The 60,948-nt window shown below is 34.5% G+C and overlaps 4 protein-coding genes across 5 annotated transcripts in view; 1 reads left to right on the forward strand and 3 right to left on the reverse strand.

Annotated features, from left to right (window-relative positions):
* Positions 1 to 10,213, forward strand: part of LOC132701171 (neurotrimin-like) — a 251,586-nt gene extending 241,373 nt beyond the window's left edge. The window contains exons 8-10 of the mRNA XM_060668895.1: positions 4,588 to 4,662; positions 4,730 to 4,840; positions 9,352 to 10,213. Coding sequence (XP_060524878.1) covers positions 4,588 to 4,662; positions 4,730 to 4,840; positions 9,352 to 9,527 — 362 coding nt within the window. The 3' untranslated portion in view covers positions 9,528 to 10,213. The remainder of the gene's footprint in view (positions 1 to 4,587; positions 4,663 to 4,729; positions 4,841 to 9,351) is intronic.
* A 6,685-nt stretch (positions 10,214 to 16,898) lies between these two features.
* Positions 16,899 to 19,203, reverse strand: LOC132701152 (uncharacterized). Its single transcript, XM_060668862.1, has 3 exons — positions 19,003 to 19,203; positions 17,235 to 17,360; positions 16,899 to 17,181 (listed from the first exon to the last, which is right to left on the reverse strand). The coding sequence occupies exons 1-3, from the start codon at positions 19,064 to 19,066 to the stop codon at positions 16,922 to 16,924; spliced, it is 450 nt and encodes a 149-aa protein (XP_060524845.1). The 5' UTR covers positions 19,067 to 19,203; the 3' UTR covers positions 16,899 to 16,921.
* A 5,228-nt stretch (positions 19,204 to 24,431) lies between these two features.
* On the reverse strand, positions 24,432 to 29,465 carry LOC132701232 (glucose dehydrogenase [FAD, quinone]-like). Of its 2 annotated transcripts, none has more exons than XM_060669011.1 (7): positions 29,218 to 29,465; positions 26,366 to 26,713; positions 25,866 to 26,314; positions 25,366 to 25,810; positions 25,063 to 25,247; positions 24,811 to 25,011; positions 24,432 to 24,753 (listed from the first exon to the last, which is right to left on the reverse strand). In XM_060669011.1, the coding sequence occupies exons 2-7, from the start codon at positions 26,663 to 26,665 to the stop codon at positions 24,495 to 24,497; spliced, it is 1,839 nt and encodes a 612-aa protein (XP_060524994.1). In that variant the 5' UTR covers positions 26,666 to 26,713; positions 29,218 to 29,465; the 3' UTR covers positions 24,432 to 24,494. The 2 variants fall into 2 exon arrangements, with proteins under 2 accessions (XP_060524994.1, XP_060524996.1); XM_060669013.1 differs by having other exon boundaries at positions 29,186 to 29,465.
* A 6,549-nt stretch (positions 29,466 to 36,014) lies between these two features.
* Positions 36,015 to 36,587, reverse strand: LOC132700883 (uncharacterized; the record flags this gene model as incomplete). The annotated part of the gene is made up of 2 exons (XM_060668459.1): positions 36,453 to 36,587; positions 36,015 to 36,098 (listed from the first exon to the last, which is right to left on the reverse strand). Coding segments are annotated over exons 1-2 (219 nt in total), but the record flags the coding sequence as incomplete, so codon positions are not given.
* Between the last annotated feature and the right edge of the window lie 24,361 nt (positions 36,588 to 60,948).

The raw sequence follows: 60,948 nt of genomic DNA on the forward strand, positions 1-60,948 counted from the left end.
AACCAGGGGAACAACTATATTTTAGGAATTGTGTGACTAAAGTTGAGTTAGTAGTAGTTCGGTACGCCCTTTTTTTAATTTTTTTCGACCTGCATTTTTAAAATGCCTTTTTTCGTTTATGATTGTATTGTAGTTCATGGTTCCCAATTTAAACAGCCAGCTATAAGCATGAAGCATTACTGTTGTAATGGTATTTTTCATATAGAGTAACTGATATCGTTTGTGGTTTAGTCATTCAATTCGAGGCGCGTTCCTCAACAGAATCAGTTTTTTTACAAGTAAATCAGAATCAAAGTCACTTTAACATTCACAAACTAGTAAATCTCCAAAGGAAATAGACTAAAAACTTTCCCAAAGACAAGACATCAAAAGAAGCGTGTTACAAACCTAACAATAATTTTTGTACTAAAATATTTCATTTTTCGTTCTCTAGTTAAATTTAAGGAGTCGCCTAGCGTTAAAAATATAAATATTAGTGGGAATGTTCGATAGCTAAATTGTTGTTCGACTTGAGAGGTGATCTCTCTTCCTTATCAATAGAAACTGGACCACTGAGACACTGGCGAATGAAATAACAGCAACGATAAATTCGTCGAGAGAAGGAAATGCTCCGGGATCGCATTCTTCCGCGTTTTCGGCTTTTGTTATGGATCTGCAAAATCCAATCCCCATGCATTTTCATCCCCTTCGGTTATGGAAGGTATAGAAAATGCGAGACGAAAGTGACGCGCGGTCGGAGATATCTGAGGCGGCGTTTTGTTTGTGACATGCACGCGCGGTTTTGACAGGGCGGATCCGCGTGACGTTTGGGGTCGATTTGCCTTGGCCGGGATGATCGACAGACAATCGACCTCCCTCGTAGATTGATTTTCGCGCGAGGGGTAGCAACGAATATGTCGCGCGGGTATGCAAGTATAGATTGGACGTTTTGCAATGGAGATATGATCCCGCGTACCCCACACCTGACATCATTTTCCGTATGTGCGTCTGACATGCCGTTGCGCACTGACAGGATATACAAATATATACAAATTATATATATATATATATATATATATATATATATATATATATATATATATATATATATATATATATATATATATATATATATATATATATATATATGTATATATATATATATATATATATATATATATATATATATATATATATATATATATATATATATATATATATATATATATATATATATATATATATATATATATATATATATATATATATATATATATATATATATATATATATATATATGTATGTATATATATATATATATATATATATATATATATATATATATATATATATATATATATATATATATATATATATATATATATATATATATATATATATATGTATATATATAAATATTTTTTTCTATTCCTGTCTGTAAAATACCTAATGACCCACCGTGCTGGAAGCGTCACTTTACCAGGTCAGTTTCATTTCCCACGGATCCGAGCCACTTCGGCCATTTCCGAGATTTTACCGCACGGGTTGAATTTGACGTTTGTCAATTCTGACGGCCATGTCCGTGAATGTAAAAGCATAGTATGCAACACGTGCGGTAAACTTTTTAAGTCACTCGTTTATTAAACACTCACTCTGCTGCGCTCCGCTCGTGTCAAATAAACTCGTGAGTCAAATGCCGTTTACCGCACTTGTTGCATAATATACTATTCTAACGAGACGCACGAAAGATTTAACGGTTGCCACCAAATTAAAAGACGCTGCAACTACATCGGTGTTAAGAAGGATATAATTAATAAGTTTTCTCTATTATTGAAGTATTCATATTTTCTCCAAGGGACGCAGTTAGCCAATACAAGACTCCAACAAATTTTTTATTCTTCCAACAAACATATTTTGAGAATTAATCCTTAGCAATGCTATTTTGTATGAAATTATGAAATTCTAGGTGTCAAATGGGTCAGTTCCTAGTTTGATAACAAATGACTTGTTTTATTTAACAAGTTGAGGCGATCAGCTAAGTAAGCTACCAGCTACATTTATTAAGATATTCGGTTTAGTTTATGTTTTCAGTTAAGCCAATTTAATTGCCACCATAGCCGGTGGTGATCATCCTCATATGACAATGATCGCTTAAATATTTTGCTGGATTAGTTGCCATTTTATCTTCTGTAAATTATTTTTTTGAACAATTTGTTTTATATAAAATTATATTGTGGTTCAAAGCATTAGTGATCTTACAGAAGAAGTTATTCTATTTGAAAATAAAAGTAAAATGCTAATACGTAACAAGTTTCATTCATTTTCAAAAAAATAACCGTCTTAGTATTTTGACCCAAATTAAAAGATTAGAAAATGTTAGCGCATAGTGCTCCAAACATGCGGAAATATTTTATTATGCAACAAGTGCGGTAAACGGTATTTGACTCATTTGTTTATTTGGTACGAGCGGACCGCAGCGGAGCGAGTGAGATAAGGAGTTCAAAAACCTGTTGGATACTATACTTTCTCTACGACCGTCACGAAAAAATCACAATTCAACAAATTAAAAGTAATAACTATAAAGATTATCTGATTACGAAATTTCATACCATTCACACAAAATATTTACTCGCTGCCATTATCGTCGTTTATCGTTCCGATCGGTTCTGCTATTGTTGTCTCTTTTCAACTGTGTAAGTTAGACAGAGAGATATGCATTATTGTATATAACATATAAACAACGGAATAAACACAACTTTAAAAGGTTATGTTGTTCATTTAACTTTTACAATTGACCAGTAAGCAGTTTATTTAAATAAAACGACTGTAATTGGAAGAAAAATCATCCAGAGGATTAAATGTTTAAGACCGTATAAACAAAAAAAAGCTGGTCCTAACCTTAAATTTTATTTTGTACGTACTAATGGAGCATGGATATTTGATCGTACAAATGGTCTCGGCAATATTCATATAAAAACTGCAAAAAGCACTAAATTTTATGCGAACGGTATGTTAAATTTCTGTGGGAAACTTAAATTATAAATGTCACTTTACTTACTCCACCAGATTTTAACTGTAGCTTATAGCACGTAGTATTTAAATTATCTGATATATTGCGTTACATTTTTCTGTGTATTAGTTTTTGGATATGTTTTCACAAAACAACACGAATACATCCACGGACATGACTATGAAAATTGACAAACGTCAAAATTCAAGGCGTGGGAAATATCTCCGAAAACATCCGATTGTCCCCAAACCCGTGCGGTAAAATCTCTGAAATGTCCAAAGGGTCTCGGATCCATGGGACAAGAAACTCACGAGGTAACGTGATTAGGTAATTACAGACGAGAGTAGAAAAATATAATGTCAGTGCCTATTTGTTACTAACACCTTGCCCCTCTTCAATTTCTTTTTTTTTGTTAGAGGTAAAAGCAAGTGTAAGAAAAACTCCTCCAATTGTAATAGTAAATTATGCAACAAGTTTACCGAACGTGTTGCATACTATACTTTTTCTACGACCGTTAGTTTTTGGGTAGCAGCGTTTTTTATTTGGTACGTTCGCAACCGTTTAATCTTTCGTGCCTCTCGTTAGAATAGTATATTATGCAACAAGTGCGGTAAACGGCATTTGACTCACGAGTTTATTTGACATGAGCGGAGCGAGTTTTTAATAAACGAGTGAGTTAAAAAGTTTACCGAACGAATCCGTGCGGTAAAATCCCGGAAATGCCCGAAGTGGCTCAAATTCATGGGAAACGAAACGGACCTGGTAAAGTGAGGCTTCCTGTACGCCAGATCGGTGGGTAATTAGATATTTTACAGACGGGAGTAGAAAAAAATATTTTTGAAAACGGTGTATTTAATCTAGGCGGAAAAAATTACACACAACTCTTTAGACAAGTTTTGTCTAATTTGAAGCACAATCTGAAATTGTCAACTTGCCAACGAATATTATAAAAAGTTTCTCTAAAAAAATTAAATAAAACGGGAACGTTCCACGTAACCAATATATGTCTTACTTTTACTTTCTCCAATTTAAATTGGTATTGGGACAAATTGTGTTATTAGTTATTAAAATCAGACACAAACGTAAGGCGTTTTCTAAAATTTATATTCATTTTTATTGCCTATGTGGCATGAAATGGTACTAGAACTAAATATAATAAATTTAAATTTAAATGATTAAAATGAATTTGACAAAAAATTCTCTTTGCGCTTCAATGTTTGTTTTATTTCTTGATCGCCATTTTTCTGTATGGTTAGAGCTTGATGAAGGAGACGAAAGGAAAACCAATTAATCAAAACTAACATCTAATCCATTCAAAACTATCAACGGCATTTTAAGTTCAGGTTTATATTTCAAAAAGATGACACAAATTGTGAAAATAACAGCAACTATGAAAAATGAAAATAAAGTAAAAGAAGAGAAATAGCAGATTTTAGTTTTTTCGCTATACCTCCTGAATTTTCCAGTTTTCAAAACGACTTCGTATGTCTTACAGTTATTTACTACAAAAGAATAACAAATTATATAGAATTTAATCTTGTCTTGACTTGATATCATTTGAGCATTTAGTAAAGTTACAGTCTTGCCTTCTGTTTCAGACATACCAACTCCGTCCACGTTAAAACCGACTACGCAGAGCACCACTCAACAGCCGAAATTAATAACCCAAAAAAGTGAGTGGATCAGGACGTGCGATCTGTATTATTCGAGCGTTTCTCCCTTTTTTTTTTTAAATTTCAGGCACCGTCAAGCAGAAGCAGAAACAGAAACCGAAGACGAGGCAAAAGGATGAATCCGGCCCAGTCAACGCGAACGAAATAGGGGACGATGAAGTCGTCGCCAAGGAACGAGGTAAACTTTCGCTCTCCTTACAAAAAAAAAATAATTTCCAGATGTCGATAAACGTTTTAACGCTGCGCGAAGTTGGCCACTAACCTGTTAAAATTCGGAAACACTGTGAAGTGAGATTTTAATTTTTCTTTTGTTATAAAACGCATAAGATCCAGTTTAGTAATTCTGCAAATTACTTTTAAGCTAATCTAAATAATGGCATCATATGGAAAACTTTTTTATTATCGACTTTAGCATAAGAATCTAATATTTATAAAAAGTGTAGAAGTAATGTAATTTGGCACACATGTACTATGGCATATAGCAAAAGGCATTATTTAGTGTACCACATTTTTGTAAAAATACACCAGTGGCGGGCGTACGTAATTATATTAATTATTATTAATTAATGCCTCTTAATACATAGTACATGAGCGCCAAATTTCATTAAAGTATCTAAAGTGGAATTACAGATATTAAAAAAATATATTTTATTTTTGAAAACTCTACCACATTCTATCTCAAAAGTTAAGATGTTTAGGACATATGTTCATATGAAGTTTTCTTTTTAAAATGGACCCAAAAATCTCCCCCGAATTATTGAGAGTCAATTAGAAAGCACCCTGTATAATTCATTGGAAAAATAAAGTAAGCATATTTTAAGAGATATGTATATGTATTTAAAAAAAATAGTATAGAATTTAGTTTGGCTTCGAAATGTGAGGGAAGTCCAAATAATTCTATATGAATAAATAATGAAAACAACATACAAAAGTACAAAAAAAAAGTACAAAGTACAAGAAGATACAAAAAAAAGTCCGTCTTTTCTCAAATCCATTTTAGACGCAAACAGAAGTGCATTGGTTTTCCGTAAATATCCGGTTCGTTTACATTTACCAGAATAACATAAATTATTAACAATTTCTTTGAGCTTTTCAACCTTATCGGCATAGTGGGTACAGCTACAATCAATTTTATTTTTTTAAGAAAAAATATTCCGCAAAATATGCAAGTTACAGGCTATGGCCTATTACAAATCCCCCCGACACCTCTGTTATTAATCTTTACTTTCAGATTTCGATAACCTCATTTTGTATGTCTATAGAAAACAGGGTTTGTGGTTTGTTTATGCATCTTTTTTTGGGAAGAGGTTCGTAACTACGCCACTCTTTAAAATATATACTGCGCTCCGCTCGTGCCAAATAATATTTAGGTATCACAATTGTTGCATAATATACGAGGGGGTACCCAAAAAAAACCGGACTCATTTTTTATAAAATCACAGAACGACCTTATCCCCTTCAAAATACTCTCCTTTACAACTAATACATTTGTACCAGTGGTGCTTCCACTGTTGGAAACATTCTTTATATTCATCTTTGGCTATAGCCGACAGCTCATCCCTCGTTTTTTTCTTGACCTCTTCAATGTTATCAAATCGCTGTCCTTTCATGTCCCTTTTCATACATGGAAATAAGAAGAAGTCACAAGGAGCGAGATCAGGCGAGTAAGGTGCATGGGGCAGAGGAACCATGCCATTTTTAGCCAAAAACTGCTTAACAGAAATGGCTGTGTGTTAAAATTTAAAAATTTAAATTCGCTGAACCGTGCTCCAAGACAAGCCACTAATCTTTGATAATTGTTCAATTGTCTGTTGACGGTCTGTGAGCACAAACTTTCGTATCTTTTCAATATTTTCGTCGATTCGAGCAGTTGATGGACGTCCAGAACGAGGTCGGTCATCAATTGACTCGTCGCCATTTTTGAAGGGAACAAACAACTGGTACACTTGAGTTTTTCCCATCACATCGTCTTTATTAGATGTTTTTAACCTTGAAATAGTTTTAGCAGCACTTTTACCGAGCAGAAAACAAAATTTCACAGCTGCACGTTGTTCTTTTAAACTTGCCATCAAAAAAAACGAAATAACAAAAAAACATGACACTGCAAGTGAACAAAGACGTTAAATTTAAAACGAAGGTGGCGTTGAACTCGTAATAAGTTGTACTATCCACAACCTAGCGGCAGAAAGGTATACTATACAAGCTCTGCGCGCGGCAATTCAATTCCGGTTTTTTATGAGTACCCCCTCGTACATAGTCACCTTCACATTTGATTTACTAGGTTTTACTGTGGCAAATTTACTAAATATGTGCAATATATAGTAATTCCAAATTTTCTTATATCCCCAAATAAAAAACACAAAACTAAAAAGGCAGTACTTCACTACGCCTCACTTCATCGAGCGCCCAAATGAAGCCCTAAAAAGTCTTCCTGTTTTCCTACGCAGCAGTTCGGAGACAAAGAAATTTCCTGGCTAGTGATGACTAGCGTAGATGTGACTAAAAATATGGTAATGCTCATGTAAATGGAATGGAAATGTTGACGAGATGCGAAGAAAATTAAATATGAAAACACGTCAAATTGAGTTCTCCTGGCCTGGCTCGATCGAGAGGAGCGTTTGTTTTGAAACAGATACTAGAACGTAAAGAAAAGCCAATTTGGCTTCTTTTTTGGACCGTGAAGGATGTTGTTTGAGTATATTTGCAAAAGTCTGTTCCCGCGAAAATTGTTAAGCCCATAAGCTCGAATCTGAACCCTTTTGGTACGAGTTGAATTCTGAAAACACCTGGTTTATTTTCAATTTCGTTCAGTTTTTAATTCAATTAAATATAAAAATGTAAAATCAACACCTAAATGTTACAACACACAAACAAATCTCAAGTATTTGTTGTAGTTTATAGCTTTAATTTGAAAATCATGTGTTATCCCTACCAAACTAACCAACATCTCTTTCTTCATGAGCTTTTACGTCTTTTTAATAAAATAAAAAATTATATTGGCGCTTTGACGTTGTATTGATTAATAAAAATTTTAAATAAGGAAAAAGTAAAAGCCTCGATTCTAACTCCTATTAAATTAATTAAAACTTGGGAACTTGGGTCCTCATACCTTCAAAATAACGGGTAATGTAATTTTAATATCATGTATACAAATCAGTGTATATATTATTAATATAATTGAAACCAACTTACAACATTATTAAAAAAATGGCCAATAAGTAATTCTAAAATAACCTTCCTCTAACCCCTAGTTTAACCAAAAATGTCTATTTTCTAAAACACAGAACCTGTTCCCAATAATTTGAACCACATCATGACAATTGTGAGAGTGGTTGGTTTCCCTTTTATTCTGTATTTAGTTTTGAATAGTTTAAAATGGCAATTGAAAGAGCTTTGAAAACATGCATGTATCATGTATATAGTTGAACTTGAACTTGAATTATTTTTCTAGTTTTTTTTATCTCACTTTTGAAAAGAAATATTCATAATGCATAACTATTAAAATTTAAGTGAAATGGTCCTATAAATACGGCAAAATAATATAGTTTGTAATGTTTAATTTAAAATGCCAATAATGGAAAATTATTTAATTAAAAACGTCATTAACGTTAATGTATGAAAAGTTATCTCATTAGAGACCTCTATCTAATTTTACCGTTATATTTCAGTTTGCACTTGCTTAGTCCATGTAAGATGGCCTTCTAAAAGCTTAATGCAAAAGTTTCTAGTATTAACTAACGCTTGACAAGTATATAATTTTTATGTATACATGGCGTTTAATTCTTTCTGATCAGCTACCAATTTTTTTATTTCAAATCTAACACATTAGGATCGGTGACCCGACGTTTGGTATACAAAAACATTTCTATTTTTCACAAATACAAAAACGGTCACAGCGATAGTGTTTTAAATATTTCCCAAATTCTATAAATGCTACATAAAAGAGTGACGTATTGCTACGTTTCGTGTGTAATGTTAGTAATCTCGTTTATGAGACAGCTGACAACCTGATGGTGATTACCTTAAACCCTTCTATTATATGTCGTCGAAATTATCTTTTAACTTATAACGTCGCAATGTAATACAAAAAATTGCGTTCTTAGACTAAGGCACCATAAACCTCAGTCCTTTATTTGAAAGGTATTAAAAATATTCTTTCTCTGTTTGGCATTTCGTTTACTTACAGTGATTTTGCGAAACGCTCGCTAGTGGCGATCTAAATCAATCTGCTCAAGTTAGCAGCTTACATAACGCGACTCCAAGTTTGACAAAATCCATTCAGTCATCTTGAACTATTCAAGAAAAATAAATCGAATTTATTACAGGTTTGAAATAGTATTTATCTTTAGCTATCAATAAAATACGATTATGTCTCATAAAACGTATTTTAAAATTCAGTACTGAGATTATGCATAATAGCGCCCTTTTTCTTAGGCATTTAGACATAACTTTGTTTCTCAATGTCTTTACAACACTAAGCCTTCGATACACCTCATTTCATTAGTTTCGTGATTCGATTTCGAAACTTTTGATTTGCGGATCAAAAACTTTTCTACAAATCTACAATAAGAAATAACCATTCGATACGAACCTGGCGGGAAAACACCTTAAGCTTGGAACTCGTTATTTACCGGTTGTTACGCGGCAAACTCAGGCTTCGTTCCAATCTAATCTCTATATTTTATACAGATTTGCGGCTCCGAAGCAGCCCGAGCGACGCTAGCGGCGAGCAACTCGAGAATATGGACGACGATTTTCTTTTCTCGTCGTCGTCGTCGTCGTCGAACTTACGTCAGCACGCCGTTCTGTTACGGATGTTTTTGCTGCTGATGGTGGTTGTTTTATCGCCGCATCTGCCGTGTTAATTGGGGAACTTCGGGACGAGTGCAGTGTGTAGTTTAACGCAGTTAGTGGTCGGGAGTGAGATTAAAACCTTTGTAAAGTGTAATATAAAGTTGATTCGGCGTAAGTGTGCGACGGACTGAAAATGTAAGTCGCGGGGCACATTAGAAACTGTTTATATTATTTTTACGACTTCTAAGATTATTGCTAAACTTGGGCTTCGGCTCCGATTATTTTTCCGACCAGTTTTGTTGATGTTTTTGCCTACAAGGGTAGGAAACAGCCTGTCATCCAGGATTCTACGCTCTAAGTTAAACAAAGATTTCTGATAGATTGAGGACTAAAAATCAGGTGTAACAACCATATAGCTATTAGATAAAATGGTAGTCCCGGGACTGTAAAAATTGATATTTTCGTAGAGAAACGAATGATTTTCCACACATGCACTAACCTGCAATTTTCTTTGTTTTTGCCACAAGATGGGAACTGAAGATATTTTGAGAAAATAGAGGCGTAAAAAGCTGCATCCAAACTTATTGACTACCTGTCAGCGGCCCTGTTGGTTGTTGAATGCCGCAACGTCATTGGTTAATGAAGTTCCTGTATTATCAGCATTATGTAGGGTCTCTAGATCATTAATACCTGTATAGTTCCAACAGACTTTTAGGACAAGCGCAGTGTTTTTATTTAAAATTTTGAATTTTGGGTTTCTATAAATCTAGCCTACTTGTTTTGGTTGTACGTTTGATATTAAGTGAGTTTGTTTCGTTTTTAGTTTTAGAGTTGTTTTAGTTTAGAGTGTTTAAAACTTTTTCTAATTCATTTCTTCATTCTATTCTTTGAATGTGAGTTTATTTGAAGAAATACTTAAAGACACACCTAGGTCGAAAAATAAAAATAATTTAACAAAACCCGTTTTGGTTTATAGCGAACTTTTGGTCTCTCCTACCGAAAAGACTTAAAAGATGAGTAAAAGGGCTGATTGGAACTTACATAAGTGGAATATTTTTAACACGCGAAGAGACAATGTCAGGCGCGCCATCTTTTTAATAAAAAACACCCGTATAGCTTCAATAGGCCTATTGCGCATATTTTTATATTTAAATGAAAACTTTTTAATTACCTTCTAAAATGCACTCCAGAATATTTTTCCTAAAAACAAAAATTTGCTTTGTAATTAATTCTAGAAAACTCGTTCGCACCCTTTAATTTCGACGTTACTCTATTGATTGTGACGTCACGAGGTACGTGGGACAAGCAACGCATTGTCACCTTACATTCTATATTGCTTGGCCTATGGTTTGTGTTTGATTTTATTCTTCGAGGTTTGAATTTAATAGATATTTATGTAATATAATATTTTTTCTACTCCCTTCTGTAAAATACCTAATTAAACACCGATTTAGTGTGCGGAAAGCATCACTTTGCAACGTGAGCGTCTTCTCACACGGATCCGAATAGGATGTTTTCGGAGATTGAATTTAATTTTGAATTTTGTAAAATTGTGACGGTCGTCAGTAAATGTATTCGTGTTGTTTTGCAAAAATGTACCCAAAAACTGAAGGCCGCAAAAAAAATAAATATGCAACACTAAACTTCAAACTTTTTACTAAACTTTTAAACTTTTAAAAAACTTTTTACTAAAAAACTTGACGTGACTCAAATGCGGTTACTGCACTTGTTGCAGAATTAACTACTATTAATATTTCCATATTTCTAATACGATCGATCGACGGATTTATAAAAGCACAATCTAATAATCTTGTTCGACTCCTTCATGTAGCTGTTTCTTTCACCTATACCGAGTTGTTGAGCAACGTGAAGTTAAAGCCAAAAGGTTTACAATTACTAATATATTAATATTAATATTATATTAATATTAATAAGTATTAAAGTTTTTTTCATTCCTTTTTTAAACTGTTTTCCATATCCTGCTGAAAAAAAACAACACAATAAAAAAAAAGTGAAGTTACACTACTATTTATTGTTCTTTTAATGAATTGGAAATTATTTTTTTATAGTAGCTTAAATTTTTAATAAAATAATAACTAAAATAGTTACGTTAAAATGGTCTTCGCAAATGATATTCAGCGATATTTTTCGTTGTTTTTCTTGAATAGGCAATTTAATAAATGTTTTTTCCGGAACAAAAATGGTTGTACTTTTACAACGTGCCACGATGCAATAAAGGTAAGCCATTTTCAAATCAAAAATAACTGAAAAGTGACGAAAAAATGTTAAGCCGATAGCTATCAACACGAAAACGGACCAGGTAAAGTAACTAACAGGTGAAATGTCCACATGACGTTTTTAACGGGAAATTGTCGAGTTTAAATTTTAACTATTTATTATTATATTTTATTATTAATATTTCACTTGAGATAAAAATATTCAGAAGAATACTTTTTAGGTCTTATTATCTATCTAACAAAAATATCTGCAAAGGCCCTATTGACCCATTTTTAATTCGGCTTTGAAAATTTTATCTCAGATCGATAATATGGTCCACGGAAGCGGAACTAAACGATTTTTTTAGTTCGCTAAAACCTTTTATCCCACGAGTCGACATAAAATTTGACGTCTTGCCGTATTCCCTGACTTACCGCCTTTATCTGACTTCAAGCCAATTTTATCAAAATTCAAAAGTAAAATCAAACTTGCTATTTGCAGTACAAACATTTATTGAAATATAAAAGGCCTCTCCGAATGCTTTTATCAACGAGGCAAGATTTTTTTACTGTAACTTCTCACGATTTTCTGAAAAATCGATTTTTAAAATTCGGGCTTAAATGAATTTAATTTTTCGAAACCCTAAGGCTGCATTTTAATCCTGCCAGTCGTTATTTCCATTCATATTTTATTCATATATTAATAAATATTACAAAAAATCATTTGTACAGCATCTCCCAAAACACGCTTTATGGCTTTTATCTTTTCGGAAACTGAAGCACTCCGTGTAAGGGAGACGATATTACTTTGGCTTTCGGGAGGATTTGCATTAGGAAAATAGAAAAACCCAGAGTACAACGTCAAACCGGTGACTTTCCGGATCATTCTTCTAACTCGCGCTTGCGTAAGTATAGAGCCGGAGCTAAAATTCCGGGCACGAGACATCGAGCCGGGTTTCGAAAAAAGATTTTAATCTTTCGGAAAAAAGACTCGTTTGAGCAATTTACCTTGGAATTCCACAATTTCGTGTAGAATATTTCTGACGTCGGAGAATTTTATTTTGCAGAAACACGACAAAGGGAAATCAGGTCTGTGAAGCGCTCGGAAAGTTTTTGACGAATATACTACAAAAAAAATGTTATTGAAATTGATAAACACAAAGAATGACGGAAACAAGAATATGAAAAACCCAATTAAATCTAACTTTTAAAATTTATTGATATTCAATAAGAAGGATAATACGAACGACTATAGGAAGGGAAATTGATTCTGTCACATTCATAATTTCCTGACTGCGTATCTCTTGTTGACACTTTGCAAAGAAAACTATACGGAATACCAAATTAACCCTAATTTTTAATTATAAAAGAAGATAAGGTTGTAAAATATCTGGTGCCTTTGGAAAATAATATTCTAGCCGGTTTGTTCAATTTGTTCATTTAATTTGAGTTCGCCAAACGATATACCGTTTTTACGACATAATCCGGTATTTAACTTTTTTTTCTTTGTAACCCTCAATAAATAAATTCGCAAATCCACAATGACGTTCCAGAAGCGTACTTCGGTACTTCGTGCATACAAAGCTCAATTCAGTGAAAAATCCATTCTTACTTTAAGATGTTTATTAAAAACATAAATGAAGCAGTAAATTTAGCTAAAAAACAATTTTAGAATATTTATAAAAAAAAGTTATTCTACATCAAAATAATCACCACAATCTCAACTTCTTCGTCGCTGGACATCGCAAGTGGCTAACAAAATTGAATAATGTTAGTATTTGATAAGAAATAAAGTGTAATAAAATGTATATGTTACCTCAACAAAAGAAGGGGGCACTGAGTCGTGAAAAATAATTGAATAACAGTAAGTTGGTAATTACTAATTACAACTACAAGACGGGCAGCATAATCCGATTTCACCGACCCTCACAAATCAACCAATAGCAAACTGGGAAAACATACATTATAATTCAATTATATACATACGATTTTGTATTGCTTTTCTAGGAAAACATTTTAGAGTCATTATTGTAAAACCCTTAAAATGGAAATCAGTTTAAAGGAGATCAACCTATCTGATGGGCAAATTCATCTTGAAATCAAGCTACCTCAAATAGGGATTGTTTTAGGAAGGTTTATAAAAAGTACACTAATATGAATTAATATAACAGTTTAATCAAATAAAATTATAATAAAACAGTCCGCTTTACAACATTCCGAAGTGAAAACCATAAAATATTGTAAAAACGGTATATTGTTGTGAGAACTTTACGAACCAATTTTGTTAACAAAGAAAATTAGTTAATAGAAAATATCAATGTTTCCATAAATTTACAGATATTCTTCCAACTGCAAACGTCATTTTCTACAGAAAGTATCTCAAAACACATAATGAGACTTTATTATGGTAAAATATGAATAAAACATGCCCGAGAAGTTTAAAAATCTATAACATATAGGTTGTCCGATTTAATATACGCATAACCGAAAGTGGAGCCGAATTTTCAAATTTCTGATAAATATAGTTATCCCAGATCGGCAAAGTTCGCAGAGGCACGCCCTGCTTACCGGGAGCACTACCATTTGCTGTTGCTCCACCACAAACCCTTTAAATAAATTAGACTTTGCGAGCCACGTAACAAGTTCATAAATAAGTACCCGCAAGGGCATCCTCCTCCTCCTATCTAGCATTAAAGTTTTCCGCCCAACTAAACGAGGACTAATTTATCGGTATTTGTAAAATGGGGTATTATAAAACGCAACCAACTGGTTTCCACTTGGGGAAGTTCGCCCCTGATTTGAGGCCATTTGCGACATTAACAACACGTTGCCAAAATGCAAAATTGTTTTTAAGGTTAGATTGGACAAGATTTTTACTAAATTAATTATATCAATTAAAATTAAACTGTGCCCCGCTTATTGTAATAACACAGGGGCGGTTCGAGTCGCGTTTTAACGATTTCTATGTACGAATTAAAACCTCCATCCAGAGTTATAGTGCTAATTTTTAAATTAGCACGAGATAGATAAAAATAAAATAAAATTAATTTCAAAATAGGATACAAACCAAATGCTTTTTAACAATTTAATCGTTCCGCCCCTGGATGACTGTACATTGTAAATGTATATAAAATGTAAATTAGCTCCTTTTCATAAGTATAAGATGTTCAAATCGCTGTATAGTTATTTTGGGCATGATTGTGTGACGTTAGTGAGAGAGGAAAATCGCAGGTTCCAAGGTTGTAATTATTTAATTCACGGTGTATTTTTTAAAGAAATTGTGTACAAAAAAAATCGTGTGTTTTCGTTTGTTTATAACTAGTAGCCGGAAATATTTATTATGGTGGTCACTTGTCGTTTTTTTAGCTATTACTGGTAATATTTTTATTTTATTTTATATTTTGTTTGAAACCCTCGTACCTGCAGGCCAAATTTTGGGCCAGAACTTAAAGGATTTTAGACGCTATCTGTGTGTGACCAAAAACAAATTGAAAACTCTCTTATTTGATTATCGATCATTTTTTGACATGAATTTTAGTTTAAATTTGCATTTTATCAAATAAAACTTGTTTCTGATGTTGACTGCCTTTGTTGTAACCACTCCCCGGCCCCTCTTACTCCAGTCCTGATGTTTGTACATAAATTAATCAAAGGTCGTCTTCATGTGTGATGGTTATTGCCGCGTTCCATAAATAGATTATAGAATACTTCACACCAGTAACTAACTAATCAAAATTGTTTTTTGACAGATTAGCATGTGTTTTACCGGAATTCTTCCTACTCTACAAGATTAGTAAGTGAAAATTTCCCTGGCTTGACAGCTATAATTGCCGTGAAATTTTCGTACCGAATCTCCTTCGTGCCTAAATCAATCTCCGAAAATTTGTCTTCAAATATGCGAAAAAACTATTAATAGATTTCAAAATTTGACAAAATAAAATGTATTTCCTTGATAATTGTGTATTCTACTCCGTATTTTATTAAAATATCAATGAAATTTTAAAATTGATAGTTATTCCTGTTATACGCTGAATTAAATTTTTAACTAACTAATAAGTTTATAAATGCAAAGTAACACTTACCCTGCTTTACCTAATTTTCAACTCGTAAAATCGCAGCCACTAATAAAACTAAGGGGCAACACTCAACCCATGAAAGTTGGATTTTAATTATGGTTTATGTTTGGGATCGCATCAACATAAAACTTTTACCTTTTAAGTTAATATATTTTTTACCCCAATTTGTTACCCTTGATATTTGTTTTTTTAAATGTTTATTTCATTTTTTCAAGTTCATAAAAAGAGCAAAAAGTATGAAGCGCTCGTTAATTTCTAATTTATGTAACTACAATTTCTTGGGTTCTTTAAATTCTCTCCCATAAAACTGATCAGTAAAAAAATTGAATTTCATTCATTCCAAAAAAAACCTGTTTTTTTTATAATTTTTTATAATTGTTTGTCAATGGTTCTCTAACTCGAGAGTCGATATCGAAGCAATTCCAAACTAAACGGCCATTAATAATGTCTTATGATAAATTACTCAAACTGAAGGAGTTTTTATGTGTTTATTTTGTGATTTAAGTTAAATGATGATGATGATGATAATGGGTAAAACAGGAACGATATTACGGCGCGAACTATTAAAAAAAATTATCTGAATGGTTTGGAGACTCAAGTTACATTCAACATTGGGGACACTACTCTACCTATAAAAAATAACGTGAAATACCTGGGAGTCTTCTTCGATTCTGACTTGAGATTTGAGAGTCTTGTCTCTGAACAAGGAGAGCAGAAGGAAACTACATGAAGCCTGTTTTTATCACAAAATTCTATACTATAAAAATCCTCAATATCTGTACAGAAGAATTGTGTTCAGATCTCACGTTCATAACTTAAAGTCCTTACTCCAAGTAAATTTAATTTTTATGCTTGCAGATATTTTTTGGAAAAGTAAAGTTTAAAAGAAAGCACAGTCTATCATTAACAAATGTGCGCAAAATAGGATACATTAATAAGTGTGAGAAGAAGTAAAAATTTTTCTTTCTGTTATTGTGCTATCGCTGTCACCATAAAAAAAGAGTTATTGTTTCTCAATCCGTTGGGTTAAATAGATCAGGTTGGTTAACATACTGATGTTATCCATATCTGGATTTCGACCATTTCTGTGCATGTAAAAGAAAAAGGTTATTTGTAGAAGGTATGGATATTCAGAAATAAAGACATATCATTATTATTATTATCAATTTTTACTTAAGCCAGCAATTTTGCTAGTAGAATATTTACTAAACACGCCAGCCATAGGGCAGGTAAATATGTCTCAGACCCGCTCGAGAGCCGATTGCAATCGTCTTCTCTACACACGTAACACTTCTTCGACGTCACCTTTGTTCCGATGCCAAACAGGTTGCTGTGTACTTTGACGAATTGCTCGCATTCCTTGCCGGCCATATTTTGGTAGCAAGTCTTTTCCACGAAGGTTTTAGGATCGCCCGCCTGACCCGGATTCCACACTGGAAAAATGTCGATTTCATGAACTATCGCAGAAATTACAAAAAAAAAATACCTTCATACTCTGCGGATAAGCACACGCTGTTTCCCTGGCACTTGACTTTCGAGTAAACTCCGTTACAGTCGTCACCATTCTGGGCTGTCTTGGTGACGTTGCAGGTTATACATTCTAATCCGTAATCTGCGGATGCCAACCAAGAATAGTTGAAAATGATGATAGAATATTACTTTTTCTAAGATATCTTAGTAGGGAACTATGTCCCAAACTTAACCTTTGAGAAACAGGGTTCCAAATATCATTTTTCTGACTTACAAGCATGTGTTTACCTATCCCCACCTTGCATTTGGTTGCCATTTGTTTTACTCTTGTGTAAGTCCAGCGCTAACGTCAATTTGTAGTTCTAGTAAAAATATTTATACCTTTCTTTTCTGTCGGTCATAGTATAATTTTTTTTACGTGATATTACAATAATCTTAGTTACACTTAAAAGATGAAACAACTATAACCTTTTCTATTGTTATATTTTACCTATAATGCGAAAAAGGGTCATTTTATATTTTTATATACAATTCGGTGCCGTTATCTAAGTCTAGAACATTAAAGCCCTACTTGAAATTTGATTAATGCATTCTGGTGTATCAATCGACATTTACTGGTGTACAATATTTTTTTATTTCTACCAGCGGCGCCCGCCAGCAATATGTGTCTCTAATTTGTGGGGGAAAAATACTTTATCATGTGAATCTTTTCTTTGGATAGTCTAGTCATTGTTGCATAAAAGTTACCTTTTGTTTTTTCTCGTGAAATGCAATGTTCTTTTTTTAGTTAGCTTCAAATCAGTTACATATTGAAAACATAATGGTAATCAAACTTTGTTCACTTTAAATAATTTGTTAACCTTCAAAACCATTTTGGCTTAATGTTTGTTCCATTTTTAGTGTTCGGTTCAGTTTATTTTATTTTTTTGTAATAATTTTTTTTTTGTAAATAAACCCCATTCTACAACCGTAATCAATTTTCCAGAAGAATTTTTGGTTTACGTATGTCCAGTAGTCATATAATAGGCCCATTTTTTCTATCAATTCTTCTCCAAGAAGAATTACAAGGATTGCTTGTTCATTTCAGTATATTTGTCCGAAACTAATTATATGTTGCTTTTCCTAATCGGTAGATAAATGGCGAAAGACTTTCACAATGGCCAGAAAGGTACCTTAATCTCAATAGTTTAGATTTACTTTAAGAATGTCACTCTGAAAACCGTGCACTTGATCAGAAAAACGCCAGAGATGAGTTTTCTGCAGAAACTAGACTATCAAAAAAAATATTCATCTACCTACAATGGTAGAAATAAAAAAACATTATTGTGCCCTCGCAAATACTTCTTGATGCACCAGAAAGCATTTACCAATTAAAAAAAATGAATGGTTGCTTAGATGTTATAAAAACAAACAAGCATTTTCCAGTATTGACACGCATTTACGAACACTCTGTATAAATGGGCTTAATATCCTCTATCTAGCTTTGTGATCTGTTTTTAAATAGTCCCCACAGTATTATTTATGCCGCAAAAGACATTCTGGCTTCAATTCGTAACAAGGAAATGTTCAACTTAAGAAGATTTAGTTCGCCCACATCTTCCGTTAATAACAACTCATTTAAATGAGCAATGAGACAACCAGACAAACAAAAAATAAATGGAGATTTTGCTCCCGTTTTTTATTTATTTATTTTTATTTGCCTGTTACATTTGTAGTGTTTGTTGTTGTACCAAGGTATATATCATTGATAACTTTAATTAAGGTAAAAGTATGATACCACTTACTCAAATTCACGCAGGAAAACAGTAAAAATATTCCCAATAACAAATTAACACTCGAAAACTTCATGGCGAACAGCGAATACGACCGAAAGTACGATATTTTTTTTAACTCGTTTGATATCTTTTACAACGGCCAAGCGAAAACAACTGACTGCCTGACCGCCTTAATCGAGACCACGACAAATTTATTTATAGCCACGTAAACAATTTGCTACAGCACGGTTTAATTTCAACTGGACATTGTTCGAAGGCGGTTTTTGATTTATACAGGCTGGTACACAAGTTAACTAACACGACGGCAGCGTTAAAGCATATGTATTTTTAATTTGTAACCGAATGTACAAAATCGGGAAAAAATAAAAGATGAACCCTTGCATTTTACTCCCGTCTGTAAAATACCTAATTACACACCCATCTAGCGTGCGGGAAGCGTCACTTCACAACGTCAGTTTCGTTCCCCACAGATCCGAGCCACTTCGGACTTTTACCGCACGGATTTGGAAGCAATCGGATCTTTTTACACGCTTTGAATTTTGACGTTTATCAATTCTGACGGTCATCTCAGTGAATGTATTAGTGTTGTTTTGCGAAAATGTACCCAAAAACTAACCGTCGTAGAAAAAGTATAGTATGGAACACGTTCGGTAAACTATTCACTCGTTTATTAAACACTCGCTCCGCTCGTGTCAAATAAACTCATGAGTCAAATGCCCTTTACCGCACTTGTTGCATAAGATACTATTAATTGATAATATAATTGTTCATCTATACTTTTACATTTCGTTTGTCGCGATGTGTGTGTTGTTAGGATGTTTGATGATTTCCATAGACTCTCTAATTTTTCATGGGTAGAAGAAATTGCTAGATGCAACTATTTTGGCCTTGTCGTATATCGTGCATCCTGTTTCGTGATGTTTAGACTCTGGTGATGGCATTATTTATTGAAGTCTGATTGATATCCGGTGTTCTGCCACGCACCTCTTGGTCTAAATCATATATAAAATCAACGCGAAATACTGGTCAGAAAAGGAATAAAAAAGGGTAAATAAATGAATAGATAAAAAAAGATTGGATTTCTTGCAAAACTGGGTCGCTTGGTGCTTGCAAATTAGTTACCCGTAGTGCTCAGAGTTCTGGAGCGATGGGGGGGGTCCACGAATAATAAAGAAAATATAGCACTATTTATCCTTAGGGCGCCAGGAAGTAGCAGACCTTCCAGTCTCTCAGATGGTGTGAGGAACCCGATGTTTTACAAAAAAAAAGAGAACATTAACGATGAAACCTACCATTAAATTTAAATTGGTACAATCGATAAAAGATAGTCGTGAAGGTTAAGGGGACAAAAAAAAGAGATGAAAACTGGTCTACGTTATTTATTACGCGTCGATAATGAGAAACTACAAATCCGCGACATACCGACCTAAACTCCGCAAAATTCAATTGCCGTCCCCACAACAAGTTGACAGCCCGTTTAATACGAAATTCTCAAAATAATAGAAATACACAAAGGAAAAAAAGTTCAAACTCCCTTAGGTGATCACCACAGGCGTACAGGGGCAATATAGGTAATTATTAAAATAAAAAACTCTACCACGATCATACTCAGTATTACCGGTACGTCAACTTCCCGCAAATAATTATACATAAATTTTCAAAGCATTTGTACACAAATTTTCGAGAGTAAAACTACATGATTATTGAATTTCCGTGTCGGTATAGCAAAAAAAAGGTATCGATTAAATTACCGAGCGTAACAAAAACGGGAAACAAAAAAAGGGGATGCCTAACAATATCTCGCGTAGCGCTTATATCGAACTGGACGTCACCTCGTTTATTTCCCGAACAGTGCAGCCTACAGGGGGTGTCTGACCTCGCGCAGATCTATCAAGTGAGCCGGTAGTCAAGCAATGATTCAAATGTGCTCCAATATCCAGAGAACACAGGAACTTCGAAGTTTGGATCCACCCCGAATACGTCAATCCAGAAGCCTCCGAAACGCGAGCCCTCCTAAAGGGGGTGCTCTAAGGCGAGTACAGGGCTTCAAGGAGATACGGGTGCTCCAACGAGAGTACGGGTGTTCCAAGGACCCTATAAAGTTTCCGCGTATAAGCCGACAGCGGCTAAATTCCGAAAACGAGCCGGAAAATTTACTGACTCTTTAAAGAGCGAATAGAATGGTAAAGGTAACAAAAGCTAAATAGTTAAAGACTTTACCTCGATGGATGTTCTTGAGGGTGAAAGCTTGGTAGGCAGCAGGTAGCAGTCAAATCCTCTTACAGAGTAAGCGTGGGCAGTTCTCCGAACGAACCAAAATATGAACAGCAACGGAATCACCAAAACGCTGACCACACATCTAAGTAAATTTAACCCTATATCGGCAAAGCGATGGCTGAAGAAAAAGCCGGTAGGTTAATCACTTTTTGGCTAGCTACCACACTGTTCTTCTATCGAAACAGGAAAACGATATCATACCACGCATGTCGCTCGGAGCCAGGGGTGAGAAAGATAAATAGATTACTTTCTCAGATATTCGAGAGAGATGCCGGAACGGAGAGAAATCACGGAACTTGGTGCATAAGGCCATACGCCCAATGATACTAGCGTTACGAATCTATTTCGCGAACGAATTATTTATTCAAAGAGAATATATACGCATTTATTCCGCTGTCGGGTTCAATTAATTCTTCATTGATAAAAGGGTATAGTTTTAAGGAGACCATTTATTAAGAAGTGTGTATTTGAAACATTAGTAATAACAACTAAATAAAGCGAATTAAATTACGACTTTCTTAGCCTGGTAGCGCGGACCTTAGAGCAAATCAGGTGTTTGCCGGTGAGGCAGGAAAAAAAAGGCGCTTAAAATTTAAAATGTAGGCGCGGAACTACCGGATCGTATTCCAGTAAAGTAACAATTCTGAAGTGTTACAGTTCTTTTAATCTAGTAGATATTTTTCGACAAAACGTTGTTTGTTATCTACTAAAATTCTTTTACCTAAACAAAAACGTAGGTAGATAATTTACAAGCTTTAAAATGGTGTACCGTTGGCACACACACATGGATTAGTGTTTAGGTCCTGAATGAATTCTATGTCCACGAGTTTCAGAATAACTTCTGTCCAAATGGAACAACTTCGTATGGATACGCTTCTTTATCCAAAGCATCATCGACAAAAATCCAGATTTGTATGCCATTACACTAGTGTCTGCAGATGATTTGAACGTATTCTGGTTTTTTCGCAATAGCAGGATTCATTTTTCAAAGAAACTTAAACGGGCTACTCTAATACTATTTACCAAACCTGCCTCGGTGAATGTTGAGTCGAACTTGCTGACGTTTCGCCAATCATCCTGTTGGCTTATTCAGAGCTTGACTGAAACTAGCTCGTATTTTATCCTGTACCTGTTTATATATTGTTTGAGGCGGGCAAAGCTAAATGACGGGCACAAACACCGTCTCGGATGACTGATTCCCATATTGGTTACAGGTTGTTGATCAAATATTCACAAACCAGGATTACCCCTTCGACCTATTGTCAGCACCATTGGTTGTCCAACATATTTTCTAGCAAAATATCTAGCTTCCTTATTAAAACTCCTTACAGGGAAAAAGGACAGTTTCGTACTTAATTCCTTTCACTTCATTGAACCATTAAAAATCATTACATACATTAGATACACAAGATATTCTAGTTAGTTTCGACGTAGAATCCCTCTTTATCAAAGTTCCTATTCCTGAAACTGTCGACATCATTTCAGATATATTAAAGTCCCAGAATCTGGAACCAAACCTTCTCACCTAAATCTAAATTGAAAAATCCTTGCCGGGAACATATTTTTCTCATAACGGTCAGATTTTTGAACAAACGTCGGGAACAGCTATGGGTTCTCCTATCTCTATCACCAGTCATCGCGAATGTTTTTATGGAAGCCTTTGAGAAGAAAGCTTTCGATACCTTTAATCTAAAACCAAAATTATGGAAACATTACGTCGATGATACTATTGTTATTTGGCCTCATGGTCAAAAAACCCTGTAGATTTTCTTAGACTTTTAAACTCTATACACCCGAACATAAGTTTTACCATTGAGTTGGAAACCAATAATAACCTTCCATTCTTAGACATTCTTATCAATAAAAAATCAGCCCTAGCATTGGGTCATTGTGTTTACAGAAAGCCTACTTACAAAGACCTTAATGCATGGTCACCATCACCATCCGGCCTAAAAATCATAGGTTATCTCTCGATTACGGCTCTTGTTTACAGACCCGTAAAACTATCTCGGCCCGAATCACTGAACCCAGAATTAAAAGACCTTGCCTATGCTATTCTGTCTAATAATTTCGATATTAAAGATATTAAGCGTTCCATCAAAAATACAATAGCAATGAGACAGAAAGCAATCCTACAGTTGCCACTGTAGTCCTTCCTTACATTCAAAACATAACTGATCACATATCAAAAGTTCTAAAGAAGTGTAAGGTCAATACCAGATTTACCACTATGCATATGCGCCAAAGAATACATTGGAGACACTCATGAAACCGTTTAAAAAATTTTATTCTATAAAACTAAAATTCTTGCATGTAATCAGTTCTTCTACCAACGAAAAATTCGAGAGTCTATAGAAATCTATAAACAACCTAACAATCTTAACCGCGACTCAGGTCTCTACCTGTCACCAATATGGGAATCAGTCCTTCGAGACGGTGTTTATCTCCCTCATTTAGCTCCGCCCCCCTCAAACAATATATAAGCAGGTACAGAGTAAAATACGAGCCAGTTTCAGTCAAGCTCTGAAGAAGCCAACAAGATGATTCGCGAAACGTCAGCAAGTTGGACTCAACAAAAATCGACGCAGGAAGAATCCAGAAGTTTTATAAAAAGTATTACAGTAGCCTGTTGAAGTTTCTTTGAAAAAAAAAAGAAACTTTCACAATTCTGAGAAATCTAACACCTGTTTCAGGTTTATTTTGCTAATGTTAAGGCAAAATTTTTTTTTTTATTTTGTGTTGTATTGTGCGATAGGGAACAGCAAGGATACAAGGTTTCAACATCCACATCCCAGATAATACAAGAACACCGCACCATTGTCAAAGAAAGACTTGTACTTTTTGAACCCATAAAACTGAACTCCGTTTTAATTTTAAAATATTTTATATGTAGCAAGGAACTAATGAAATCAGAGACAAAAAATAATACGCCTTTATCACATTTGTTCAATATTTTCGTGTTGCGACGTGCTAATGCAAGCATCAAGCATTTTTTCCGTGGTTATAATGTAATATTCTGCAACCCAACCCTTTAAAATCTCTTAGTACCTTGGGGCACTTGATATATATCTACAGACCTATAATATATTTCGTGGATATGTTCCAGCTGCCATATATATCGAAAAATTCCAACAGATAATGGCCTGCGGAATACTGCATCCAAAAGACCAGATAATGTTTCAGTAATTTATTTCTCTATTTGTTTAATTTACTGCATCAGTTAATTAACTGTACGTCCTACTGATAAACTCGACAGCTCTCTCGGCTATTGCCACTATCGTCGCCTGAGTGTTACCGGAAGGCAGCGTGGGGAACACGGATGCGTCCGTTATTCTGATGTTTTCTATTCCGTGCAACTGCAACTGCTGGTTGACGCAAGTTTCAGGGTTCGAAGCCGGTCCCATCTTGCAAGAGGAACCTTGATGATTCTCCGGAGACGTGGCGTACTTAACAGCGCATGACCAGAACTCATCGGAGTCATACCTGAGATGAGTAGCAAACGTCATACAGTGATCAGCAATTTCATAACCTCTAACTTACGTATACAAGGTGGAGCAGTTTCCGTAGTTTGTGGTATTGCTCAATTGGAAATTGTATTTCTCCTTCAGCAAGGGAGCTGATGCGAGTTTTTGGGCAGCCCTAATAGCCTCTACTAGTGTCCTTACGTCATCTTCTTCGGTAAGATAATTGGCTACGATTTTAGGATGATCGAAGGGATCGCTGGATTTGAGTGTGATTGAACTGAAACAACATTTCAGTTAAATCAGCTTCCACTTTTTCGCTGCAAGTTACCCTTTGCTCTTGGGGTGCAAGTTCACCGGGGCAATCGAGACTGACCGCTTGGCGTCGGGATTGTCTGGGTTTTCAGGCGATCCTAGCGTGCCATCATATGCGCATCGCGCAGAATACCCGTTGAAGAACAACTGAATATCGGGATCGTCTGCTGGAGAATAACGACTGTTTAGTCTAGCCGTCACCTGTGACAGAAATTGCACGATACGTTTAAAATACCCCGCCATATAATACCCTTGAGAAATATTATTAAAAGGTCAAATTATATAGTAGCTAGTCTATAACGTTTTTTGACGTGTATACCTGAGACATTCCGGTTGAACTTAGTGGACCACGACCAGTGCTGAGGTACTCGGCCAATGTCAAGTCATTCAACAGAGCAGTACTGTTCCTATCGATACTACCGGGTAAGTTAAATGACACATGGTTCTGAAGCCCTTTTCCGACGCCGGTTAAGTTATGAACCTGCTCGATGCCGACGCTATCTAAGACTGCCTTGTCGCCGATACCCGAAAGGAGCAGAACCTGTGGAGTCTGAACAGCTCCGGCAGCGAGGATGACCTCTTTGGAAACGTTTACAGTAAAGGTTTGATTATTGTAGACAAATTGAACTCCGGTGGCCCTCTTGATACCATTGACTTGTTCCACGATGATTTTGGTGACCGTCGAGTTCATCATAACATCGAAGTTCGGGCTGTTCTTATGAGGGCGGACGAAGGCCTTCGCCGTGCTCAGTCTTGCACCATCCCTACGAAATGATGTCCACGTGTATCAGTGAACCACATCATTTTAATCATCGTTACCTGTTGTTGGCTTGAGCAACTGCGAACCCATTGAAAATATCACCGTTCAAGTCGTTGCTCACCGGATAACCAACTTGGTCGGCTGCTGCCAACACGTCCCATGCCAAATCAGGTTGATCGTTGAACCTCTGAATAGTAAAAGGTCCATTGGCTCCGTGGTATTTCGCGTCCACCAATTCTCCAATCTGCCTGTTTCCTTCCGACCTCTTGAATACCGGCAAGAGATCGTCATAACTCCACTGATCGTTACCGGCTTCCACCCATCTTTCGTAATCCTTGCGAGTGCCTCTCATGTACATCATACCGTTAAACACGCTACATCCACCCAGAACTTTTCCTCTGGGCCAGGTGCATCTTTGTTCGGCGTTAGATTGACATGCGACGGGTTCCGGTTCTGTTTGAAAGTTCCAATCGATAGAGGAGCCGAGGTAACTGATCATGGCGGGAACCTGGAAGATGCCTTGTCCTTAACTGGTTCAAGAGCAGCAGCAAGATTATACCTGCGAGCCTGGAGGTTCATCCCATCCAGCTTCGAGCAAAAGCACGTTCCAACCCCTGTTGTCTGCTAATCTTCCTGCTGCTGTCGAACCACCACTGCCCGCCCCGATAACCACGAAGTCGTACACGCGATCGGGTTGAGTGTTGGGTACCACCCTTCCGCACGGGTCGCTAATTGGACAAGCGAACCTGACAAACACGTCCACCAGAGTCATGAAAGTCACGAATGAGTTTGCGCTGCATGTGTTGGCAAGGCTGGGCCCCGCGTTTACTATCGGACAACCGCAGTCTAGCGCCGACATCTTGGAGAGTGTCTCTTGAAAACGCTGCCAATGATCGCCAATTTATACCTACAATTTTAATCTAATCGAATGATCTGAAGATGATGATATGCACGCGGTTATGTTGCGGTTGTTATTGACAAAGCTTTGACGTGTCTCGTCAGGCAATCCAAAATTGAATTGGGCACTCGAAGTTATAAAACTGAGTTGGACTAACACGTTCGAGATAAACTCGTATATTTTTATCAGCTTTGTTTGTGGTATAAATACGTCTGGATTGTTGTTAGGTACAAATTCGTATTTTTCGTAGCAAAATTCTTAGAATCACATACGAATCTTTTGTTAAGCACAAGGTGCTGACCAAATTGTTAGGTTCGCTAAAATGTAATCTTTGCAGTTTCTATAAAACTTATCTTTCGCTTAGTTAATTTCCCGATATGCTGCGATGTATTGTAAGTATTAACCTATTGATAAGACCTACTCAGCACCTAAACATTGTCTATTAGAACGTGGAATAGAACTTTCAAACAAATGTATCTTCAAATTAATTTAGGGTCCAAAATGACAAAAACTTAAAAGCAAAAGCATGGATAGCATTATGAAAATGTCATTTGTTTGTAGAATATTCTTAGTTGTTATAATTTAATTAATAAAAAATCCTAAAATTCGTCGTGCCGCCATGACGTTGTCATTGATATATATCTAATATTTTATATAACTTCCTTATTTATATTAAAGGAATAAAACGTACTCAGTAACAAAGAAAAAAAATCCAAGAAAACATAACAATAAAAAAGTATGTGTTGAAAAGAATGCACCAAAAAAATCGGTTGATAGAATTTAATTAAAAATGTAATATTAAAATTATTGTGAAAATAACTTTTTTTCTCGAGAGCCAAGCAAATCGATCAAGAAAAACTGACAGACAATATATATTTTCCACGTTTTCCACATTATAAGTTTTCGAGTTAATGGAAGGATGTATCAACTGAAATTAGAATCTTTTTCTAGAAGGGTAAACTAATATTATGATTATAAGTTAAATACTTCATACTTGCCTTCACTTTCTTATTATTCTTTAAAAAGAACCAAATCAAAATTAATCCAGCCCACAACAACCCAATAGTTAGATTTTTTTTCCATTTCAACCGACGGCGTACCAAATTAGCATATTCAATTTAGCCTAGTTGCCGTTTACAAGGATTAAAGGCGGCCCACCATATCCTACTTATAAATTAATATCCTGCCGGAATGATTATAAGTTAAATACTTCATACTTGCCTTCACTTTCTTATTATTCTTTAAAAAGAACTAAATCAAAATTAATCCAGTCCACAACAATCCAATAGTTAGTTTTTTTTCCATTTCAACCGACGACGTACCAAATTAGCATATTCAATTTAGCCTAGTTGCCATTTACAAGGATTAAAGGCGGCCCACCATATCCTACTTATAAATTAATATTCTGCCGGAATGATAGTGTAACAAAACATTGCTTGAACTCTTTTTTATGTGGCTGAAGTTAGATTTGGATTTGCAAATATTACGGCGGACCAGTTCCTTACTTATCTTAATTAAAAAAATATATTCCTGCGAGTATGCTAGGTAAGTAATCAAATAGTATAATATTTGTAAGATTAAGATACGTAACAAACTGGTCCGCTGAAATATTCCGCCATTGAAGAGCCACTCTACAACCTTGAAACCATCGGGAGGACATAAAACTACCCCCAATAATGAAATATATAAAAATTCGTTACATTCAATCCCAATCCCAATCTCAAAAAAACCTGTTATTCAATCAGGCTATTGAAGAGCCACTTAGGAGAGATCCAAAATAATGTATTGCTTATCCACCTAAAAACCGTCGAAAAGATATAAAACTGTCCCCAATCATGAAATGCCCTAAAATTCGGTATATTTATTTCGGAATCTCAAAAAATTCTTACGTCCCAGATATTCAATTAGATTATTGAAGAGCTACTTAGGAGAGCCTCAAAATGAAGCTCTCCTAAGTGGGAAAACAATATCCCATTATTGAGGGTATTATTACATCATTTTGAAGCTCGTCTAAATGGCTATTATATATGTGGGACGTCACATTTTTCTGACATTTTGAATAAATAAAACGAATTATTGGTTATATCATAATTAGGGGTAGTTTTATATCTTCCCGACGATTTTAAGATGGTTGAGCACTACATCACTTTAATGCGCTTCTAAGCGGCTCTTAAGTAATTAAATGAATATATTTTTTGGGGTGATGCGAGGGATAAAGGGGTTATTTTCTGTATAGCAACACTGGATATGGTTTTTAGGAGTTTTCTTACAATATTTCTGCGCTTACCCAGCATTTCCACAGGAATATGTTTTTTAATTAGGATAAGTAACGAACTGGTCCACTGTAATACTTGCAAATCCGAATCCATGCACTTCAGCCACATTGCATTTTTGCAACTGGATGGTCTTGCTACGATTCCTACCAATGTTTGCATTCATTCGGTTACAATATTAGATAAGTTCCTGTAAAGTATTGCGCACCTGTCTTGATTAAGATGTTGTTTGAGTATTACCTTCCACGATTTCAAGGTGTCGACCTCTATTTGTATCAGATCTGACCTTCGTTGATTCGGTATTATTTATTTCGTATAAAGTTGACCATTAAACCTGTATAAGGTGAAATATGTAGGTGTTATGTACTTAATATACTTTTCAATAATTAAACTTTTCGAAGTAAACCTTTATTAAATTACATATCGCGTAGATCTCTAAAAGCAAAAATAACTGCGCTAGTTACTATTACGAGTCTATGTTAAATGTGGATAGTAACATTAAAAACATTACTATGTATATCCTTATAGGTTATTAAAACAACTTTGTACCGTCACTATCTGAAGGTCCTCCTAGTGCATTTGTCGAGCAATTTAGTACCGATATTTACTAATGTGTTTACTTTTCGTTATCAAGTTTACAGAAACTAATCAAATTGTTGTAAACCTACCTATTATTTCCATCCAAGCAGCTTAGATCGACAGGTCAGATATTCGTTGAAGTTTTTTTCTGTAACTGCTATGACGCGATATAGGTTTTTGATCGAGTCATGGGATCACGTATTTGGAGCGTTTTGTTTTGCAAAAGAACAACGGAACTAAGATTCCTTTTAAGCGAAATTCTGCGCGAACCCTTTATCGCATGTTATTTTATAATTTGCGATCTAAACCCTCCCGTCGACGAAATCCGTGCGAATGGGTAAAAAAAGCATAATCAGATATCGGCGGATTTGTTTTTATAATAAAATTGTTAAGGGGTCCTGCGGTTATTTGAAAAAAAGCACTCTTCCAAAAACAGCGGAAACCTTTGGAATAATTTGAATGATCGTTCCCGGTCGCGTGTATTTTTTACTTAACATCGATTTTATTTCTATATAATTTCAATTATGTTCGTTCCGTTTGCCGGGCTCTACTAAGTGGGTTACGCGACGAGAACGCAAAAGAATAATATTTCCATTTCTACCTAATTTGAGTACCAAAAATCTATCTTTTATCGAGAAAATATTATGAAACTAAAGCTCAACACTGAAAAAATATTACAAAACATTATTCCATGCCAGGAAACTGAAGTAGAAAGAAATAAGAAGGCAGAATTCCGACCACAAACGTCTTAGAAAAAATTTGCCAAATAATCATAAATATTCCAGTAAAAATCCCAAATTTGATATTGTCTTAACGCTTAGCGCTAAGTTCAGTGTCCAAAAATTACAAAACCCTTGTTTACGCTTTATTTACTTCATGCGCACGTATCACCAGGTTAGCTATATTTTACGCCAAATCAGACGAATACTATATAATTGTTGCCTATATGTTCTGCACCTAACTCGATTTAATAAAGATTTTTTTCTACTCCCGTCTGTAAAATACCTAATTACCCACCGATCTAGCGTGCGGGAAGCGTCACTTTACCACGTCAGTTTCCTTTCCCACGAATTCGAGCCACTTCGGACATTTCCGGGATTTTATCGCACGGATTTGGGAGCAATCGGATGTTTTCAGAATCGCTTTGAATTTTGACGTTTGTCAAATCTGTCGGTCATGTCAGTGAATGTGTTCGTGTTATTTTACGAAAATGTCCCCAAAAACTAACGGTCGTAGAAAAATTATAGTATGCAACATGTTCGGTAAACTTTTTAAGTCACTCGTTTATTAAACACTCGCTCCGCTCGTGTCAAATAAACTCATAAGTCAAATGCCATTTACCGCACTTGTTACATAATATACTATTATTGCTCTTATTACTATTAATTAAGAAATCACAAATAACAGATTAAAGTGTTCACGATTACCAACACCTGTATACTCTTTCAGCGAGCATTCACTGAACTCTGGGGCTGAAGTATGAGGATGTATGTTCAAATATTTTAGGGTCGTTAAACTAGGTAAGAACTCTTCATTTCATTTCAACATTTCAGAATGAATTGCTTGAACATATAGCCTGTGCACTCTATGACATTGAGCAAAATACACGTATGTTTCTCCTCTATGATAACAATGTCATGGCGGTTTGCAGATCTGTTTTGAGCATCTTGATTCATAATTGTTCGTAGGAAATATACCTATAATTTTCCTTTCATCATTAGTTACTTCTTGTAAACTCATGCTGGTACCATACACATTGATAATGTTTCCACGAACTTTGTTATGCTAATCAACAAATTCTTTTAAAGCAAGTTTCACTCTATTCTTTGCAAAGTCTACACTTATCATTCTTGTTGGTTTTCATTATTCATTATTATTTAGTTTCCTTAGCATTATTAGCCAAGAATTTGATATAATGGTATCCACTGTCAGATCCCGCATATTCTCTATCAGCTGCCCGTGCATCGGTTTGACTTTCCATTTAGCCAGGATGATTTTTGACCATCCTGGAAGTCAACAAAGATCTAATCAAAAAACCCATTCCGAATGTAATAATTATCAATTAGCAATTGTAAGAGACTCGTTTCATTGGCCGTTAGAAAAGACAAGTCCAAGAGCATCGGTATTATATACTTTTCGGTAATCTGTGAGTGTCGAGCGACGCCATTGAATTTTATATGTTGGATGAAATCGTAATAGACAACAATGAACGAGTAGGTGTTTTTCCGTTCCCAGAAACAGATTACAATTCATACGTTTATCATGTGCGCAATCAAAATTTTCAAAAGCTTAGCAGTTAACAATTAAAACGTTTTCTGTGTGTAGCATGGATGCAGTTAACTATATCTGTAAGTCAGTTTTTTAAAGGAAGAGGAAATCATTAAACCCAACTTTGTAATTCTAATCGGTGGTTGTAGTCTTTAAACCAGACCGGTAACAAGCCGAGGTAATCTGCAAGCGTAACACCATAGTAAGAGCGCGGCGTTGAAATGAAAATAAACGATGGCGTTCCCATGAACAACACACATATTCCTTTCGAATTATATTTCAATACAGCGACGTAGCGACGGGGGGTGCGATTGGTGATGAACCGCACCAAGATGCGACTTCAAAAAGAGCGCGTCGATATTTGAATAATTATATGTTATAACTATTTAAAATGAAATAAATAATAAATAAAAGCAAGGAAGAAGAGATCAGAATGAACGTGTAACAAGAGCAGACGATACCAGACTAATAACACTGGCAAGGGACTATAAACCATCACAGAAGAGTAGGAAGATCACAAAAAGATAGGCACTGCTTAACAAGGGTATTACACAGAGAGAGAATGGTAAGCAAGAGTGGATTCACGTACATAAATCGTTTCAGATTTTATCTTTACATTTCACAATTTTTTAATTGTAAATTGCAAAACGTGCGAACTCAGGGGATAAAAGTTTGTGTGAAAGCTGTATTAAACTATTCACTCAAATTTTGTTATGGAAAAATTATATGTAATGTATGTAACGGGTTTTTAAAGGTTTCTAAGCACGTGAGTGTTACACACAAGCAAAGTGTTTCGTTAGCTTTTTGGTATTTTCGATGTTATCTACTTATTAAACAGGCAATGTTATAAAACAACGCACAAGTGTTGGGCTGTTCAGTTTAGAAAACCCACGATTAATTTGAAATAAATATCTCGTAGAGGGGGAAGTTTTGTCGTTATTTAGTGTTTTTCTTCCTACAAGTATTGGGTTTGCTAATCAGCTGATTAAGGTGATACTCAAATTTTGCTATACTACATTGCTATATTGCATATCACAATGTCTTATAGACAGGCTAATATAAAAACATTTCAAATAAATAAAATTTTTCAAAGGCTAAATAAAATGGGAAATATAATTCCACTAGTAGTTTTCCATATGTTTTTATCTTTTTTCTAGTAACATTTAATTTGAGTATTGAATGCAAAATTAAACTCCAGAAAAGTGACTGTATTAAAAGTTTTGTTGGAACAAATTATACATATGATGTGTTAGTATGTATGCATGAGAACCGACAAACACTGTAACTTTTTTGCAGAAAAATTGATTTTCTGAATTAAAAACCCTGAAACACACAGATGATAATATAGGACGATCTGCCAAATGTGATGACAACTGCAAATATTATTAGTTATGCTGACTATACAGTGTTGTTATGCAACTACTTGGGAACAACGGATGGAAGACGATATAAATTTGTAAAATATTGGTACCATTTAAGTGTCACATAAGATCTTTAATTTAAAGTTCTCCGAAAATAAAAGGTGCCGCGCCACAAACTTGTACCACCGGGCCCCCAGACAGGCTACGTCCCTGTTTAGACATAAAACGAAAATCACCTCGGAATAGACTGTCGTCAGCTTGGAGCTTGGAGAGACCCCTAATGGGTGTTCGGTATTTCGAAAGGAAGCGACGGGGAAGTTACGGAACGCGGATCCGTATTGCCTTGATCCGGTAGACGCTGAACTTTGATTTCCGTTTAAGTCAAACGTAGGGCACGCGAGAAGCGCATTGTTCGGTTGACGCACGCGAGTGACTCGTGAGATTAACAGACGGTAAACAATGGCATTAGCCCGGCGAATTAGTGACGCGTAGAGAATTGCCTACCCGTGGGGAATCGTCGAACATATAGGGTCGGATATAGGGAACCATACGTGCTGTGTTGCGGGAAAGTTTCGCTTTTATCGACTCCGTATGTCGTGGGAATATATATTTGCGAATAAATCACCGCTTTTATTAAGCTTTTAACGAGAACCCGAGATTTGTACATGCGGTTAAGGATCGGGATTGTTAAAAACTACCCTTGTTTGGTGTGTAGTCACATATTATGTTCCACGATTTAGAATTTGATTTGAAACCTCATAGTTTTCCAAAGCTTTTCATTGACGTTAGTATAATACTATATGTAGTCTTTATGAAATAAATACTACTTGTTTTTAATACATTTAATAGCCTAACTTTATCCTTTGGTGGGCTTCTAAAAGTAATATAAAAGTAATAGTGTTTACAATATGGGAAAACGGGGTTGAGTCGCCGATAAAGGACGCCGACGGTATCATTCTGTATGAATGACGCGACGGCACGTCGCTAAGATGATAAAAGGGTGCCGACGGCACTCGACCATCCTGACCACACGATCGTCCTTGAGCGTACAATCAGTACCATCACCCATGATATACAAACTGAAAATACTAGTTCATGGCAATTGTACTCCTATCAATCGATCAAGCAATATTCAACACCATTGCCCAAAAGTATAAAGTCTCTTAAATTTATCACATAGATATCTGTACATCCACTACGTAACAATCGAATCAAAATTCGAACCTTTGTAACTTGAATTTGTGATCGTCGGATACGTCACTATTGAAGCAGAAATTCAAAACTTAACTTTGTGTACGTCAGATACGTCACGGTTGAATCGAAAATTCAAAACTTAACTTTGTGCACGTCAGATACGTCACGGTTGAATCAGGAATTCAAAACTTAACTTTGTGCACGTCAGATATGTCACAGTTGAATCAGGAATTCAAAACTTAAATTTGTGTACGTCGGATATGTCACAGTTGAATCAGGAATTCAAAACTTAAATTTGTGTACGTCAGATACGTCATAGTGAAATCAGAAATTCAAGACTTAAATTTGTGTACGTCAGATACGTCACAGTTGAATCAGAAATTTAATACTTAAATTTGTGTACGTCAGATACGTCACAGTTAAATCAGAAATTCAAAACTTAACTATTACATACGTGCGTCAGATACGCTTACCTACTACGGCTTCGTACGCTCATCGTGTTGTCCTAGTGGAATGGATGTCTTCTTTGAGCCTGTATCTGTCATTAAGGAAAACTTCAATCACTTTAAAAGGTCCTCTGTATTTGGCGAGTAGCTTTTTGTTTTCAATATGGTTTACTGCAAAACTAGTAATCTTAGACAACTACCAACTAACCAAAACTAGTAATCTTAGTCAAAACTAAGTCCCCTACAACAAATTGAACTGGTGATCTTCTTTTTTGGTTAAATCGCTCATTGTATTTGATTCTGTTGTCTTCAAGCTTTTTAGCTGCCTCCCTTCTCAATGAAGAAACGTCTATGGTGTTCACTTCATCATCACTGACATATCTTCTGATGTAGTCTTTATAAAATAAATACTACTTGTTTTTAATACATTTAATAGTTCCATCTAAACGTTACATGCACGGCGAAGAGGTGTACTGTTACATTCAAAGTTTTTTAATACCTGAATGACCCAAGTCTAACTTTATCCTTTCGTAAAAGTAATATAAAACTAGTAGTGTTTACAATATGGGAAAACGCGGTTGAGTCGCCAATAAAGGACGCCGACGGTATAGTTCTGTGTGAATGACGCGACGACACGTCACTAAGATGATAAAAGGGTGCCGTCGGCATATAATAATAGAACTCTATACGTCTGTACAAGTGACTAGATTTGAATGCATAGAAAGTCTCTTAAGTAAACAAACTGTTATAGCAAATCCCTTATTCTACCAAAAACGCTCTTTATATGATTATCCTATCTTACAGGCAATAACGGATTTTACCACAAACCGTACTCGACGCGCGTTTCTCCAACCAAGTTGGCATCTTCAGAAGAGGATTAAAACTAAACTTAATAGAACAAAAGCTCTCTATAAATATACATGTCGGGAAGTGGGAGAGGGAATTACGCACTGTTCACGCAACCAATCAGCGCGTATCATCGGCTAAATGGGATTGGACCTCTGTCCTTGTCCAGTGCCTTATTCCCTCTCTTAACAATTTCTAAGCTTTCGTAGGCATCTAATATTATCTAACTATTATTTACATGTTTAACTAATTTTAAATTACTTATGACCTTATGGTTGTTGTTGAACATATGTTCGGCTACACTTGATTTTTCTAATCGACCAAATTTTAAATGAGCTAAGTGTTCCTTAAATCTAACATTAATTGATCTTTTGGTTTGCCCTACATATGACTTGCCACAATCGTTACAACATATTTCATAAATTCTTGACTTTTCAAGGGTATCTAGTTTATCCTTGGCATTACCCAAGAGATTTTTTAATTTTGATCCGGACTGATAGACACTTTGAAGACCTGCGGCCCTGAAGACTCTATCAAGTCCACTTGTATATTGGGGAGAGAAAGGAATTGAGACTACTTTTAAATTTTCCTTATCAGCTTGAAAAGTCGTTGATTTTTGAAGTTTGTTTTTAAATCTAAATTTCCTAATTAACTTATCGAGAAAACTATCTTCATAGCCATTGATTTTAGCCACTTTTTTTATAAAGCTTCTTTCCACCTCACACCCTTCTTGATTTAAAGGACATGTGACAAGCCTATGGACTAGAAAATTAAAACCTGCAATTTTATGTTGAATAGCATGGTTAGAATCATTGGTTATGTATCTTAAAGTACTAGTGTCTTTCCTATAAATGTCAAAAATCATATGAGTTTCACTGTTTTTGATAACGAGAACATCCAAAAAAGGCAACTGCATGTTACTCTCTATTTCATATGTGAATTTATTAGATAGGAAGTAATTATTCAAGTTTGAAATAAAGTCAATTAAATCCATGCACGTTGTATCAAAAACCGCGAAAACATCGTCGACGTATCTATTCCATATCCTAGGAAAGTACTCGAAATTTTCTTTAGCAACATGTTCAAAATGATGCATGGAAAATTCAGCCAGGAAAGGAGATAAACAATTTAAGTAATTTCCTGAGATATTCCAAAGTTTCTGGTATAGGAACGCTTGGAAATAATGAGGAAGCATCAAAAGATACTAAAAGTTCATGTTCATTTAGCCTTACGTCTTTGATTTTACCAATATAAACTCTTGCGAGTTTTTTACAGAAAAACTTTCTTTTTGATGTTTTAAATTTCCAAGTTCTGCAACTAACCACCTTGAAATATTATATGTTGGAGAACCTATAGCTGAGACAATATGTCTCAGTACGTAAAATTGAGTTTCGGTTTGTGGTAAAACGCGTTATTGTGTGTTAGTGCAGTGCTGAAGGTTCCAGTCAAGAGTCTGATCCTATCTTACCTAACGTAATATCAAGATACTTAAAAAAGGTATTTCAAGCATATCACCTCCGATTGCGCTTAAGTTACCTTAAATTAAGCACATACAAACAATCTAAAATTCAGAGATCATGTAGCTTTTAAAGTTGCATTCACAAAATCATTATAGTTATAAAAGCATTCTGTTAAAATTTGTTTAATATTTTGTTTAAATTTAATCGGAGAAAAGTTGTTTTTGAGGGTTGCTGGGATTTTTTTATACATTTTATAAATCAATGAAGTTAATGGACGATTGAGTTTTATTTACACGACGATGGGGAACATACAAATCATTTTTATGTCTGACTGACAGATTAAAATTTAAGAGAGACTTAGAACTTTCATTTATTTAGGGTGATCCTAACTTTGGGCAGAACAAAAAGTTCGAACAATCTGCCTCGGAAGCTGTCTCAAAAGTTGTAAGTTGAATAAGTTTTCGAATGTAACTATGTTTCATCTCCAGGCCAGTATATCTATATGTACGCGCCAGTTAAGTCTACTATTTATGTACACACCCAGAAGTTTGCATGTATTCAGCTTTAACTATATTTAAAGTAAGTTAATAATTATTTTTCAAAGAAACTTCCACAGGCTACTGTAATAATTTTTACAAAACTTCTGGATTCCTCCTGTGTAGGTTTTTGCTTAGTCGGAATTGATGACGTTTCGCCAATCATCCTGTTGGCTTATTCAGAGCTTGACTGAAACTAGCTCGTATTTTACCCTGTACCTGCTTATATATTGTTTGAGGGGCACAAACACCGTATCGGATGACTGATTCCCACATTGGTTACAGGCTGTTGACCAAAGATTCACAAAGCAGGATTACCCCTTCGACCTATTGTCAGCACCATTGGTTCTCCAACATATTCTCTAGCAAAATATCTGGCTTCCTTATTAAAACTCCTTACAGGGAAAACTGACAGTTTCGTACTTAATTCCTTTCACATCATTGAACAGAGCTTGACTGAAACTGAGTCAAGCTCTGAAGAAGCCAACAGGATGATTGGCGAAACGTCGGCAATTTCGACTAAGCAAAAGCCGACGCAGGAGGAAACCAGAAGTTTTGTAATAAGTTAATTATAGCATAACTACCATTTTTTAAATAAATTTATATCATCTTCCATCTGTCGTTTTAAAGTCTTCTAAGGTCCCTACTTCACACAAAGTATCATTATATCATCGGTATAACTAATATTACTTCCTCTTTCCATCAGATAAAGTTTATAAAAAGTAGAACAGTACCAAGGACGATCCTAATTGCAAACTAAAATGATAAATTAAAATTCACAATACAGGATGTCCTATAATTAATGGCTCGCAGTATAAAACTGCAGATTCCTTTTCTGAAATAATAAAATTTGACCAAATTCAGTTTGGCCCAAAATAAGCAATCATAATATTTTTGGTACTTTTCGAGATTGTTGTATTTACAGCATTTAATAAATTCTAATTATCCAAAAAATAATTTTCAAAATACGCTAAAATAATGCAAGCACCAATCAAATTTTTTTGCAAAATCATTGGTTCAAAATTAAGTAGAAAAGGCAAAAAAAAACTGGTTTTCGCTTTTGAATTAATCCTAATGGATAATTTAAGTTAACAATAATTTAATCCTCAGGTTTATGGTCGAAATTTAACCCATTGTAAAAGAAACAAAAAAAAAAGATTTCTTGGCTGACATAACTAAAATTTCTAATATATACTTTTTAAAACTGTGATTGAACGGAATTCTTTAGAATTAAACTACCGATTTAGAAGCTCCCCAGGAATGCATGGTCCAAAACATTGTCGGAATTGACCACAGGGCTCATTTGATTTATCTTAGAACTGACAAAGTATCGATATGAAAAATTGCATTGATGATGATTAGGTAGATACATAAAATAAAATGTTAGCTTGTGGCCACACAAAAATTAACTCACGTAAACCGAGTCGAATGATTTATGTCCGTAATCGAAATGAATGCCGAATGGCATCCATTTGGAATTTGGTTCTATTTAAGTGACTTTAAAACACCGATATGGGAAATCGATGTTTCTTTTTAATGCAGCCGTCATTTACTTTAACTATTATTTCGTTAGTTTGGCATACGAAAATGAAAACGAAGTTGTAGCCTTGTATTGCAGGGAAAATAGTAGTTATTTGCAAGTACTTATATTTTGTCAACAGTGCATTCGAACGGTAATGGTTTAAGGATGGGTATTTAAGGATTGATGACGCAAATATCGTTAGTATAAATTTTTAACTTATTCGTGATGGACCGAATGGAACAAGTAATGACATGTTTAAAATTTATTAGTTCAATTTTTCGTCAATGGATTTATGGCAACAAAATTTTTGTTATGATTTCAACTTACATTTTGTTTTCAATGAAATAATTTATAAAAATATATAACGTGCATAAATTTGGATTAAATTTCTAGTGAACAATATCTTTATCGCTTCTTTAGTGTGTATTTTAAGCCAACTGTAGTTGATTTGATTGGACAAAAACCTAAAATCTAATGAGAGGTGTCCCACCCAATTTCCTATGCATATGACCGGACGTCCCGAGTATAAACCTGAAAAAGACCTATTCGTTTATTTACTAACCCGAGATTAAAGCGAAGTGTGCTTATAAGTCAGATTTTTTCTTAGTTTTTTTCAGTGATCTTTTAGTTAATTATTATTTTGATATAATATTGCTTCAATTATGCAGGCAACTTCGCTATGCGGCTTATCGCTGCTGTCATTTTCAAACTGCGATGGATATACGTCTCTCCTATAAAGATGTATAATTTTTTTAATAGTTGTTTTATTAAAACTAATTCTTAAATCCTGGTAAAAACCGATGATAATTGCTATTAATTAACGCAATTTTTGAAAGCGCTGTTATTCTCTGGATCCTAAATTTTGCTACAAGCGCACGAAAAAACCAAATTACAATTAAATACTGTAATTGAGATATAAAAACAAATAAAACAGAAAAAAGAAAAACCACTATACGTCATTATTTTATGACCCCTACAAATTATTTTAAAATTCCGCCTTTTTGTATTCCTTGATTTGTTTATGCACACCTCGATTGGTACTATTATTATTTTGATATTGTAAAAATAAAGAATGGGTTTTTCTGATTGTGCATTTTCGTCTAAAACTTAAAAAATACAATAAGTTTTGTAATACTGGAAACTTACCTCATTCTTTGTAATCAATGAATAAAAAAGTAATAATGACGACAGAATTGTTTACGTAAGTATTTTCTTTTTGCTCTTCATCTATAAACTTGTTTAGCAGTTGGGAAACAAATTTCTCTCAGTCTAAAACGGGTATAAACGTCAAATAAAACCGTGCCTTTATCAAACACAAAATATGACAATATTCTGACACTTATATATGTAAACAAGTAGTTTAATTACTGGTGTAGGGTTATAGTTTTACATTTAACAACGGAGACGCATTAAGTAAGAGATTCGAATATCCCATTTTGTTAATCTCCATAGCTTCCAACAAATTTAGTTTACGCTCTTTTTATGTTCGTTAATACGTTTCTTAAATGTTCTACCTGTTTGTACGATATAAATTTTGGGACATGATCCACATATCAACTCCGGATTTTTGAGTTTCTCGTAATTTAGTTTTATTGTTTTTTTAAAAAAATTCCTATGGCGTTTTTTGCTAGGTTCTCCTATGTCTTTTATTGTTTAATTTTATTAAATTTTGGATTCGGTGTTTAATATGGGATAGATAGAGTTATTTGAAACTGCTTTTTAGTTATAATCTTATCTATCAACGAGGATAATTATTTGTCCACATTTTCTGTGGAAAATGATATATTAAGTAGTCTGCGGATCAACGAATAAGAGGCAACCATTTTGTGTGTGTAAGTGTGATTTGAGTTATTATGTATTATTGCGTCCGTGAGTGAGGATTAATGATAAAATAAAAAATCTCATTTGCTTTGTAGTTTAGTTATAATTAAGTCTAGAAATTTTAAAGAGTTATCTAGTTCCGTCTCTATGGTAAATTTTATACGGTTATGTATAGAGTAAATATGATTCAAAAATGACTGCAGTTGTCTTCCGTCCCGGTGAAACAAGCAAAAACATCATCTACGTATCTATACCAACAGAGAAATCCTTGACTCAAAAGATGTTTATGTATGATATTTTCTAAATTGTCCATGAAAATTTCCAGTGGACTAAGTGAGTTTCCCATAATTAATCCTTTTTTAGCAATATAAAATCGGACATTAAATTCAGAATAATTTTGGTCTAAACAAACTATTAAACCATCTAGCAAGTCTTGTTTTATGATATTGTTGACTTGTCCCTGAGTGAGAATATTGTCTGTTATGTTTATTACGTCAATTGGTGGAATGCTAGGAAATAGATTTTGCACGTCAAATGAAACTAGAATTGCCATAGGAGGAATTCTAATGTCTTTAACCTTGTTAATTAGTTTCAACGATTTTTTGATAGCCTATCTAGGTTTAAAGGCAATATGATTTTCCAAAATTTTTATTAATCTTGTTGAGAATTTAATTGAAGGGGCTGCACTAGCATTAGCATATTCTATTTGTGAAATTTAGTTAAGGAATATAACATGCGGGTTGAGGATTTATGATTATTAGTTGGTATTTTTCCCTGTCATTGAAAAGTTATGTATCTGTAATTCCCTTTTTATTGGTTTTTGATATGACTCGTTTTGATCATATTGTATACTTTGGTCTATGTCTTGTTTAAGAAACGGTGTGGTTTATGTGAAATAACATTTTTTGTTCTAAATTAATTGTGCTAAATGGATTTTCATCAAGTAAGAGCCACCTCAGCCCCATTGGTGACGTTTACTTTCGCTTCTCGTTAGATTGGAGCTCACCAACGTCATTTTTCATAGTTGCTCCTTCCGTGACGCGTATGTACAACAGGGCAAACGTCAAAAGCGAAGTGTAAAGCGCCCTTAGCGTGCGAGACTTTTTGACAGTTCAAAGTTATACGGCGGCAATTTGGAGTTCACTACGCGCGCAACTAGGCATAAGAAGTAAATGATGGTTCCTGCGGGGCAGTTTGGGGTTTCGTAAAGGTGCCCGTTAACCTTTCGCGCCAATTCCGCTCGATGCGAGACGCCGTCATAATGAAGTTGTTTACATGCGTACCGCTCGGCTTCCCTAAACCCGTTAATTAGGCAACTCCCGGAAATTGGCCGTCGGGATATCGTCGAGGAAAATTAGCGAGCCGGCGATGACATCTTTAGTGCCGGCGCGTGATTCCGTTTAGCTTGGGGAGATCCCCCTCGCCCCGCGCCAGAGTACCCCGATTAATTTTCTTCTGATTCAGGGTTAGATCGCGAGCGCGATGAGATTTTCTTTTGAATACTTATAGCAAGCGGTAAGGAAAATGACTATTATTCCCAAGTAGCATTTTACTATATTTATTATATATTTTTTAAAAAACTTATGGATTCCTCCTGCGTCGGTTTTGATGAGTCGAACTAGCTAACGTTTCGCCATTCATCCTGTTGGCTTCTTCAGAGCTGTTGGCTTCAGAGCACACAGACCGATACCCTAATGCATTGTCACATCACCATCCCGCCCAAAAATCATCCGTTATCAACTCTCTTGTTTACAGAGCTGTAAAACTATCTCAGCCCGAGTCATTGAACCCAGAATTAAAACACCTTACCTGTGCTCTTCTCTCTAATAATTTCCACATTATAGATATTAAGCGTTCCATCACAAAATACACTTCATCACAACCTTCCAATAGCAATGAGGCCGAAAACATTCTTACACTTGCCACTGTATTCCTTCCTTACGTTCAAAATATGACACTGACCCAGTATCAAAAGTTCTTAAGAAATATAACGACAAAACCAGATTTACCACTTGTCCAAATATCTCTCAACATCTTCGATCTATCAAAGACAAAATTCCATTTGAGAGCCCGGACGAAAAATATCAGCTAGGCTCAAAGAACACGAAAGAGCCTTAAGACAAATAAACTCATCAGCAGTGGCCGAAGACAACCACGATACCGGACTTAAAATTTTATTCTATAAAACTAAAATTTTTGCATGTAATCGATTCTTCTACCAACGAAAAATCAGAGAGTCTACAAATCTAATGGGTGTTTTTTTTTTCAATGTATAGAACTTTAAGTTGGCATAACTGCTCAATATGGCGACCGATTTAACAACTGTCAAGTGATTTATTCTCAGTTTGGTTTGGCAATTCATCATGAATAGACTCACGCCTGAACAACGCTTGCAAATAGTGCAATTTTATTTCGAAAATAATGATTCTCTGCGGAAAACGTATCGCGCACTACGTCCATTTTATCGTCGACAAAATCGTCCATCAGAGCAGTTAAATCGATTAAGCATGGAACGTTTTCGCCCCACGTTTATTCTTATTGATAACTCGCATCCCCAAAGACGCCGTACGGTGCGTACAGAAGAAGCAATTGCTGCTGTAGAGCGTAGCATTGAGGAAGACCCGAATGAGTCCATCCGCCATCGAGCACAGGAATTGGATCTGTGTCCATCCACTTTATGGAAGATTTTGCGGAAGGATCTTGGTTTACGTGCTTACAAAATTCAAATCGTCCAAGAATTGAAGCCAAACGATCATCACGTAAGGCGTAGATTCGTCGAATGGACCCAAAACGAGATTGCCGTTGTTCCCGATTTTCATAAGCGAATTTTGTTTATCGATGAAGCGCACTTCTAGTGGAATGGCTACGCCAACCAAGAAAATTGCCGCATTTGGAGCGAAGCTAATCCTCAAGTGTATGTCGAAACACCGTTACATCCAGAAAAACTGTTGGTGCGGTTTATAAGCTGGTGGAATCATTGGTCCATACTTCTTCAAAAACGATGATGGCCAGAACGTTACAGTCAATGATAATTGGTATAGAGCTATGATTACTAACTCTTTCATCTTTCTTGTGATTTAACACCGCTAGACTACTTTCTATGGGGCTATATAAAGTCATTGGTCTATGCGGATAAGCCACAAACGCTTGACCATTTTTAAGACAACATTCGCCGTGTTATTGCCGATATACGGCCACAAATGTTGGAAAAAATCATCGCAAATTGGACGTCCAGATTAGACTACATCCGCGCTAGCTGTGGCGGTCATATGCCAGAAATCATAGGTAAAATGTAATGCCACAAGATTATCTTTCGGATAAATAAAATTCATGTCAATCGAATCATCCATCATTGTTTTATTGCAACTTAAAGTTTTATACATCGAAAAAAACTTTCATAAATATATTCGTGATGACTGGTGGAGAACCCATAGCTGTTCCCTGTATTTGTTCACAAATTTGACCGTGTTTGTGTCCTTCATTTATCTCCTCCCCCCTCAAACAATACAAAAGCAGGTACAGAATAAAATGCGAGCCAGTTTCAGTCAACCCCTGAAGAAGGCAACAGGATGATTGGCGAAACGTCAGCAAGCTCGACTCAGCAAAAACCGACGCCGGAGAAATCCAGAAGTTTTATAATTTTAGTATTGTATTTATTATATATTATGTTATGCATATATTATATGTTATATATGATATGTGCTCTCAATTATATGACTTCTATAGGTATGATATGTATGCAATAAACTATATCTAACAATATATTAATTATTATTAATTAATATATATTAATAATAATAACATTAATAATTCACCACTTTTATTTCAGAGAGTAGTACAACAAAGATACAATACAGAAACTCATTAGTTGTGCCGCCGACTGGCGAAGTCTAGCCTAGAATTAGATACTCTATGCGTGTCACACTGGTACACAGCAAAATTTAAAAAAGAAATGACTATGACGCCCTATCCTATCTACGAATTTTTAAAACATACTTATAATAAATGCATGAGAAGAACTGGACAAAAATCTCTACAGCGAATTCTGTAGGTGATATAATTCTTTCTTATATTTAATTTCAACCTTATTAGAATTTAAATTTAGCAAGTTATTAGGAGTTACTAGGGACGGGATGGATATCTCAGAACTCATACACATACAAGTGTAAAAAATAGAAAAGTTCCAGAATCAGACGAAATACAGATAGAGGTCTTAAAAACGTTGGAGCAAAATAGCGCTATCACACTTCTGTTAAGTTTGCTAATCTTTTAATAGTTTTTCTGTATTAATTAACTTACATTTTATCCATAACAATACAGGGAGCATTTTGTCAAAATCTTGTCACTACGTGAGGGTGCTACAAGTATTACAATCTTGGCAGATTGAATAAAGTTAAATATTTACTTATATAAAAAGTAATTAAAAAGAAATATACAAATACTTAATACGCATAAAAATTATCTAAATCATTGCCAAGGTTGGATACGTTTTAGAGAGCCCTTTAAGGCATGAGTAAAGAGGATAGGAAGACAAAGTTAGCATCAAAAAACATAAACTTCTATTACAGAAAAAAGCCAGATCAATCAGAGAATTTCAATCAGTTTTCTGTTGCAAATAATTAATGATAGGTATTATGGGCCAGTTGAGCTCATTAAAAGAACACCAACTCTTAAGGTCCATAAGTTTTATACAATGAGTAGTCAAAAGCGTGTCTTAGGATTTATGAACGAATAACTTTCACGTTTGCTTTTCTTTCTTAATTATTTAGTCGCACCATCCAAATAAAATTCGTAATATGTAATTAAAAATTTTAAACGGTTAAATTATACACAATTGGATCCGCATGATGAGACTGGATTTGATTATATCCCTACAACTTTTTTTGCACTTAATATTACTGATACACCTGCAAAAACCTGACATTACGGTATTAAGTTGTAATAGTATATTATGCAACAAGTGCGGTAAACGGCATTTGACTCACGACTTTATTTGACACGAGTGAGTTAAAAAGTTTACCGAATTAATTAATTAATTTTTGGTACATTTTCGTAAAACAACACGAATACATTCACTGACATGACCGTCAGAATTGACGAACATCAAAATTCAAAGCGTGGGAAATATCTCCGAAAACATCCGATTGCTCCCAAATCCGTGCGTTAAAATCCCGGAAATGTTTGAAGTGGCTCGGATTCAGGGGAAAGAAAACTGACGTGGTAAAGTGACGCTTCCCGCACGCTATATCGGTAGGTAATTAGGTATTTTACAGATGGAAGTAGAAAAATTATATTTTTTTTCTTCAATTTTTAATATGCTTATAATAATTCTTCAGCTTGGCACAAAAAATAATCGAATTTAAATAAAATAAATAATATTTTAAATATAGAGAAACAATCATTACATTTATTTCCAAGCCTTTACTAATAAACGAGCGGCAGTGGACCTGTCTGTTGCGCAGTTCCCCAATTTCCTCAGATTGTGACAATAGCTCCTTATCACGAGACGGAATTATCCACCAAGTGGATAATTTAATTGTTTTTCTGCGTCCAATTACTTCATTCAGAACGGAATAATAGAACGCTATCGGACAATCGAAAAAACCGACATTCGAGTGCTCCATTTATTTTTGGTTTAAACAGATTGCGTGAGAAAAATAAACAGGATGAGTTGCTCGTGGTTGCTATCTAACCAATGCCTTGCTTCTGTTAATCATTGGAAAATCGAAACTTCTTCGGTTGGTAGATAAAAATGTGGAGTTAGCCACACAATTTCATCTATCTGATTTCACAATCATTAAAATACGAGGAAAGAATTGCGATAACCAAAATTTGAAAATAATGTCCAGACAATGAAAAAAATACATTTACACTAGCAGTAAATTGTACCCATTAACCAAGTAAGTTATATTAAAAATCAGGTAGGTTGTTTTCTGATAGCTTTGTTTTACTATCACATTTTATAATCAGAACATATTTAACCGTTCTTTATCTCGAAAACTTCGAGTGACGTGACGTGTAAAATGATTCTTACGTCAACGATACCGTCTAATCCCAGATGATTTGATTAATTTTAATAATAAATGAAACAAATGTAAAGCGTTGAAGAATGAATATTTGAATTCGTCAGTTCAGTGTAACTGCCAACATACAGGGTGCTTACCGTTTTTGTACCAGAGTTGCTTCACGTAACAGCTTCTCAATCGATAAAAGCTATTTACTTCAAATTTTATAGACGTTTACTAATTGATTCAACCTTTATACAAAAATAATTTCCAGGACCGGACTTCGATTGATATTCCCCTTAGTACCTTTTAAATTTATGTTCGTTTAGAAATATCCGCTGTCGAATGAAAGAGTATTTGTTTGGAATATGTATAGATATTGCGAAGAAATCAAACATAATCAAAACATCTCCAAAAATAGAGGATTTTTTTTACGCTTTTTAATTCTTCACTTTAATAGAGGACTTAACAACGCCAGTAGTGCTGGTGGCTATTATACTGCAGGTATCTTTGAAGAAAATAGTATCCAACTCTATTAAGACAAGAAGGGAGCGTAAATGTTTTGACAAAGACGATAAGGACTTATGCGAGACAATATTATTCTTTACTTTCCGCATTCTAATCGTGCATTATGCTGACATCTTATAATGACTTTTTGATTACTCTTAATCAGTGAATAATTAGGTATTTTAGATAGGGAATACAAAATCAATATTTTATTTCAAACCTTTATACTGTATACTTATTATACGAGTATCATTACACACTTCTTATTCTAAAATACTAGGAATATACAGGGTGTTGCGAAAACCATGAGCTAATGAAAAAAAAATTTTTTTAACGAAGTTTGTTGAGATCAAAGGGTTCCAAAAGCGAGATGATGATAAAAATACGTTTTATCAATTTTCAAGATTTTTATTTTGTTTTGCTCGAAAGGCAAGAGACAACAAAATTTGCAAAAAAAAAGTCAGTGGCATACGTCGCACCGGAATTCACAATTTATCTATTTAAATCAAAATTAGCCTCTTATCAAGTACCAAATTTCAACTTTATCGGACGAAAATGTTTAACGTATTTGAATAAAGCCGTTTTTTGTCCATATCTTTCAGCCGAGAGTTGGCATAAGTGTTAGTCTTTTTTCTACTTCACCTTTATTATGAAGTCGATTCAGGTCGTTTGAATGCAGCAATTAGATTGAAACCACTTCAGATATCTAAAAATCTGGAAGGATAACCCTACACAAAACGTAGGGAGAGATTAGTTGGGCACAGCTTCAAAAAATCGTTTGGCCGCGACTACTACGGTTGTTTTTGCGGCCCTCTCTCGCTTTTAATTACTCGCCTCTAATTCGGGCGCATATAAACGAGCCAAATTAGCGAATAATTCCAGACTGGCCGACCTAAGACATTTATTAACGCCGCTCTAAACAATTTACAACTTTTTCCAGTCTTGTCTCGGGATTCCCCGGGGGGATTTTACGGCAACTCGCTGGCGGAATGCCTAAATAGCTCTCCCGATGTGTATGCTGGATGAAGGCTTCGTTTTTATGCACGCGTGCGATGTAAAAAGCAAACCTTTAGCTGAGATAAAGTTTTTTTTTATTAAACAGCAATGTCAGTCCCTATATTTGCGGTTTTAATCAATTCCAACCACCAACAAATCATGGAATTTATCCTACAAAATTACTATACAGGGTGTCCCGAAATTTGACGTCAATTATTGAACCACGTATTCTGTGATCCAAAATAAGGATTAAAGTTCATATAAACTAGGGTCCAAAACTTCTTATTTCTTAACATACAGGGTGTTAAATTTGAAGAGGTGATGGCGATTTTTTGTAAATATTACCGAAACACAAATATTTTTTAGTAAAATTTGGTACAGTTACTAAACTTTTAACGAACTAAAACTTAGTATTGGATTGTCTTCAGGGGTGGATAACTCAGGGGAAGTGTGGGAAAAATTTACCCCAAATTTTTTGTTTATCGAATTTTCGTAATTTGAAAATATGAAGTTTTCTACGTAAATAGAAGAATGAGAAGAATGCTTTTAAAAAATTAATTACAAATTATTTTTTTATTTTAATTTTTGTAATCGAGGAATAGATAGTCGTTAGTAAGCATAGGAAGTTAATGACGCGTTTCATTTGTTTGTGTCATAGTTTTTAGTTGGATTGTGCGTGTTAATCCTTTTATTAACGAAAGAAATATCAAACTATCAACTGTAAAGCTAATTATTGATTGATTGTTGATAAAAATAAGCTATTTAAATCTGATAGAGTTGTTTTCAAATAAAGAATTAGCAGATATTCATTTTGTACACGGCTTTTGCAATGGCAGACCTGGGGAGGCGGCATAAAAGAGAGAAAAATTAAACTATTAACTGTAAAGGTAATAAATTTATATAATAAATATTATAAATAAAAATAATAATAATAAAAATTATAAACTTTTTGTTTATATTAATATACGTTAACAGAAAGTCTATTTGTAAAATTTCCACGTCGCACAACCCGAGGATTTTCCTGCGAATAGAAATGGTGATTGTGTGTATTAAAAACACCATCTCTTGTAAATATGGCTTCGTGGCTCCACGTAATAAAAGGAACGAGTCCTCTTGGTTTCTTATCCACTCGCTAAACTCCATTCTTGGCAAAAAGTCCTGGAGTCGAAGGGCTTGGACACGCTGGTAGTGATAGGGATGAAAACCTTACATTCTTAACATTCTACCAACCTAAAAAACAAATTGTTGCTGGACTAACAAGCGTAATAATCAATTTTTTAAAACATTAAAAAATATATTTTCAATGCTAATTTCCACTTAATCGTCGCCGAGCGAGGTTGTGCGTCGCGTCGCCGTCGCGTCGTTGGCGGTACTTTAAAAACACGATAATTTAATTCCACGCAAAATGTTGAAAAGTTATGTGAACGGTATCATTTAATTCATTAATCACGATTTTGAAGCGCCGCACCGCCTTACCTGGCGATGCTTATTCTGAAATTAGCCTTAATGATGACGCATTAAGAATGAGTGATTTTTGAAAAGAAATGCTCCCTACCCCCAAACGAAATCCTGGATCCGTCTCTCAATTAATGTAAAAATTATATTACTTACTATTGACCGAGGGATTCCCGAGACTCTGAAAACAGTTTGTCCGGTCATCTTCGATTAAATTAAGTGCGTCTTCCGAATTATAGTTTCCCTGCGGTCTCTCCTGTCCACGATTACATTCAAATGATCCACGCTCAACTAAATGCCTATGTGAATTAATAAAAACTCGACGATTAGGAAACCTACTGCGATACTCTTGTATCGCCTCTCCATGTCTGCTATTGCAAAAGCAGTATACAAAATGAATATCTGCTAATTCTCTATCCAAAAATAACAGATTTAAAGACATATTTTTCATCAACAGTCAACCTTCTTTAAAATGTAAAGTTTATAATTTTTATTAGAATTATTAGCTTTACAGTTGATTTGTCTTTCGTTACTAAAAGGATTTATAAGAACAATCCAAGTAAAAAATATGTCTTAGCAACAATGAGAAAAAATTACAGCTGTCGAGTAATTGACATTTAATTTTTATTTACCCATCAACACAAACAAATGAAACGCGTCATTACCATTCAAGACTTACTAACGATTATCTGCACCTGAATTGTAAAAATTAAAATTAAAAAAAATGTAATTAAAGTTTCAAAAGCGGTGTGTTCTAGTGAGGTGCGACAAGGGTACCTTATTTACGTAGAAAACTTCATATTTTCAAATTCTGCAGTCCAAATTACGAAAATTCGACAAACAAAAAATTGGGGGCAAAATTTTGCAACGCCTCCCCTGTGTTACCTACCCCTGAATACAATCCAATACTAAGTTTTAGTTCTTTTAATAGTTCGGTAATTGTACCAAATTTTATTTAAAAGTATTTACGTGTTTCGAAAATATTTACAAAAAAGCGCCATCACCTCTTCAAATTTAACATCCTATATATTAAAAACTAAGATGTTTTGGACCCTATTTTATATGAATTTTTATCCTTATTTTGGATCACAGAATACGTGGTTAAAATATTGACGTCTAATTTATTTGCAAATTGAGAAAAAAATGTTCCGTGTAGAACAAAAATATTTCCAAATTTTAAAACCAAGCAAATGTCAAAAATTTGGAGCAATATTTTTTTTTATTTATTTTTATTCATTTGGAATACAAACTGAACAAACCTGTTGTTATGCCTAAATAAAAATATTTCTATTTTGAATTCAAAAATTTAGTTTTAGCCAATTTGAACTTACCCTCATTCAAACAAGAAATTTCCAGTATACAGATTCATGTTACTCAAGAAAGGAAAAGGAAACACTCGACGAATTTGAATTTGAAAAGAAGTCTTTCATCATATTTTCCTCGATAGATAGATCCTATCGCTGAATAGACGTTAACAGGTTAAAATGACAGCTGTCAAAGGTATTACACCATCTTGAACCTGGAATAGTTATGGTCATATCCAACTCAAAACAAGAGTTTTAGTCCTCATTACAAATTTAGGTTAAATTTCACATGTTTCCCGAGCATTAATAAAAATTAAATTTATAAGAATATTTTATACATCCGCAACGTAGGGTAGGCATTTCTTAAAATAATATTTCCGTTAGTTTTTTCGACATTTTTCAATTAACAAAGCCATTGTTTGTACATTAAAACACATTGATTATAATGAATTCGATCATTAATTCATACATGAATATGTAACCTACCTATTATTTATTAATCAAGTATTTCACTAAATGTACTGATTATTATTAATTATCATTAACAATTAAAATGCATTATTATAATCCTAATAAAATGTTTCGAAAAAAATACATATCAAATAAATTTCATAATTGTGTAAATTCCATATCTAGAGCTGTAAAAATGGGCAAACTTGTTTTTTTTACATAAACTCAACTGTTTCGTTTGACATTTGATAGTTTGATGTAATCATTTTCGGGTGTCGAAAAATCTACCTAGGAAACCCATCTAGAAATTGTACAATAACATGTATGGATGCTGCAATTTTGAGTGGAACAAAAGGTTTTTATCCTGTCGTAACAGTACCAGTATCGAACTGCGCTTGCGCAGAAGCTATACAGGACTTTCAGATCACTACATTAAATATTTAGTTACAACATCGCATTTGAACGCATCGTCTATTGCCAATTCCACTTGTTGATAATGATAGGTGCGCAAATTTGTGGTTCTACTTTTTCTTTCTAATAAATCGTTAGCGTGCCTGAACCGCGAGCATTGCCGATCGCTTGCATAGAGTAAACGATAGAGCTCGGGAATGCCTTAATTTTTGCAAAAAATCGGAGCCATTTAACCGCACGTCAACGGGAAATTTTCGGGTTGATTTTCGCGTGACGCCCCGTATCGCGTCGATTTTTCTTTGTTGTTACGTGTCAATGCGAAAGAACTTCCTGCACGAACAACGATTTAATGGCCCGTATTACTTAGCAGCAGGATAAATAAACAGATTAATGTCAAACGGTCTAACCCATCGGTCTCTCGAGCTTTACGATTTGACGTTTTAATCTATCGCCGGTGTCTGTCGTGCAAGCCTTTCTTCCTTTATTTTAGTTTATTTTTATGGTCTGTGCGTGGTGCGAGCTCCAGTTAAAATGCGTGTGTACATTTTGTATTAATACAGTACAGGATATTGTGAAGAACTTTCCGAAAACCCAAAGATAAGCTCTACGCAAGACCAGTTCCAAACGCAATGACACAACAGTGCCGAGGAAAAACCTATCAAAAAATATAATTATTTAAGAATCAGATTGGTGTGCTGTGCGGTGTCCGTATCCTCGAAATAAGACGAAAGAATCCCAGTCTTTCTATTTCTCTGTTGTAGGTTTATTGTAACTAACACATCTGGATCTTACAAGGAATACGTGTTTGTTATTCAACACATAAGGTAATAATTTTAAAGCCGCTAGAGGAAGACGAAATAATTATAAAAACAGAGCAAATCATAATTAAGAAACAAATATTATATAATTAAACATTATGAAGGAGGTAAATGCAAGGAAGCTAACCCAAGTCTGGTGAAACTTGCTTGGGAAGGGTCACCAAGAGGGTGAAAGCCTTTGGGATGTCCCTGAAGCCACCCTGTACACTCAAGATACAGGAACACTAAACTAACAGTTATTCGTTGTGCGTGGTGAGATTGAGGTTAAGTTTTTTTGTATATGTCAGAGATCCCAAAATAAATATAATAAAAATAGAAATAAAAACCCGGGGAGAGGCGCACAGTATAATATCAGAGACATAGACAAAAAAATTTTCTTTATATTTTTGAGAATTAAATTCACACAATTATTTAGAAAGAAGTGCATTTATTATAATTTTATTGTAATTTTGGGTTATAGATATCTTTATGCGTTAAATTTTGGCTACAAGTGTGTCTAATTACACATTTGACTATTATTTAAATGAAATGCTAATGAAAAGCAAATACTTATTTAAAAAATTTAGTATAAAATTTTGACTTTAGTAAATATTTTTGTTATATGATTGCCTAATACTCATTAAATACTTATAAAAAAAATTGTGTAAAATTTTCACTTTAATAAATATTTTTGTTATATGATTGCCTAATACTCATTAATGATTAATGATTTACTGAAATTTTTACACAAAAAAGCCGTCTTTTTATTCGAAATATAATAATAAAATGAACAAATTTTACGAAAAATTTTTTTACAAAAATATCTTAAAATAGACATAGCTATATGGTGCAAACTAACTTTAACGCGGGCAACAAGGTTGGTCAAATGAGATAAAATGTACAGTTTTTGGGCTATATTAAAAGTCTGGTTTCGCATTAAGAAAAAAAATATTTTGTACCGAACTACGTTTTTCCAAATCTCAAAAAATTTATTTTTTACAAATAATTCGTAAGGAACATTTTTTTTTGTATTTTTGAATTTCTTCAATTTGGTCTTGTCTAATTTTCTAATTTGACCAACTTTGTAACTCTTTGTAACTAACCAAGGTAGCCATAGTGGCCCATGGCAATTGGGACACCCTGTATAATCAGACTCAACTTTCGTTTAACTGACATCAGTTATAGAAAAAATATTTATATATTTAGTATTATTATCTTATGGTAGTAAATAGTTACGTGTTTGCCTATTATAGTAGTATTTTGAAACCTTGATTAACAGAACATAATAAAGTTTTTCTGTGGAAATGCTTTTTAATAATTTGCATTAGTTCGGTTAGGTTTCATTGGGTTAGATGTCTTTTCGCAATTTTATTTTTTATACGGATATTTAGAATGTAAAATTAGTTAAACTTTCTATGCAACTGAAATAATTTTGAAATAAAAATATAGTGCATTTCCACAAAAAAAATCGTTTTTATATTCAGGAAGGTAATTGGTTCCAGCTAAAAAAAATTACTTCAAGAAAAAAAAAATCTCTAAGTGAGCGCCAAAAACGGAGAAATACGAAATATGTCCGAAATTTTTCAGTAGAACGCATATGTTTTGCTGCAAGAAAACAATTTAAATCTAAAGATGCTCAGTTTATCGTAGACTTTTTAGTAAAACAACCAGAACATGCTAAAAGTATAAAAGGATTTTGTGAAAGCTTAGAGAAGCCCAAACAACAGTGTATTAGTAAGGAAGAAGCATTAAATATTTTAGTCACCTCAAAATTAACAACCGGCATCTTAATTGTTTGTAAAATGTCGAAGGTGATAATCTTTTAATGTTGAAATTCCTACTGGCTTTTTTAAAAAGTACAAAAATTATGAAACTTCTACAAAAATAGCAAATACACAAGAGCAATTGCCAAAGATTCATTTTTGTCGAACACCCTGTCTAGTTTTTTTACTGTTTTATAAAAGAATATGTTTTTATAATAAAACTGAAAGCGGCTTCTTTCCAAAAAATTCAAGACGAAAAATTTAGATGACATTTAAGCAAAGTTATATGCATATATAAAAAAAAATGTTTTTTTAATTTACGAAGTTGCTTTTTGTACAATATTACTGCGTTTAAAACTCATTTCTAGCATTTCCTGATTAAAAGGTTCAAATACGGCGGGGGTTGATGGCAAGCGATGCGACATAGGGTTAGACTTCTCGGACATATTATGGCAATGGCTTTATCCAACGATCCGCGACCCAACCCAAATAGCCAATCAAAAATAAAATATCTGAGGTACTCAAAAACTAACCAGTGCTTTTATAAAGACGGACTATATTCAGCGGGTAGCGTTCCGTTTACTTAGGAAAAATATCAAAATGGGTTGGTCCCATGAGTCCACAATATTACGAATAACAGACTTTTAACTATTTAGGCTATATCGAACAATAATAGGAGTCAAAAATAAACATTCCAAACACCCGAAACGAAATATAAGAAAGTGTCGTCCACTTAAAGCTAAGGGCGCCACACACAGTTTATTCTCATTACTTCTAATAATCCTAATTAAAAAACTTCAAAACCCATAGATATTGAGAATATAATAATAACATAATAATAATATATAAAACTTAAAAGAAAAAATTAAAAGAAAAAATAAGCAACATATGTCAACTACCTCCAGCACCAACATAAAAAGTTGAAATAAATTCACCTTCGAGTCACTGGGGCCAGAATGATGGAAATTCCTATTGGTTACTGAGGTGTCGACCCAACATTGTTCTGAAAACGAGGCTTAGGAACCAGCAACCAACACAACTAGTGGTAACAATTGAGGCGAATAGTACAGTTGCCTGAGCTGTACCCCAGGTTGCAAAGTGAAACTCATGACAATATCCTAACGCGATTTCAATCAACAGCCATGTTTGTGTTAATTAATTTTCACAATTTTAAATGTGTCGAAAACATTCTTTCAAAACGTAAGACTAATTACCTACTTTATACAAACAGTTTTCCGTGTTTTACTTTGGTACTTTACAGTCACTTTGACCTCCATCGAATTTATTATTTGCTTCCACAGACTTTGTTAACACAAATAGCTTCGCTTCCAAGTCAAGGATTCTGTATACTTAAGCTCGACTGTTTTGGAGATACTTGTTTTACTTCGAAGAATGACAACAGCTCCGCACCGCAAAATTCAAAATTCGCAAAAAACTTGCAGATTTTTTAAAATGGCAAATGGGCAACGTATATAAAGGGTGTCTAGAAATTAGACGTCAATATTTTAACCACGTATTCTGTGACCCAAAATAACAATAAAAGTTCATATAAACTAGGGTCCAAAACGTCTTAGTTTTTAACATACAGGGTGTTAAAACTGATGAGGTGTTGGCGATTTTTTGTAAATATTTTCGAAACACGTAAACATTTTTAAATAAAATTTGCTACAGTTACTAAACTCATTAGGCTCTATTTAAAGAACTAAAACTTAGTATTGGAATGTCTTCAAGGGTGGGTAACACAGGGGAAGTGTGGGATAAATTTACCCCGAATTTTTTATTTATCGAATTTTCGTAATTTGGACTGCAGAATTTGAAAATATGAAGTTTCCTACGTAAATAAGGTACCCTTGTCGCACCTCGCTAGAACAGAGCGTTTACGGGAAAAACGCTTTTGGAAATTTAATTACAAATTATTTTTTTCATTTTAATGTTTCCAATCGATGTGCAGATAATTCTTAGTAAGTCTTGGAAGGTAATGACTCATTTCATTTATTTGTGTTGTTGGGTAAATAAAAATTAAATGTCAATTATTTGATAGCTTTCAATTATGTTCTTTTTGGTAAAAATAGTTTTTACTTGGGTTGTTCGTATAATTGTTGATGAAAATCAAATCAAACTATCAACTGTACAACTCGATATCATGGACCTCCTCCCCAGCTCTGTTATTGCAAAAGCCGTATACAAAATGAATATCTGCTAATTCTCTATTTGAAAACAGCTCCATCACATTTAAATAGCTTATTTTTCATCAACAATCAACCTTATTTAAAATGTAAAGTTAATAATCTTTATTAGAATAATTAGCTTTACAGTTGATAGTTTGATTTGTCTTTCGTTACTAAAAGGATTTATGAGAACAATAAAAGTAAAAACTATTTAATGCCAACAATGAGAAAAATTGAAAGCGACACAAACAAATGAAAAGCGTCATTAACTATTGAGGCTTATATATGATTATCTGCACCTCGATTGTAAACATTAAAATGGAAAAAATTATTTGTAATTAAATTTTCAAAAACATTTTTCTCGAAAGCGGTGTGTTCTAGCGAAGTGCGACAAGGGTACCGTTTTACGTAGAAAACTTCAGATTTTCAAATTCTGCAGTTCCAAATTACGAAAATTCGACAAACAAAAAATGTTTGGCAAATTTTTCCCATACCTCCCCTCTGTTACTCACCCCTGAAGACAATCCAACACTAAGTTTTAATTCGTTAAATAGAGCCTAAAAAGTTTTGTAACTGTACCAAATGTTATTTAAAAATATCGTCTAACTTCGGGACACTCTGTATATAATCGAAGTTTTGTTGACGTCATTTATCGTACCTCACTCTTTCTCCAAATGTCAAATGGCACGCCTTAGGTACTAATTTTTATGAACTTATCGAATAAAAATCTTAAAACTGAAGGCAGGCAGGTATAAGTTGTACACTTTTAACAACCACACGATGCTAGGTTATGGAGTACGCAACCATAGCTATACCTTTTTCCACATTCGAAGGCAATTTTATGGTTCATAAAACGCGACGTTTCCGTTCGAAACTATCGATTTGTAAATATCTCGATGAGGGACGGGCACTTCCCTCGCACTCCCTCTGGGTCTCACGGGTTTCGGTATCGATAAGGTGAGTGCGAAAACGAATCGACTTGTTTATGGTCCCGGATTCCCGCGGAAAAGTCGTTTAGATATTATAAAGGGAAATTTAAGACGAATATCGTTCTTGTGGGTTTTAACGACGCTACCATCGCAAATCACTCCTTAATAATGAGCCCAAAATTATATTTGCATTTAATAGTTATATCTATAACTCAAACAAAAAACAAATCTTCTTGTATGAAAAAGCATCTAATTAAATCTAAACTTAATAAAATATATTTATTATGTACTATACGTTAAAAACAACACAGCGCCAGCGGATTACGAATTGTAGTAGGATTAGCTTTGCCTCTCACTAGATTTTCCGAATAAATTCTTTTTTACTTGTATTGTCCACTAGTAATTATTCTATTCTGAGCCCATTTTAGTTGAAATTTTGCTGGTCTTTCTTTCGCAATATCTAATTTGGCTAAAATATTAACAGACTTTTTTTAATCAAGTCACCACACACATTGCTTTCCGTTGTACGATTTTATTACAAAGATTCTTTTTTCAACATATGAAAAACATTGTTTCAAAATGTTTGCATTTTAATATACGTACAACTATGGCGAATTGAAAGGTTGCATCACTTTCCAATTATTAATGTATCTATCTCCATTAGTCATAAGCGATGTGTAGGAATATCCAAGTTTGAGTCGCTAAAATACATACATATCAAACACAAACCTCAAAAATATGGAAAATAACTTGCACCGATAATCCGACGTTCAAGTCCAAAACTCCAAATGGACCGATACTTAGGCGTCTCTGACACCTCATCATCATGATTTGCATCATTAACTTTGATTGTACCATTTGCTTTCAAAAAGAGCTCTTGCCAATTCCGCACTCTAAAATAAATATTAAGTTTTGCAGGTCAAACCAAGCCACATTATTCTCATTTTAAGTTTCAAATACCTGGATAATTATTTCGTTAGCGCTCCATGCGAACGTGAGCAATTCTACGACACAAACCAGTAAAACAAAACAGGCTAAAAGTCGTTGATTGTGCTAAAACCGAATGTTCTAGTATGCACCTTAAGCAATAAACTATTTCGAATTACCCCTGTTATCTGCAAAACCAGTGCTGCCCACAAAACCCCAGACACTATATACTTCAAGGGTATAATGTTTTTGAAAGACTCGTTAAGGTCCTCTGCAAACAAATGAGTATTACCAAAAACCGATGAAGATGGGTCAAGGTACTTGCTGGACGAGCTGCTGGTGTCTGACGCACAACAACCTTTACGTATTCTTTGCGCTTTCCAAATGGACCCCACGCGATGGTAACCGCTGAAAGTTCCTGAAACTGTACTGCAGCAGTTTCAGTTGCACCCTCTCGAACATAATGATGCAGTTAACGAAAGCGCTGACCACTCCGATACATATACAGGAGAGCGTGGGTCGAATGTTTTGGTCAATTAGTAAGAACTTGTAGTATTGTTTCTTGTTGAAGAATAAGTAGCATTCAATGTCACCTAAAATAGTTGAAACGTATGTGTCCAAGATGTTCTTGCTGATATCTAGAGCTTACCATACACCACCAAGCACATTCCCATCATCAGTCCAGATAGAGCGATCAACGTTACTAGTTTATCATCGAACTTTACATGTTGCCGGTATATTAATTGCATCCCTGATTCCTTCTCTGCTCTCATTTGCTCGTCGAGCCGTAACGTAAATTGAAGAAGTTTGGTTACTGATTTAGACTGGCACATTATCATTTTAACGACTACCACGCCCACCATAATGATAATACCGATGTTGCCGATTGCTAGAAATGTCGAATTTTAATAAAACAAGAAAGTGTTACGACTTGATCAAAGAGAAATTGAAAGTATAGAGCCGTATAGGACGTTGCCTTTCTAGAAAGTATTTAAAAATATTTTTTTATTTCCAAAAGAAATCTCAACGTACTTTTTACAAGGGAACACATCCTTTGTTTCTTAATTTAAATTTAATTACATATTTATAGAACCGTCTACTTGACACATTTTCGGTCACATTTTCAATACTATTAGAAAAGGCTGTGTATAACCATTCTACCATTAAAATATGTCTATAGAAACGAATAATCTAATAACGTAATCCATTATTGAAGGGAATGCAACGATCTACGACCCGCTAGATCAACTACAAAATAGCGAATCAAAAATGAACTATCGGAGCTAGTTTAAATCCGACCTACCCAGTGGTTCTGTAAAGCTCGTCGGGTAGCGTTTCGTTCACGTCAAAAAAATACCTAGTCTAGACCGATAAATAATTCGAGTCAAAACTAAACAATCCATAACAAGTAACACACAACCACTTAAAGCTAAGGCCGCCGACATATTGGAAATATATACATAATTGGAAATAAGTTTTTTCTACCCCCTTCTATAAAACGCCTAATTATGGATAGCTCTAGGGTGCGGAAAGTGTCATTTTACCACGTTGCGTTTTCGCGTTGTTTTGCAAAAATATGCCCAAAAACTAACGGTCGTAAAAAAAGTATGGTATAGTATAGTATACTTACTCTCTTACGATTTTTATGTCAAAATTTTCGGGTTGCGGACAACCATGTGTAAAATATAGATAATCTCCTTAACGGAAGAGGACTACGGAAAATAAAAACGAGAATGGCAAAATGGATAAGGAAAATTTATAGTTACATTACATTTATAGGTGCCGTCAATTTTATCAGAAAGAGTTTCTGGAGGCAAAGTTTTTTGGTTTTGCAAAACAAATAAATCAAAAGAAACATTCTGTGAATATTTCAATAACCTTATCCCTTTCATTTTAAAACTAAAATTTATCTTCGCTACACATTACCCGTTGTCATATCTGTTTTCAGTAACCCAGGCACCGCAATTGCGAAAGAAAGAGTCGGCGAAGAGGCAAGGGTTTGGATTACTAACGAGTACACTTTGTGAAATTTTTTCTTATAACTGGGAAGATCTTGAGTGGCGATCTTCCAGCTTCCAATCAGCATCATCCACCACTGCATGTAAATAAAATACCCGCCACTCTGCTTCATGTTTGGCTCGCAGACGTTCTATGATGGAAATCACCAGATATGCAACGAAGGATATTCCAACCGAAAACAGTAGGGGCGTTAAATAAAAAGAGACA

This window comes from Cylas formicarius, unplaced genomic scaffold, assembly GCF_029955315.1.
Source record: "Cylas formicarius isolate icCylForm1 unplaced genomic scaffold, icCylForm1.1 PGA_scaffold_4__25_contigs__length_36172078, whole genome shotgun sequence".
NCBI classification, from domain to species: Eukaryota; Metazoa; Arthropoda; class Insecta; order Coleoptera; family Brentidae; genus Cylas; species Cylas formicarius.

Excerpts from the sequence above, each read along its gene's own strand:
- LOC132701152 (XM_060668862.1), bottom strand. The coding sequence starts at position 19,066 with ATGAAGTTTTCGAGTGTTAATTTGTTATTGGGAATATTTTTACTGTTT. Across the intron at positions 17,361-19,002 it reads GTTTTCCTGCGTGAATTTGA|ATTACGGATTAGAATGTATA; the intron begins GTAAGTGGTATC and ends TGGCATCCGCAG. Across the intron at positions 17,182-17,234 it reads CTTATCCGCAGAGTATGAAG|TGTGGAATCCGGGTCAGGCG; the intron begins GTATTTTTTTTT and ends ACATTTTTCCAG.
- LOC132701232 (XM_060669011.1), bottom strand. The coding sequence starts at position 26,665 with ATGTCGGCGCTAGACTGCGGTTGTCCGATAGTAAACGCGGGGCCCAGC. Across the intron at positions 26,315-26,365 it reads ATGAACCTCCAGGCTCGCAG|GTTCCCGCCATGATCAGTTA; the intron begins GTATAATCTTGC and ends GGCATCTTCCAG. Across the intron at positions 25,811-25,865 it reads GTTGCTCAAGCCAACAACAG|GGATGGTGCAAGACTGAGCA; the intron begins GTAACGATGATT and ends ATCATTTCGTAG.